A 51518-nucleotide genomic window follows, 5' to 3' on the forward strand; every position below is an offset into this window, starting at 1 on the left:
AGTTCTCTTACTTTGCCTTACCTTCTCAATGTTCTCATCCATTCTATTTTCCACCAAGTTCTAGCTTTCTTCGTCCCTTATAATGGCCAATGTTTGGATATAGCACACTGTATTATCGTATCAAAGCATATCTAGTATATAGATTAGGCGGATGGTATTTTTTTTTTTTATCTCCGTTCACCAGCTCAAAATTTGTCACGAGTTTTACCTTATCTTTGAAGTTAATGGCGTATCTGTATTGCGCGTATCTGGAGTTTATCTAAGTAAAATGAACTTCTTTTATAAGGGAGAATTGGGTGATTTCCCCCTTATTTAACTTAATTAGAATTCAATTATTTGGGAAACCTGTTTGTGTCATCAAATTGAATGGAGTTTTTCCTTATTTCGATCCGAGAGCTGAATCACTATACTCGTACATTCTCTTCAATTGACCACTGTGTCCTCGGTAAATTTTTGACGATTGTAGAACAAAGGAATTGCCTTATCCATCGGAGATTAATCGGGTGCTTAAAGAGTCTCGAAACCCGAACATCTCTCTAGAAATCTGAGAGAGACTAAATTAGTTTTATGAAGCCCCATATGGGATTAGTCGATGTTTGATGGTGCTGGAAATTGAACCAATATTATGGACCCAAATTAGACGGATCAAGGAAGCAGAGTGGGCTCGACTCCCAAGGTAGACCAAGAATAAGCTCTTGGGCTCGCTAGTTTACCCTAACTTACATAATCGGGAAATCATACAAAACTTGTCCGGCCTTTAAAGGTGGCACATGACATGATTGCCCCTAAACTATCAATTGTTAGACAATATCCTCATAGACCTTCATTATTTCACGGCAATTAACTCACCTGTTCCGTTAGGATGTGCGACGCATATGAATTTTAGAGGGTAAATGTGTATTTTTATCTCATTTTTCCCAACGGAATCTCTCTTTTACCCTTGATTCCTATAAGAGGAAAAAAAACAAAGAAAATTTGTTAAGCTATCTTGTTTAGTTCGGTCGGAGTGACTACATTTGTCAAATTTGTTCAATTATATCATAGTTGATATTTAATTTTTCCTACTATTAGTATCAAGTTGATTTACCTTTCTCCCATCTTCTATATTTTTTATCCCTTTCTCTTCTTTTTTTTTTTCACAGCAATTGAGGATGAAAGAGAATCTTCTTTGAGAAAATGAGATGAAAATATAGTCTTACCACTTAAAAGCCATGTGCATTACACACACGATAACAGGAAAAACCAACGGAGGGGTTATCGACAGTAACCAAGTGAAAGTTCCGAGGTATTGCCTCAACGGTCGAAAGTTCGAGGGCGAACGGGCGCTATCCTAGAAATTCCACGTGTAATTTTCCAGTCGCTGCGGAGTTGGACTTGTTTTTTTTTTTTTGGCCATTTGGTGTGTGTTTTGAAGTTTGTCAACGACACTCCGGTTTGAGAAATAACAACCTCTAGCCCAATAGTACAAAAGAATTTCATATAAAAACGAGTTGCTTCACTAGTCTTATCTACGTTTTATCTATGTTAACGAGAGACGCTTTTTTTTTTTTTTAGAAAGTGAAGGGAACGGATCTCGATTACATACGCAGCGGAATTACTCCGAATCAACAAGCACTAGAATCATGTTGAATCACTAATCCGAGGAATATATCACGTAACGGACATACCTCGGGTTTTCACAGATTAAATGTCCACAATGCAGCGAGAGAATCCATTGTCTATCGATTTCACATTCGTGATAGGATTAAAAGAGCATCATTGTTACTTAGTCTTCTTTATTTTTTATTATATGAAAACCGACAAAAGAGGGGAGAGGAAACGTCGTTTTTAAACGTGACTTTTCACATTCAAAAACGAGTAAATGCCTTTAGCAGTTATCCAACGTTATAAGGAGTGTGGTAGCCTACATAGGCGGACTACGGTACTTACGTACACCCCACAAAATCCAACATCTCCCACTCGCCCATGATGGGCTACCATTAACTCTCACTTGCCCATAAAGAGCCAACAACTCCCACTTGCCCACGAAGGGTTAAATATAACTCTCTCTTTTTTGCAAAGTTCATATCAACACATAATTCGTGCGACCAACATACTACGAGAGCTCGTTGCCATACATCCATTGGGAGTATATAGCAGCTCAAAATGACATGTTAACTCGTAGTAGATTCAATATACAGCACCCTAGATCAATCGGTCACTTTATATCATATCTCTCTTGATCTCTTTGAGTACTCAAATATAATACATTGTATTCACAATCATGACTAAACTCAAATAATCATAATTGGTCGACCTGTCAATACAAAAATTGAATGTGATATCAAAATAAATTGATCTTCCTCTTCCCTTAAACCTTTCAATCTCAATTCAGCTCACTTTTCTAGAAATGTCCCATTAAATCGAATCAATCTCATGATCGTAGGCAACACCCTAAGATAGCGAACACCGAAAAGAAATCTTGAGAATAAGTAAGAGTCGTAAATGGACTAAATTGAGGAACTCTTATTCTCAAGAGTCTCACAAGCCTATAGAGTTGAGATCAAAACTCTTGCCAACTCTTATTGGTCGTTTCATGCATACGTAATATGAAGTATGTATTACGGTATTCTCTCCTTTCCCATGGAGCGTGTGTCTTTCCTCTTAATACCGTACATATGATAGTTCGGACATACTCAATATCTAACTTGAGTTCACAAATCTACTCTCTTTAAAAAAATTCATCAAAACTCATATCCGGCATTAAAGATAGATAAAGTGAAATATGTGGGTTATTTCACTTTTGGACATAATAAATATTATGACCTCATCTTGACACTCTATCAAAGTGACATATATACTCTAAGTTCGAGCTCTCAATTATTGCCTAGATAATGAGCTTAAAATTGTCTCATCTCTATTTATCACACAGTGAATAGAGGCGATTACCCGTGTAAATGGGCTAATCTCCATTTGTCCAACATACTTTCTCAAAATAATGCACTAAGCATTATTGTGTATAAATGTTATATAAGCTCATAGGCATCAATAATAATAACAAACACTAGTAATTGTGAACTTTGGGAAATATAAATATCTAGTACTCCCACTTTTACGCACTTCTAGAGATTTCAATATATGGAACTAATCCCTTTATCAACACATGACTAAAAAAATATCTTTAGGAATTGGGAAAAAGTACACTAGAAGTGTCACAACTTGTGTACGGCGTTCACTTGAGTGCCATAACTTTCAAAACGTTCACTTGAGTGCTACGTCGGAGCAAAATCGTTCACTTGAGTGCTACAGTAACTTTTCTGCCCGTGCTACGTCATCTTTCCGGCCAGCCACGTCAGCTTTTCGACTGTCACGTCAGCTTTTCCGGCATCCACGTCAACATGGCACTCAAGTGAACGATTTTTGAAAGTTATGGCACTTAAGTGAACGTTTTAAAAGTTATGGCACTCAAGTGAACGCCGTACAAAAGTTATAGCACTTCTAGTGTACGCTTTCCCTAGGAATTGATTTCGTCATATGATTTGCTATCATTTTATGCGTAAATATGTATTGTACGTTCATATCTTTTCGTACAACTATGTCTTTCACAAAATTATATTTCGTGACTTTATGTTTGGTCTTGTAATGGATCCTTAATATTAAGCTATTGCTGCTTGGCTATCACAATTAACAAATAAATGAACTTGCAGCATCCTTAGCAATACCTCACCGACCCAAACATCTCTTAAGCCAAACACCCTCTTACACTACTACTTCTAACACCATGAGATCAATTTCTATCATGGATAAGGCTATACACACTTACTTCTTACTACTCCATGATATGATGCTATTGCTAAGTAAGAATGCAATCTTAGAGGTAGATTTCCTCATATCTAAACCTCTTCCTTATTCAATATCAGTATAGCCTTCAAGGGGCAAATTTCTACCTTGATAACTCAGCAAAAAACTCGGCAATACCTTTCAAATACCTCGGGATTCTTTTGACGGCAACCCAATTTGCTTGACCTAGATTGGACTGGTACACCTATCATTCCAACCGCATAACAAGTATTAGGTCTAGTACATTTCATAGCGAACATTAAACTTCCAATAGCACTAGCATATGGAACATTTTCCATTTCTTCATTTGCTTATGGAGTCTCGAGAAACATTTTACGGCTCAAACCTTTACCTCTTGCAATAGGAGTATCTTTGGGTTTATAGTCTTACATACTAAATCATTTAAGGACTTTATTTATATAAAGTCTATTGTGAAAGAGATCACAATCTCTTTAAAAAAATATCTTGAAATCTTAACTTCAAGAATGTATACAGATTCACCCATATCTTTTATCTCAAAATTGGAACATACCTAATTCTTGATAGTATTAATAAACTCCATGTTGTTCCCAACAATTAGTATATCATCAACATTTAATGATAAGATCACATATTGATCTTTGGATCTTTTGATATATATGCAATGATGATCATCAACCATTACAGTCATATGCCATTATGGCATTACAAAAAAATATATATATCATTACCTCGAAGATCGCTTAAGGCCGCATATCGATCTCAAAAATCGACATACTTTTTATTTTTGGCCTTCTGTAACAAACCCAACAAGTTGTTTCATATAATTTAATTTTTTTAATTCTTCATTGAGAAAATCAATCTTTATATTTACCCGATATAATTCAAGATCCATACTAATCACTATTGCCAAAATAAGGTGAACTAAGGTAAATCCCACCACGGGAGAAAAAACCTCCTCATAATCAATTCTTCCAACTGATTGTACCCTTTTACTACAAGGCGGACCTTAGATCTCTCAATCGAGCCATCAGCTTTACGCTTTCTTTTGAGAACTCACTTATTCCTAATGGCTTTGCATCCATTCGGAAGGTAAACAGTTCCCAAACTTGATTTGATCTCATTGACTTCATCTCTTTTTCCATTCCTTATATCCATTTTTCCTTATCGGGGTAAGTCGTAGTCTCATTTACATTACTTGGCTCATTCTCTTCTTGTGGAGTGTCCATGAAAGCTTGTTTGAATGCCGACGAGTCGACGGAGAAAAGCTTTTGCGACTTGTTCGCCAAATTGAAGATTGTACACTTGGTACCTCATTCTCCATTACGCTCTCACTCGGATTAGACAACGACGACATCTTCTTCACATCAAGTGGTTGCAATTCACACTAGTTCAAAACACATTCCTCACTTCTCACATTACTTCCACTTGGATGAGATACTCCAGTAAAATCATTATCACTATCCAAGATTTCAAACAAAGAATAGTTTTCACCTATCTCGCCCTTATTTGGAAATTCATTCACTAAGAATGTGACATCTCGTGATTCATATTCAGTTACGCTTCCGTTTTCTTGCTCACTTGTTACACATACCCTTTCAAGTGTTCTCAGTATCTCATGAAGGTATTCTTTTTGCTTATGGGGCCTAATTTCCCATACATGTGGGAGAATTCGTGTGTATGAGAAGCACATCAAAGTCTAAGAAAACTCAAATCTCATTTCGATCCGTCTAGAACTCATATGGAATATCAATAATTGATTTAGAAGGCACACGGTTAAGTATTTAGACAGCAATTGGCAAAACTTCACCTCAAAAAGGTGATAGGTAAATTAGCCTATGCCATCATAAACCTAACCATTTTTATTGGGACCTGTTTCTTCTCTTTGCAACTCTAATTCTATTGAAGAATCGTTGGAATAGTCAAATATCTTTTTATTCCTTTTTCATAACATAAATGTCTGAATTGATCAGATAGATTTTCTCGACCTCAATAAGATTATTCTTTTTATTTTTTTTTTTAAATGATTTCCTAAAAGCTCAAAGAAAATTTTCTCAAAGCAACTTATGCATCAGATTTATGAAAAAAAAATCATAAAACAACATGTCCGAATTGAGTATAATCAATTATAAATGTGATGAAATAAACAACCTCATGCCTTGTTTTCACATTCATTGAACCACATATGTCTGAATGGATCAACTACAAAGGAAACTCAACTCTTGTTCCTTTTCCAAATGGTTTTCTCGTTATTTTTCCCACCAGGCATGCTCACAAATAGGCAAATCGATATTTTCAATATTGCATAATAAGCCCTTTTTGGCTTAACCAAATGTTCTCCATTGGCCAATATGACCCACCCTAGCATGCCATATATTTACATTATCACAAAAGATGTAAATAGGGAATAACAAATATTCACATTATTGTACCCAAGTATCGATACGGTGAAACTATCCGGAACCATAATAACTTGTTCCCAAAGACAAGTCATCACCATCGTTATGAAAGTTTAAACTAAAATCAAGTTTAACTAAAAATAACACGGAAACTAAATTTTGTCGAGATTTTGAAGCATAAAATAACGGGGTGCGACTAACGCGCATATTCGATTGGCAGGTGCCAATCCCTTTAACTTCAACTTAGGAGTTATTTTCCACTTTGCTCCAAGTAGAACCCGTTGAAATTTCACTAAGGCATTTATGTCCTTCAATACATGGTCCGTGGCCCCGAAGTATATAATCCACAAAGGATGAGATTTAGTTACGAAAACAGAACCGGAGATATATGTATACTCTTAAGTGTACAAAGGATTTCTAACTTCTTTGGCTCACCATAATTGTAAGCAAAGTGACATTTCTTGCCACAATTAAAACATTTCACATTTGATATGTTTTTCTTGAAAGGACGTTTTCCTTTCTTATGTCGGTTAAACTTCGATTTCTATCTAGAAGGATCTGTTCCTTTGTCTTTTCCATTTCTTAAACCCACCTTGACACTTACACTTGGAGCACAAAGCCCCATTTGAGCTGGAATCATCATAAGAAATGTCGATTTCTAGTTTAGTCGCCGTAAGGCGATTCACCTCTAGCTCAAGATAGCGCTTAGCATCCTCAAAAGTCTTTACTTTTATTGTGGATTAAGTGGATTTTTTATATGCACATAGCTATGAGACAAAGAACGGATTATCGCTTGCACTTGCTGCTCATTAGTCAAAATGTGACTCGCATCTTATAGTTCACTCATCATGTTTGACTCGTGTCACAAAGTTGTTTCATAATTTTGCCCATGAGGCATCATATAAGTGTCAAACCTTATAATGATCTGCCTGAAGTTAGTAACCGATATCCAACCAAACATAGTTTTTTATGCCTCCCACTTGACTTTGGCATTTTCATAAATGCCTGAACTCATGCATAAAGCCATTTTTTTATGCTACTCAGCAACATAATACGAGCAATAGAGTTCATCTTATTCAATGTAGCAAATGCCTCTTTTTCCTTCTATATTATGCAGTGTTCCCATCTTCAAGTTCTTCCATAACTAGGTTAAGAGCTCATAGTGCTTCTTGCTCTTCTAACACATACTAGGTTCTATTCCAGTTTTCATAATTTTCGCCATCCAATTTCTCTCCTTGGTCAAGCTTAGCTACGATATTCTAAGAAGCCAAAGCCTTTATATCTAAACACAAAGTTCTATAGACATGTATTCACGAACTATTAATGCCTAACATTTATGCATCTATTTTACACTAACTAATTATATTAATGATTAATTTCACATAAGGTCTCGTATTCGAAAGCTCACTATGTTCCCAATCATCGTCCAAGGATCATCGCTTGAAATTACCATTAACATAATCATTTATGTAAAATTGAGTTCATCAAAGTTACTAAAACTTTATAAAACTCCCCACTCAAATAAAGATCATAAATCAAATTAATGATCTATATATTTTGCAGTCATAATATGGCATAGTATGATTTGAACTTATACACAAATAATTCACGCATCAAATCATATACAGATTACAGGATACAAATAACAAGTACATTAAACATTGTATTGCTAAACATACTCTACACAATATGGCTATGTATATGTAAGCCAATTTTTTTTTAACACAAAAAACGCCCCTAACTACATGCATCATGGAGTTTTATATGCGTTTTAATAATTTTAAATTTAGAAAACGTATCCAAATAATATATCAAATCAAAGATAATTTCGAGACGAGTGTAACGGTACCTCATACGTCCCAAATGGAGCTCATATGCATCCACACGAGCTGGTCAAAGTTTCTGCTTTGACTTGTCAACGGTCGGTCAACGAGATCAACGTGTAATTTCCCAAAACTCGAGGATCGAATCGCAATTTCCAGAACATTCAGGGTCTCAATTGCAATTTTAAGAAAGTATGAGGACCAAATTGAAATTTCCAAAAGTTTGGGGGCAAAATTGGAATTTTTATGAAAATTTAAGGACCAAATTGTAAATTTTTAAAAAAATCAGGGACTAAATTGCAATTTTGAGAAATTTCGGTTGGACCGGTCAACGGTCAACAGGTCGGATCCTAGATTGGGTTGGAAAAGAACCAAACTAGGTTTGGAATGTCCTGAATCGGATCCGGAATAGGTTAAACCGGTTCTGGGATAAGTAAAATCGGGTCCGGGATACGTAGAATCGCGTCGGGGATCAAAAGAGCGTCATTGTTACTCAGTCTTCTCTGTTTTTTGTTATATGAAAACCGACAAAGAGGGGAGAGGAAACGTCATTTTTAAACGTGACTTTTCACGTTCAAAAACGAGTAATCGCCTTTAGCGGTTATCCAATGTTATAAGGGTGTGGTAGCTTACATGGGCAGACTATGGCACTTACCGTACATCCCATAAGATCCAACATAAAGTTTTATCGGCTCTTGATGCGATAAGCCAGCACCCAATCGACAAACTGATGACAAAAGGATCCTCTCACTTAAACTAAGTACGTGATTAATATATGCTTTTTACTTGCTATATCAGCAATGTAATACACCATTCTTCCAACTATTCCACGGACCAAAGACTAATGTTGGTAAATTCCCTTAACTGTAAAAAAACAATGTCTATTGATTCATATTTGATATAAAAAGACCTCGTTCGAAATTGAAGTCTTTGATGAACTCGGCGAAAGACATTACCAAAACTAGACCAGGCAATCCTAATAAATATAGTCATTTGAACCGCTCATGATTTTTTCCCTTTGAACCAAGAATGCTTTCCGTTGACGTGTTGGTTTCTCACCATTCATCCTCTGGATCCGTCCCCCAACGACCATGAACTCCTTCCTTTGGCGATGATGCGATTCTCAGTGGTTGCTAAGAAATTCAAGACAGTTTTGACTTTTGACCAGATCGGAAAATTCAACGAAACCCTGATCCCTAGTCAAAGTTGTCATGAATGAAACATGGAAGACCCAAGACGCCGCACTCCTCCCCTCCCTCCCCTCCCCACGAAAGGATCGATGAAGAATCCAAATCGAAGGCTGAAAACCCTGAAACACTCGCCCTTCAAACTCTCTGTACCGACACGTGATTCAGCATTGTAACTTTAGGGCAACCCGAGAATCAAACCAACGTACCAGAAGCTGTGTTCCGAGCTTAAATGACTTTGAGTTCAAGCTCAATGGTGACAGGAATTATGTCGTCCATACGTGCTTCGCCATGCCTAATTCGACGAAATTCGATAAAAGGAACGATTTTTTTCCTCCCCAGGTTCCGAAGTAACAACAAGGGTTGCCTCCAAAACTCATTCCTAGTCCCGCCCCATATGGTATCTGCTTCCAAGATGGTATTTTCAATGTGATAATTCCAAGTCCCTGGGTCACCTTTTAATCCCATTGTCTTGCGCGAGCATCACATGCTCACGATATGTAGACCGAACTACCGGCATACTCTCTTGGAGAATCACATGACGACACTCATATAATGTCTATGATAGGCGAAAGAAAAGTTATCTGTGACTTCCATTTCCATACAATGGAAGTCATTTATACTGCGCGCAAATACATTTTGGAGCCTTAATCAGAAATTTTTTTCCCATTTGTCAAAGTTGAACCTTCTCTTGTCTGTGTTTTTCAGTCAAACTCAGTCTTAAGTCAGGTGTTCATACACCCAAAAAAAGCAAAACAACGTATGTAAAACTTTGTGGGTGGACTTATATCCTCTTTTGTTTTTGAAAGAGATATATCTCTATCCGGAAAAGCCTAAGCATGATCCACATCCTTTTGCTTTAAGGTAGGGACCCCAGAGAACTTTAGCAACAAAAAATTACACGTATTGCTTCAGTGAATGTTCATATGATATATGCATTACTTGATCTTGTCTTAAGCGGTTTTAGCAAATAAGGATGTGTGAATGCTCTTTTGCTTCAGGTCCATATCTGCAATAGGCAATTATTGACCCGGGGACCATTAGTCTCATTTCCCATCATAATCTCTTTTATTTTTGAATTTCTTCTCTCTCTCTCTCTCTCTCTCTCTCTCTCTTTTAGAATCTTCTGCAATGTAATTCAAGAATAGGGTCAATTATTGCAGTCAAAAATCAAGAAAGCCCCGTCTCAAAGTCGGTTGCTTTTACCAGGAACAAGAGGGTTGGGAACAATCACAACCCACTTCGAGAATTAGAATGGGTTGACCCCATACAATCGTTTATAGAAGTGATCTTGTATCCGATACACTAACATCCCAATCAACTTTTGTTTAGTGAAGCTATGGCCTTTAATGATAGGCCGTCGCCAGTCACGTGTATATCATAAGAGATAGCATCACATTATATTCCCAACTTTTGTCCGTGAAGCACGGATGCGCCGATCTTCTTTGTCGTCTCGCATATTGTTCGGATTTTTCCACGGCCATTATAGACGGCAATGTGTCGAAAAGTACTTTTGAGTTGCTTTCGTACATTTGGATTTTGGGGTATTGGTGAGACCAAAAGAATTTAGTGTATTGGTGTCTTACAGGAAAAGGCTTATTGTACTTTGTAGGATTTATCAATATGAAAAATTGTGGTATAATGGGGTTGTTCATATGCCGCCGTGGTGATTTATTCAAAACTCATTGAAGTTGTTAGGGGTAGTATTGCATGATCCTGCCATGGAAAAAGTATTAAAAAAGTTTTAAACATATTGCATTTACCAATTCAGCCCTAAAGTCCTAAATCCTTTTATATTAGTATAAATTCAGTCCAACAGACCAATTTAGGCCTGAAATTGCTGACTTGGACAACAGTCGTCCAACGTAGTACAGGCGAAGCTAATATGGACAATTTTTAATAATATTTTAATTCTATTATTTTCGTTTGCTCTCTCTCTCTCTCTCTCTCTCTCTCTCTCTCTCCTATGGCCTATTCTGACAAGCACAAGCCTATGTTGACCCATGGCCGGTGAGGGTGAGCATGCGAGGTTGAGCACTGGAGAGGCCGACCCTCGCCTATGTCGGGTGAGGCAAGACCGACCCGGGTGAGGGTCGGCCTCGCCCTCGCCATCCGTGAGTTGGCACCGGCTTGTGTTGATCAGCAAAGACCATAGAAGAGAGAGAAACAAAATGTAGAAATAATAAATAAATATTAAAAATATTAAAATATTATTAAAAATGGTTCATGTTAGTGCCAACCGTGCCACGTATGATGGCTAGTGTCCAAGTCAGCAATTTCTTACCTAAATTGGCCAAATGGACTGAATTGATACTAATGTGAAAAGGTTTATGACTAAATTGGTCAAATTAAAATATTTAAGACTGAATTGGCACCAACAGAATGGATTTAGAGCTTTTTTTTGGTACTTTTCCTTCCTGCCATGTATACAAGTCACATTTTCTGGCCAAAAAGAGAGAGCCACTTATTTCCCAAAGGTTAATGTACACTTTCTAGGATTCAACAATCTCTCAACTAGTCTTCTGTAGAGTGTGACTATTACAAGACAAGTGCGGAGTCTTTTCCATATCATCTTCAAGTCTGAATATAAGCATCACGCAAAATCACCAGTCATGGACGGCATCACGAGCTTGGATTTCCCCTTTGGGTCAAAAGAAGGGTTCCCCAGCAATGACTTGGGTCAAACAACTTTGACCGGAGAAAGTGCACAAAGAATTCACGATTCACGTCCACTGTGCAAATTCGTGTAAATCGCACGTATCGTTTGCTTAGCTCCCCCGCCCAGCGAAGACGAAAAAGCAACGACCGACCGCCTACAAACGGAGTCGATGATACACACGAAAGAAACAAGAATTTGGCCCGCGGGGTTCCATCCCCGCGTTCCCTAAAGTCCAATATGATCCCACACGGTCAAGTTCATTTGACACGATTCGTTAGTGATCCTTTGGCCACGGGCAAGACCTGGTTTTGAACTCGTGCTTTTCAGATTGAATCTCGATTCCACTCTTATTGATTAGACTTGACCTAACGAAGTTTTTTGCACGTATAGAGCGATTAGCCGTTGCTCGGATCCGGGGCGGGAGGCGGGACACAGATGAAATGCACGGGGAATTTCATGGGAGTTAACCCTAATGTGAGATTACTAAGTTGGGATCCTACGAGGCATAAACTGTTCAAAAAGTCCTAAGCCTAGTTATATGGCGGCCAATTCAATCCTAACCCTTTCGATTATGCCAATTTAATCATAAACATTTTGACGATTTGTCAATTTAGTCATAAACATTTCAATTGTGTCATTTAGTTCTAAACCTTTTAACAATTTGTCAATTTAGTTCTTTGGGCTAATTTTAGCCGAAAATTGCTAATGTGGATGTCAGCCGTCTTACGTGACACAACCGGAGATGACATGGACAATTTTTGCCAATTTATATTTATTTTTGGCATTTTAATTTCTTCCCTTCTTCCTTTTTCTTTTTCTTTTCTTTTTTTTTACTTTCTTTTCCTTCTTTCGTGTGGCTGGCTATGGCCGACCACAAACGAGGGCCGATGAGGGCTACACTCGCCAGCCACGGGCGAACCTACACGAGAAGTGGCCAACGGGGGCATCGCAGCCCTTGCCCTCGCTAGATCAAGTGAGAGTGACATTCGCCTAGGTGGCCTTCACTTGTGGCTAGCCACAAGGAAAAATGAGTTAGAAAAGAAAAATAAAAGAAACAAAGAGGAACAAAAAACCAAGCAAATTGTCCACATCAGCATATCTCGCCCCACGATGTTTACGGTTTCCGGCCAAAATTGATCGGAATGGCTACATTGGCCTAAATCACTAAAAGGTTTAGGATTAAATGGGACAATTGAAAGGTTTACGCTTAAATTGACCAATCATCAAAATGCTTAAGACTAAATAGGTATAATTAAAATGTTTAGAACTTAATTGATTGCATCATATACTAAGTTTAGGACCTTTTAGACAATTATATAGTAAAGAAACCCTAGTTGCAGAAGACCGAATGAGACACTACTGTTTTTTTATTTTTTTATTTTTGGCTCGAAACACTACTGGTTGGTTGGAAGGGTGCGAAAAGGAGATGGATACGAAAGGGAGATGAACATGGAAGTGCGGGCGGCATCAATAAAGCTCCAACGAAAGAGAAGTGTCTCTCATTCGGTCCCACTTCCCCGTAAGCCCCAAAAAGAGAGCGGCGGCTTTCTCACTTAGGGCCATGTCGCCGCGGACATGACATTTGCCACGAGCTTGGAACTTTAAATCGCGATCCGGGCGGCATTTTAGACCTCAATTTGCCTTTGCTTTGTAAATTTTACTTTCTCTTTCTCTCGCTCTCACGCTCAAGGAAGGAAATTCTAGAGAGAGAGAGAGAGAAATTGTTTGAAGAGAGAAGCTCTCAAGATGGATGCTTGCATTGCTCAAATAATTAGATGGTTTCAAACGAAGAGGAGGTATCCTTGCATATCGACGAGCTCATCTCTTTACGGTCATAAATTTCCAATCCGATCTAACGATGAAGATCAATGGAAAGCCTCTAGAATGTAAATGCGTAAATTTCCTTGTCGTCCTAGTAAATATTCTGGTGTCTCTCGAAAAATTCTAGATACGATACGGTTCTACATAGTTCGGTCGGCCCATGGTTATTTCGACCAATTTCTGTCTAATTTCTTTGGTCGGATGAGCCTAGTGACCTTTTATCCGCGACACAAGGCCCACATGATGCAAGCGATTCCCCTTGCCTTTTCGTGAAAGACGGATCTACATAATTATTTCACAGTGAGGTGACAAACCGTTAATTATTCGCATTGACATATATGACTTTTAAGTACTCATCCTCGGAAATATAATGCGATGCAACTTATGCACTATTTTTTATTAAGTGATTAACAAATAGTGCATACTTTCTTTTAGGTAAGTAAATACATTTTAGGTTATGTGAGATTCGATACGGATATCCTTTTTTTTTTATATTCAAAACGGATATCCTCTCTTTATTAAGTGGATCTCGAACTCAAAAAATGTTTCACAAGCTTCCCTAGCTTGGGTGAGAAGTGGTATCTACAAATATCACAATCTACTCACATTGGCATATGACTTTTAGGTACTCGTCCTCGAAACTATAATGCGATGCAACTTATGCACTATTTGATATTAAGTAAAATGTGTACTCTCTTTTAGGTACGTAAATACATTTTAGGTTATGTGTGATTCGATACGGCTATCCTCTCTCTTTTTTCGGTCAAAATGGATAGACTCTCTCTCTCTCTCTCTCTCTCTCTCTCTCTCTCTTTTGATCGAAGGATATCCTCTCTTTGTTAAGTGAATCTCGAACTCAAAAAATGTTTTGCAAGCTTCCCTAGCTCAAGTGAGAAGTGGTATCTACAAATATCACAATCTATCGCAATATTTTCCTAGCAGAAAATGAATAATTTGAAAAAAGAAATTCTAAAAAATGATCACTAATATTGCTTAGAAAAATGGATGAGTGAAAAACTTTTTCATCGTTGGCGAAAATGTTACAATGAATCTTTTTTATTGGCCAATTATTTGAAGTGTTATGAGTGATTCGTTTTAGGCAAATGTTTTTTAAATCATCCATTTTTTGGAAAAAAAAAAATGGAGCCTAGGCTCCGTTCATTTTGTGGAAAATGTGATATTGCTAGAAAAATATTTTCCAAAAAAAGACAATATTTCCAGTGTTTCACGGAAACTTTAAAATGAAATGGAAAACATTTTCGGTCGAATGGTAAGGAAAATCAATTTCCTCCGTGCATTGCTTTTATTAATATTTTTTATTATTTTTTAAGAAATATCAAAAATTTTCTTTTTCTTTTTATTTTTTTTCTCTTTTTTTTATTTTTTTCTTATCTATATTAATATTTCTTCTTCGTACGGTCTTGAGCCATGGTGACGGGTTGTAGGGGAGCTTGTTAATCTTGGGCAAGGCCGAGCCTCACCTTACCGGATCCGACAAGGCTCGAGCTCGGTCGCTAGATCCGGAGCCTCACCTCACTTGTGGCAAGGCTTTACCAAAAAAGAAGGGCAAATAAAAGAGAAAAGAAAAGAAAATAATTAAAATTTGTAAAAATAATAAAAGAAATAAAAGAAATGTGAAGAAATGAAGGAAGGAAAGATATGTGCAAATACTTTGCTCTTCTCAAAAAGAAGAAATCATTTTCTCAACTTTTGAAGATGTTTTTTCATGGGTAAAAGATATTTTCCTTGATTCACAAATTAAACCAACTTTTGAATTTCCAATTGAAAGATTCACACAACCTCAATACGCGGCGCAAGATAAACGAAAGTACCTTCGCTTCTCTTCTCAAGCAAAGTCCGGAAAAACTTAGAAATTACTTATCAGATTTCGACCAAAAATAAAAAATAAAATAAAATTACTTATCAGATCAGCCTTTGCCGTTGTCGACGTCAAACTAGGTGGGATGGCGTCATCAACGCACCTGGAGGCACGCATGGGAGCTTTCCCGCATTCAAAATCAAAACTCCTATAAATAGTCTACCCCACTCGCATGTTCACCACCACCATCTCCTTAGCACAGATATTTCTCTCTCTCTCTCTCTCTCTCTCTCTCTCTCTCAACTCGACCTCGCGCTCTCCAGTTCAGACCCCCTCATATATTTGCATCTCGGCAATCTCTCCTTTCCAACAAGCTAGACTTTGACGTTCCTTCCCTTCTCCTTGCAAAAGACCAGGTCTTTTCATGATTTTCTGTTGCTTCTCTTTTAGACAGGCTTTTTCCATGTCTGTCCTGCAAAATTTTGAGCCGACCCGTCTTTTACAGTCTTGTTCCTGGAGCAGGTTCCGTCGTCGTGTGCTGCCATGTCGTCGTCTGTTTGTTTGTTAAAGTTCTAACCTTTTCCGTTTTTGTTAAAAATGGATAAGCCCCATTTCTTCTCTTCCAGCAAACTGGGTTCGTATAGTTGGGTCCGTGGCTCCTTAAAAATGACTTCCTTTAGCCATTTCGAAGCAGTTTCGTGAACTACGTGTCGCAGAGGCTCTGCTCACTATGATCTCTTCTCCATGTTTTTGCAGTTAGTCACGAGCTTGCGACGAAGTTGCGAGAGAGCTTGAAGAGCTTGCTCTGTGGTTGGACCCCAAAATGTCTGTTTCTATGGATGGGAATGTGGCAGGAGGGGTTGGTAAAGTGTTCGAGAATGGGTTCGCTCTTGACTTGCTCCCGTCAACAGACGACTACCATGAAGGGGTCATCGTGGAGAATCTGGAGATCACTGCCCCTATGGCACCTGAGGTCTTCGGTGCTAGGCTCAGAGCCTCAATCTCCGAATGGAAGCGAAAGGTACACAGTCAACTCTTCGTTGGATACCTCTTGTGTTTCGTGGTTTCTCTTGCTTCGTGGAATGTCAATTTGATTGCTGCAATTGGACTTGGGAGTTTGCACGGATTGGCATCCGGGTTCGTCATTGCCCCGGCGAGCATTTGAAGCTTATTTAGGAATTGCACGATCAATTTAGCGACAAGGAATCCTCAGTCGTTCTTCCGTGAAACCCTGAAAGAATGGCCTGCCTCAGTTTGATTAATTGCCTTAATTCATGCTTGTGAGAAATGACCATTCTTTTGTCAACACTTACTAATACAGGCCACTGTTATTAGTTAGACTCAGCACAGTCCAGGCTCTGTTGTTTTAGCTATGATATTCAGTTTGCTAACTCAGGCTTCAGCAATCTAAATCTCTGATGAAGCGCATTGATTTCTTCATCTTGCAGGGAAAGAAGGGTGTGTGGATTAAATTTCCCCTTGAACTCGCGAATCTTGTCGAAAGTGCCATAAAGGTTACAAATTTCTAATCCTTCTGATATATTGGTTTCCACAGAGTCTTTTGACAGTTAACAAGTACATGGTCTTAATATAGGTCCGCTGAAAATATGATAAGTTTGTAGCTGGCAATGTAGTGGGAAAAGCTGCAGATTAATCTGTTTCGAAAGAATTCATGATTACAGCTATTTCAATAGTGGATTTTGGTTCTGGTGTCCTGTTTTCACCACTTAGCAGTTCGGCGCGTTTAGAATAACGAAACCGTTGAGGACGTTGTAGCATTGATTTTGGACTGCATAAAGCCTTCTTCTTAGAGGGGTTCTGGTGCTTTGTTGTATTGCTTTAATCTACTATACTGCTTCACCTATGTGCGTATTATGTATTTCCTTTACATATGTTGTATTAGGAGGGCTTTCGATACCACCATGCTGAGCCAAGTTACCTCATGATGACATACTGGATTCCTCAAAGTCCCTGCATGCTGCCTGCAAATGCTTCGCACCGAGTACGCGTTGGGGCAATCGTCTTGAATGACAAAAGAGAGGTGTGGTGGCATCAGGGTTGATGTCTTGTAGCTTAAGCATTCTCAATTTTGCAGAGGATAAAACCTAGAAACTTTGAGGAAATAGAGAATGCCCCCATTGATTCTTCATCTCTTTAGCTTAGGCATCATTGACATGTCGACGGACTTCTTTTCTTGGCTGTACATATCAAGTGACTTTAATAATCGTGCTCTAAAGGATAAATATTTGCATATTTGAACCCAGCTGCAAATCAGCGTCGCTGCAAACTTATAGAACCCTCGGTGATGTCTTGTTGATAATGCTGGTCAAACATCTGCAGTATTTATCACAAGTTGGAAATGTCTGCTCTCTTTCGTTTTGATGCAAAAATCTCTGACATGCATTCTTATTGTTAGTCGTTTAACGCAAACCTTATGCCAGTTCTCACATAAGAATCGAGTTAATAAATAGCGTTTCCCTTCATTCAATTATTGCACGTTCAGATATTTCAGCTTTGTCAATCTGGTGTTTGATGTCATCGATTGTCGATCGGCAGGTACTCGTAGTCCAGGAAAAGAGCGGCATTCTACGGGGGAGGGGTCTGTGGAAAATCCCCACTGGAATGGTTGACAAGGTGAATACTAATACTACAGAACAAAAAGTCGTCCTAAGGATTTGTCCACTGATATTAAAAGACATTCATCGTGACAGGACGAAGACATAGAGGCAGCAGCCACGAGAGAAGTGAAAGAAGAGACTGGAGTAAGTGATAAGTACATGTCGATACGTCCATAGTTCTCGTCATTTTTGGTCATCAATGTGCCTTTTGATTTACCTGCTTTTCGTCTACCCAGATTGATACGGAGTTCAAAGACATCCTATTGTTCAGGTAAGTTATTTCTGTATCCAGTTCATTCAAGTTACCTCTACATTTGATTATGTGAGCTTGTAACTATATTAAAGTTACTTTGAACTTCATTATACAGCCATCCTTGGCTTCATTATACAGTTCTGATATGTGTTTGACTTGCGCATGTCTCGCTCAGGCAATCACACAAAGCATTCTTTGACAAGTCGGAGTTGTTCTTCTTATGCATTTTGCGACCGCTATCCTTTGACATTCAGAAACAAGACCTAGAGATTGAGGCAGCTCAGGTAACTTTTCACTTCAAAGCTGTTAGAGAACTGTTCTGTTTCATAACACATATGTTTCACGTTGCCATGAATGGCGCGATTGTGCTGATACGTGCAATTCCAGTCCCTGTTATAATTCCCTTTGTTTTTCCCACCTTCGCAGTGGTTGTCGTTGGAAGAATTTGCTGCTCAACCTTTCGTCCAACAAAACGACCTCTGCGAGTGCATTACTGATTTATGCTTAGCGAGAGCAAACCACGACTATTCCCGATTCGTCCCTGTGGTTACGCCAGCAAGGTCGATTCCCGACAAGGGATTACAGTATGTCTATCTGAATGCCAAGACCTTACTGAGGGGAGAGAGCTTTTAGATGTTGTCCAAGTACCTGTTTACTCTGATTCATACGTAATTTAGTTTGCTAAAGTTTCTTCTTCCCCTGGCTCGGCTGAACTGGCATGCCGGTTCCGAGTTGTAATTGCAGTAAATGCTAGAAACAGTTCATACCACAGAGGATAATCAATCAGGAATCATTAGCTTGAGTAACCAACGTGGGCTGAAACAAAGTGGCCTTGCTTCTTGCTAGTACTAAGTTAAATTTGAGATAAACCCCGCAAAATCACATGGTTCAGAGACTATTTCTCTTTTGGAAAAACAAGTAGCCACAACATATTTTCCGTCAATAACAGAAGAATTCAAACCAAGCTTATACCCATAAAAAGAATTCATGGCTCACAGAAACACCTCAATAACCACTCAGTAAAAGAAAAATTGAAAAGTAGAGAAAAGGGGGCTACAATGCCAAAGCCACGAGCAACAAAGTAAATGCCATGAACCCAAAACTCCCACAGCAACTCCTAACACTTGCATTAGCCGTCCGGTCGGCCACAGTATTCTCTGGTGAATCAGCCGGCGCATCCGATGCCCCCATTGTTGCTGGGGCCGGTGGGGACTCGGCTGTCATATCTGGCATCGGAGCTGGTGCTGGTGCAGGCGATAGCACCGCCTTGAACAGCTCCTGGGGGAGCAGGACCTTGTCAAGTGTATAGATTGCCAGTGGCAGCTCATCAAGCAAAGTCCCTGTGATCTTCACTGTGTTGACTTTGGTCTACAGGGTCACATCTTGACCGTCGTTCTGCACCGTGAAGTCAAACTTCCTAGACCCATCGGTCGCCAGCGTGTTCATCAGCCTGTTGTTCGACCTGAGCATGGACATCGACATGTATATAGGCACCGCAAAGGACTCCAGGAATGAGGCCCTGTTGACCGCGGTTGTTGAATTTTGGTCGGAATGCTTTGAAGGGGTCATCGAGCGGGCAAAAGACCGTCAAACCTCCAATGACATTGTCCTGGAAGTCGCGATCAGCAATGGAGAATGCAACCATGATGAGTTCTTTATCGCTTGATCTTTCTCAATCAAGGAGTTAACGGTTTGATTTTTGCTCTTAATTAGATGACATCTCAAAAATCACTAACGCTTACTGCTTAGAACATAAGACATTGCTGTTTCTGTGATCAATGGCATATATGTGAATAAGATGAAGCAACAAGCAGTTAGAGATATGCCCTAAAGCGACTATGTAATAGTTACATGTTAGGGATTTCAGTTGTATTTTCAATTTCTTATTTAATTAATGGCAAAGACGTATTTATTCATTTGTCCAATTATTTACTTATATGAATAAATTCCATAAGATCAGTTGTGGCTGGACCTATTCTTGAGATGTTGAGAATATGTGTGACAAGTTCACGGTTAGACCGAATCTTTAAACTGTTCCCGATCAATAGATCATTGAATGGATATCAATGATCTTGTTGAGATCGGTGTGTTCTTGACTTCACAATTAAGTATTGGATACTTAAGGGAATGACAAATCACAGGTTATTGGGTATTGCGATGCCCGAGTTAGAACACATGTGCTTGTATTAGACAAGTTCACTGAACGTGACACGCGCTAAACGATTAGCGACATGGAAGCTTTTAGCGTGGTCAATGTCTAATCGTTCATGCTTTGATCTTGTATAAATAATCCTTAGACCTGAGGCACATTGTTGACTTGTGTGTTGGATGGCTATGATTCACGAGGACGCATATTGACGGTTTGTCGATCCGTCTTTGTACTTGATGGTCACACTTCATGCACATACGAAGTCACACATGTGCGCAAAATGGAATCTGTCTCCTTGTCACATGCAAGGTATGATATCCTATGCGATTTAATTATGACAATGCATTGAAATCCTCGGCCGAGGTTGTAATCGAGAATAAAATGTTTATGTCTCATATAAATGCATGTCGATTAAATTTGTGCATATGATCGAATTGGTGACTTGACAAATATTCCATGGTCTTTGTTCGATCGGGATATAGTAAGACAGAGGGATTGAATTACACTATAGCCTAGAGCCGACGGGTTCATTATGTTCTTAAAGAATTCACATTGTTTGGGTAACCATGACATATTGCTAGATGTCACTCATGGCTTGTGGGACCTAGAGGTTAATTGGGACAATATTAATTCTCTTGGAAGTACTAATGTATTAGTGCATGTCTTACTGCCAACTCGGTGATGAACCTAGGGATGTTACACACCTTAACCAATACATGACGACGTTAAACGGAAAGGCGATATTGTAAATATGTTTGCAATCACGACTATCGAATTAGTCGGACAAAAGTTAGATTAAATGAGATTTAATTTTATTTTATTTTCGGTCATTGACGTACATGCATATAATGACATACACGTATTGTCCGGACACATATTGATGTGCCCAATTTGCGCACATAAGGGTGGTGTACCTTTTGTTTTTATAGTAATAAAAATTGTTATTATTATTTGTTAAAAAAAAAAAGGTAATGCGCTATGTGGTCAGCAACTACTTGCTAACCACATAATATTATGTGGTTAGCAAGTAGTTGCTGACCACACCGTCAACAACTACTTGCTGACCGCTAGTGCAGATCGTACAAAAATGCACAACGCGCACGATCCGAAAACGACATGATCGTGCGCGTTATGCATTGTAGACCGAAGAAATTAATTTGCAAAAACGTTGCAGAGTTTAGTTTTCTTAAGGGTGTGTGCATGTGTGCGTAAAAGTATGAGAAAAACCAGAAATATCTCTTTGCACTTTTATTCTTGCATTGACCGAAAGAAAATTGAGCGTGCGAAGAATTATTCCATAATATTGCTAGCACAATTCAAGTGGTGATTCTCGCGTTCGTTCTTCCGTTCATCGTTGCTATTGATGGTGTGTCTGAACTAGAGGCTCGACACTTATAGGGCTCGGATCGAAGAACGTCTGAACCTTTTCGTTTCAAGCACGTTTCAAGAAGCAATCCGTTAACCCTCTTAATCAATATATGATTTTCGATTGAAACGCACGAACTACGCCTCTAGAGATACATGTATGGGTTTTTATTTATTTCCGCTGCGTTTGACTATTTTATATATATTTTTTGCCTGTACATGTTATGCGAATCCCAACACAAGCCTCACTAACCATAAGATTCTGCATCACCAGAAATGAAACTGGATTTTTCTGGGCATGTCAACTGACCTTCAAGTCCAAACTTGCTTTGTTCCAATGTTTTACCTTTTTTCCCCCTTTTTTAACCCGAATATTTCACTTAAGGTGGTAATATCATAATATGGTATAGCAAAAGACAAAAAATAAGCATATGAAAGGGCTGGAAGATCAATTTATTCCATTCATTTGATTTGGATTTAGGAGGAGAACCAAAGATATCAAATTAGAAATGAGAAAAAAATGTCCCGAGAAAATCTCTAAATAAATTATATAAGTCAATTCTTCAAACAAGAAGATAAATCACTGCCCTTAACTCCACTAGAAAAATAAGCATTTCTAAAAAAGAATCACCACATTTGCGCACTCGATCAACATGACTTTGCTAGCATACCGTGATAATTGTGTACCACAAATTTTTAAAAGAGCAGATCACACAATAATTTTTAATCATTTGTTATTTATTTTGTGTGGCCTAAAAGAGACTATTCGCATAATAGTCATCCATACACTGTTATATAATCAATCTTCAAAGAATTAATAATCAATACACGCATTTGTTACTAATATAAAAAATAAAATAAAAAAGACCACACACACACAGAATTCTAACTTGTCCAATAAAAAGGTACTCTTGTACGGAGGGGTAAAATGCTTGATACCATTACCTCACAAGTCTTCATGGCATCAGAACTATTTGACAGCACGTCGGCGAACTCCTTGCAGCCATGCGCCGCCATCACGTCCGTCACATTCACCTGGGTCGGCTCCGGAACCAGTGCCGCCGCGACGGCCGACGGCAGCACCTTGCTGATCTGTATCACCGATATGTTGTACGGCACCTCCTCCACGGACCTCACGTAGTACGGCCCAACATCGCCGCTGCCGCCCTCCTGTGGGGCAAAACCCACCTTCCCGCCCTTGAGGTCGGTAATGTTGACGAAGCCGGAGGAGCCCGGGGCGGAGCCGGTGGACTGGAAGAGGGTGGCGGCGAGGGCGAAGCCGTCGGTGAGCTGGTGGAGCTTCTGGGAGACGAAGTAGTCGAGGAGGACGTGGAGGGAGAGGATGTTCTTGAGCGTGGCGTTGGAGTGGTGCTCCGCGAGGAGGTCGTTCATGGCGGCGTCGGAGACGGCGAGGACTGTGATGGTGGTGCGGCTGTTGATCTCGGCCGCGAGGTGGGTGATGCTGAGATATTGGTTGAAGGTGGAGAAGTCCGGGTGGCCAGCGAGGAGGCGCGTGATGTTGTGCGCGAGGGCTGGGGAGGCGGCGGCGGCCAGGAGTAGGAGGAGTGCCGCTAGGAGGTGCGGCGGCGCGCAATGGACCTGCATTTTTCGAGAGAGAGAGAGAGAGAGGAGACGGTGGAAGCTCAGGGAGTGGTGAACAGGTTGGCGAGCTGAGCGAGATGTGATGGACGGTCTTCAGAGATTTTGAAGTCTGGAAGAGATGGTCAAAGATTTAATTTTGAATTACGTTTTAAAATAAATAATTTTTTTTTTAAAACCTCCATGACCATAATCTCATCTCGAATAAATCTCGAAAAATTAGACATACATTAGTACCACAAAGAAAATTGACACGAAATGAAAAGAAGAATTTGGAAAATAGGAAATTGTATTTATGATGATTTCTTACATGTGCACAACGATATATAAAGGAAATAATTTTTTTTTATTTTACAGCCAATCTCATGGATTGATTGATTCAATTAATCTATCAATCAAAGGTTTACACAATCATGGATTGAACAATTCGATCAATCCAAAATTTACGCCAATCGGGATAAGAACAAGAGTGCCATATTTTCCTAGGTGCCGCAAATTTCAAAAATAGATTACTTAAGTGACATTGGCGATTGCCCTTTCCAGAAAATCTGAGGTGGACAATTTTAGTATTTTAAAAAAAAATCCACATCGAAATAAAATACTGAAAAAATAAAAATAAAAAATTCCACGTCGCAATAAAAAAATTAAAAAAATAATGAAAAAGTCCACATCGGAATAGAAAATTAAATAAAAAAATCTATGTCGGATGATTTGTAAGAAATGGCACAAAATGAACGATTTTATTCTGACGTAACACTTAAAAGAGTGAAAAAAAAAAAAGTTATGGCACTCGTTCTGTTCTTATCCCTGAAACAATCTTTTACTTCGAATAGTTGAGTAAATTTCTGTAGCAAAGAGACGAAGTTAAAAACGTGCATATAGAATATAGATATTCGATAAACTAGAGCATATCCATCCATAGACCAATACCAAAGCGCCATACAACAGCTCGGCAATAGAGACATTCACAATTATTAATTAATGATTTCTGAATATCAGAGACCCTCTATATCTTTCAAAAAAAGGAACATTACATCAACAATATGATCGAATGCTAGAAATAGGCTTATTCTTATAAACTGTCATACGTAGTATTGTGACATCACAAATTTTGCCTCCATTTTCAAAAAACTATGAAATTAGCCAAGAGTTGACCAAAAAGCTGACTAAGATTTGACTGATGATATACAAGGCACAAAATTTTATAAACGTTTTAGATACGGTGAATAATTAGATTTAAGAGTGCAAAGTCAAAAAGCTGATGCATAATCTTTATTCAGTACCTATCTAATTATCAAAGTGAGATCACGGAAGTTGACCCAAAAAGAAACATTAACATGCAAAAATAAGGTTTTGCTCGTTGTCATGTAATGATAGACATTTTTCAGCGAACGAATGGGGATGACAACCTATGTAGCACCGACAAGTGATTTCTTAAAAAATTGAGAATTCTGACACGTTGGCACACATTGTATGTTAAATATATATTTTTATATATACATAACAAATTATCATTTTTATGTACTCCAAACATCACGATATTATAGGTTTCTAGACCTACAAGTGCCTAAATGTCATAGCCATTTCATATTTGACATTTAGATATGATTGATTTGCAGTAAAAATGCTCGATGACCGCATATAGTAGCTTCAAACTCATAAGATCACATCATATTCCAAAAAAATGTTGATGGAAAATGTTACCCAAAACATAAAGAGAAAGAAAAAAAAAAGCATCTCAAGGAATTGGAGATGTTGATAGCCCTGCCTCTTAGCAAGGATTCTTGCTGTAGCTTAGCCCAAAAAACAAAGAAAGAGCAACAATTCATATTGAAATCGGTCGGATTAGGTCATTCTCAAATTTCCTCAAATGCCATGAGTTGAAGAATGCAACTACATTTCATTCAAATACTCCATAAAAATTGAAGAAAAAAAAAAAGCAATCCACATTCCACCATTAAGTTTAACAATCAACCATAAGTGGAAAACAAAACAAAAAAAAAACCTATTTCACCATTAAATATAATAAAAAGTCATTCATTATATTATCCGCTCCTTCTAACAAAACAATGTCATTCATTATATTATCCGCTCCTTCTAACAAAACAATGGACTCTATATCTAGCTCATCAAGTAAAAAACTTACAACTTAAAGCACCTCAACATCTTCAAACATGTGAAATGCATCACTATTAATATCCCACATCTTGGTCTCTCCATAGAATACCACTCTTAAATGGACTCAACGTCATCAAAAGGCCCACTTCTAGATGCAAAATTTATGTACTCCCTATTCACCTTTTTAACGCTCATCCTCGTTAGGAAAGTATTTCCTAATGCATTTCTTTCTTTGTTGGTTGATGTCATAATCCTTATATGGAGAAATTCGGGTAGGATCTTCATTGAGCCATTGATCGCTATAGTATCTAACAAAACAAAATAAGTAAGAGGAGTATTATATCATCATGTCGAAGAAACAATGACCAATATAATAGTAATCTCACATAAGTTTTGAACTTACCTAGGATTCAAGATATTTACCAAGCAATGAAGTGGAGTATTGTTCTTACTTCAACAATCCAAAAGAATTGCATAAACCACCTTATAAAATGTAGGCTCCTCATCTAGCCTTTTCACTTCATGCATATATAGTTTTCTTCACTTCTTCAATCATCAAATCCCACATGTCATAAACCAAGGAAAAACAAGGCCTGTCGGTGTGACAAATTCTAAGCAAGTCATAAATAGAAGCCGTGAAGGAAAGTATGTAATCAATTGAATCCCACAAAAGATGGTCCAATACCTTTTCCTTGCCACAAAAGATGATCCAATACCTTTTCCTTGACAAACCTAGCCCTCCATTGATTATTATCTCAATAGATACTCCATTTCTCACAAATAACCATGTTTTGAAGATCACTTTTTATCAACTTAAACCTCCTAAACGTCACAATCATCGAAGCAAAACGTGTATCCGCCACGGAAAGCAACTTCACGTGAACAAACTCATTGTATATCGCTAATCTCATTGAATGGCTCATGATGAAATTTTTTATTTGCATAACATCATCAACAATCTGTGTAATTCAAATACACTCCTCATATGCTACTTGATTGGCCTTCACATTCTTTGCGGCACAAATATTCTTCAAAGCTAGATTTAGGGTGTGCACCACACAAAGTGCCCAAACAATGGATGGAAATTCTTGCTTGATGAGTTATTCCGCGCTCTTATAATTTGAAGCATTATTCGTAATGACTTGGACCACATTCCCATGCCCAACTTCATTGATTACTTCTTTTAATAAGTTAAAAATGAAATGCATGTCCTTCCTTTCTTCCGAATAATCAATTGATTTTATAAACATAACATTTTCATCCAACACCACCATGAAGTTAATAAGCAATCTCCTTGTGAGTCACTCCATCCTTCACTCACAATACTTACACCCTTATCCTTCCAAATGTTTCTAAAAGGTATTAGGAAAGTGAGCAGAAGTCCAATAACTTCACTTGGGAAGATCGCTAAGAGGAAACTCGAACCCATCAATATATCCAGTTGGATCCACTTTCACTCAAAAACTTTAGCCAATGAGTTATGGACAAACTATGATATATTAACTGCTCAACACTATATTAATCTTTAATGTGAGATTTCTCTAACACAACTCACACGTGCATCCTAACAATCTCCCCCTCACGTGTAAGCACTAGTGTTAGGTTTGCTCCCCCTAAGTTTAGGTATTCTTCTGCACCAAGATATCTCAACTCAAATCTCCATCAACTCCTATCAGACCCACCCGCTTTGCTACACCATAATGCCTACCGGCCCGAAAATCGCACCGGTTACCAAATTCCTTCCTTGAGATATTCACCAAACACCGATGTCGCAACCTAAAAATTAGGCTAATGGATTATCGGGCCAATTGAATCAACTAACATAATTCGAACCCTCCCAAGTCCTACCGAATCGCAACTTAGGTTTATTCATGAAAAAAAAATATATTCAATTGGAGCCGCCACTAATCATTTACGGAAGGTTGATTAGAAACCTTAATAAAATAGAGGGAGAACTATTTTATTTCTGCGCACTAGAGAAAAATGGGATCGGGGACTTGGTTACATTAATTGGAAAAATTAATGCCCTTCCGGTACCAATTTCGTGAAAAAGCCTTTTCGATTGATCGATGTGAATTCGATGATTAATTGGAAAAATGTGACATGAAGACCATATATTAAGCGCCCAGATGATGATTCTTTTTGGTATTTTCGGTAATAAAAACAATAAAAAAATTTGAACAAAAATAAACAAAAATGCCCATAATATACCTTTTAATTTTCGATTTTTCCGAAAAATCCTCGCATTCCCAAAGATCCGGGCTAGAGCGAGATTTTATCCTCTACATCCTCGAGGATTCAAGCCAGTATGCGGATATATGTATAGAAAAACAACGTCCATTCTCGCCAATGGGCAGAACACGAATTTACGTACTAAATCACATCCCATTCCACGAGATCATGGCTAAGGCGTGTGATTTAATTTTTCCGAAGGGTCTAGGCACATAGGGAGCATATATTATGGGCATGTTTGTTTAAAGATGTGCAAATTTTATAACAAATCAAAAACAGACAATCAAATGATTAGATATGACAATACAAAATAAAATAAACACCAAATCACCTATGAATTTCGAAAATCACATGCGGATGTTGAGATTGGTAAGTAATCTTGCTTTATCTGAAAAGGATTCCCATCTTTAAAAATTCGAGAGATTATCTTTTGAGATTTTGAAAGTATTTCAGATAATTCCCAAGTTAGAAAGAGATAACTCTAGTTCAAGGCAATCTTATCCGCAAGAGTTATGACATGCTTAGGATTTCCGAAAAGATTTCAAATTCGGATATAAGATAATCCGAATATTCCAAAAGACATGTGCAATCTTTTCAAGATAACGTTCGGGATTTAGATTTACTCGAAAACCAAGTCATGAGATATATCTAAAATCCAACAAATATATCTAAAAGTTGCATTCAAAGATATGTACTTTATCCACAAGATTTGCTCAAAATTTTAGATAACTCAAGTTTAGGCAAGAGGAATCCTTGTAGATAATCGAGCAATTCAAACAAGTTCGGATTATGAAAAGCAAGATAACCTTGATATAAAAAAATTAGAACTTTGACTTATCTTGAGATTGGCTTTCCAAAATTCGAACTTGGATCGTCGAGAAGCTTGCGGATATGGTGGACGACAACTTTTGCGGACAAAAGAGTGTTCACAATGGCTCTTGGTGCGGATTCATGTCAATGGCTTAGTGTCAAACAACCCAGGTTCCGTGCACGTCCTCCTCCTCTGCAGTGTTGACTAAATGTGATCTTTCATTCATCCCATAATGTCCAAGAGAGTTCTTGCATGAGTTTCGAGCATGCCGCATTATGGGTGATTGACAAGTGACCAAGGAAACGTGAGTACATGTAAAGAATTTATGAAAAAAAAGAACTTGGGAGGTACCACCGTATCAATAAAACTTGCAAACGAAACTAGACCAAACCAACCTTTTCATCAAGCATGCAAACAACTGCGGAAATATCGCTCGGATCGAGCATGGTAAACGCTCAATTTGGTGATCGACTCAGCGTGCCAAGCGGCATCGTCGTGGGGCTTAATTCCACGAATCTTTGAGATTCCACGAATGGCCAAGAACATCATCCTTGCGAGGCTCGAAGCGTAGGAACAAATTGCTTTCGGTGTGTGGAACTCGGAACAGCGGCCTCGTCTCGACACATGGAGGTTCATGACTAGACTTCTCGCAACAGCGGTGATACTCAGCCGAGGACTTGGCGGGGCACACGATCACGGTTCGCTCACCGATGACGAGGACTTCAAAGTTGTGCACAACCTGACGGAGGATGGAGAAACCACGAACTCATGCGTTATCTTGGAATCCAAAAGGAACTCATTGAGTGCTTGGGCAAATCTGAAATTTATCTGAAAATTTTGGAAGGGAATCATATTAACGTTTATAATATTACGAGCTTTGACTCAAAACTGCTGGGCATAAGTGATGTCCCTTAGACATGATTCCTCATAAAGGAAAAGCATAATGAAAGCATGCCAAAATAAAAGAAGCTGAAGAACTCGGAACCCCTTTTGGTTTAGTTCGATGACAGCCTTGGTCTTCGCGTGGAGATTAAGCCTAGAAAGGCTCGGGCTCAAGAGTTTAAAAACGAAACAAATCGTGATGATGATTCGCCTTAATCTGATGGCCGCGCAAAAACTTGTGGCTGCGTCGATGGAAATTTGCCTTCACCGAGATGGTCTCGTTAGAATCGAGGGAACGCCGGGATGCGAGAAACAATCAAGAACAATATCGGCGATTGCTCCTTTGGCGTCCGAATCCTTCTCATCATGTGTCATGCTCTTCTCTATTCTGCAGACTTGGAATAATTTGCCAAAAGAAAACGAGATGTCTTTCTCTATCAGAATCTTCTCCACCTCCCTTTGGTCGTGTGCTTCTCTTCTTTGCGACCTCAATGTCGCTTATTGAATTGTGTCGCCCCCTATGGCCGTGTATTACAATGAAGTGGCCTCCTCCCCCGTCGTGTTGTGAACAAGCTCCCTATTTATAGAACAAACTAGGGTTTCACGACTTTCGTTTAATTACGAAGTAGTCCCTTAACTTCAGGTAATCGCAATTTGATCCAGAGACAAAATATTCCATTTCATTAAGTCTTTTTCTCAATTAATGAGCATCCTTAATTAAAAGTCTTTTTCGCAAATAAAACATTAAATGGGCTGGTTTAAACTCAAATTAGACCTCAAGACCTTAATGAATTTTTCGGAGTTGCCCCCTAGCTAGCCGATTCTCGCTCTTTGAGCTTTGGTCCATCGCTCTTCGATTGGAATCCATTTTTCACCGCCCATCCGATTAAATTTAAATGCAATGTAATGCAATATGATGCTAAAAATAAATATGAAAAATGATTTGATTATTTTTGGTAGGAATTAAAATTAATTCCTAATTTTTATGCAAAATAAATGACTAAAAAGATAGTCAAAATTTAGGTGTCAACAACCGATACATATTGAGAGTGGGTCACCAATCAACCAAGCGGCTCGATACTATTTGTTAGAAGAGTGCAGGTGAAGTCCGATACCTTCACTTGGAGATATCACCAAAAGGAAGCTCAAGTCCGAGCCTGTTGATATATTCGGTTGGACCCACCTTCACTCAAAAGCTTAAGTGTGATGTCTCAAAATTTCAACGTTGGTAAAATAATTGAATTCAATGGATTTTAACCATAAATTCTAGTATGATTAATAATATTGAATTTTTGAGGATTGAGGGACAATCGATAGACATTGAATTATGGAATTGAAAATGGTATTGGATAACCCTAAGGCATTGGACAAGGAAAAACCAAGTCGAATTAATCGAGCCGTCAAACCGAAGCATCGAGACAATTTGCATCCAAACCTAGCCGTAACCAAATTTGAGTAATGGATTTACTATTTTGCCCCTAAAGGTAAATTTACTTTTTTGCACTTGCCTTGAAATTACAATTCTACTCCTTTGCAAAATTACCATTTTACCCTTAGTGTTAAATTACCATAGTGACCTCAATTATTGATTACAAATTGACTAACTTGCACCTTTTTTATGAAATTACCCTTTTGCCCCTAGCATTAATGACAAAAGACAAAAGTCATCATTGGATGATATTTTGCTTGACCCCACCATCACTTTATCTTCTTCCTTCTCTCTCTCTCTCTCCCCCCCCCATTCGGCCGACCACCCCGCTCTTTACCTCCATTGCTGCCCCCCAAGCTTCATCTTCATCGTCCTCCCCCGCCGCACCACCGCTAGTCGCCACCGTTCATATATCACCATCCATGACCGAGCCATCTCACCATCATTACCACCGTCCATTGTAGCCACCGCTGTCACCGTTGAGCCACCGCCGCACCACCCCGAGCCCAACCGACGTGCCCTTGATTGCCCGGCCACCATGCAACCGAGCCGCGCCTTCATCACCATGTCGTTACCAAGCCACCCACCGAACCGAGCCACACGCCACCAACCGAACCATCATTGCGTGCCGTTCGTAGCCACGCCGCCATCGTTGCCGTTAGCTTTAATTTGTGAGTTAACTTCCTAATCCTCGATTAGGATGTTAATTGCGTTTAGGGATTAGTTTAGTTAATGTTAATCGTGGTTAGAACATGTTAATCTTGGTTAATTTAGTTAACCTCGATTAGGATAGTTAACCATGGTTATGCTAATTAACCATAGTTAAATTAGTTAACCATAGTTGAGTTAATTAATCATAGTTGAGTTAGTTAACTAAGGTTGACTTAACTAACTGTAGGTAGGTTAGTTAACCGTAGTTGAGTTAATTAACTATGATTGGGTTAATTAATCGTGGTTGGATTAAATAATTATTATTGTTATTGTTATTATTTGGTGATGATTTGGTGATTGTTTTGTGTCCTTGAATGTGTGTGTGTGTGTGTGTGTGTGTGTGTGTGTGTATAGACATCATAAGTAATCACCTAGATTGGGATTAAATTGCTATATTGAAAAATGAATTTTTGGACACGTAATTAAGGATGCAGCAGGACCTAGCATCAAACTACCATGTTTTTTAGTCCAAAAATTCCAATATGGTGTAGAAATGAAGAATACTAAGTTTGACGAAAAACGTATGTCTCGGTGACCACGTGTGAATTTTTTATGGAATTTTTAAGCGAGAAAAATTGCAATAAGTTGAGTTGCGAGCATGACCATATTTGCATTAGGCCAAATGCAAAGATATGAACCGGCATGATTGTCTAGTGTGCTCATAATGGAAATCATCACCCGGAGGGTGCTTGGGGACGATGCTTGATATATCCATGCCGACGGGAGTTCGGAATCACACGGCTTATCGAACCCACCCCCACAATCCGTGCGGCCGGGAGTTCAACATCACACGGCTAGAAGGATACCGAGTCACAGCTTGTGCCGAGTCAATGCTCCTTACAAGAATACATGATATGTCCACGCCAGCCGAAGTTCGGAATCACACGGCTTATCGATTATCGTGCCCAATGAGACGGGACGATATCCGGTCATGCCGAAAGACCGCCAACCTTCGAGTTGTGCCGTGGCCGAGATCGGTCATAATAATCGGAACACGTGTGATACATTTTACATGCAAGACCGTGATAAGTATTATGGTGGTGTGCCTTGGCTGATGTGTTATTTATATAATGCCATAACGGACACTATACGGGGTGTTGTGTCCCAAGGTGAGGTGAGTGTGCATGTGGTTAATGGTTGACTAGTTGAGTCAAGTGCATGATCACTTAGTAATTAGGGCGTTACGGAAGTCGCACGCTATTGATCTACCATTGATATTAACTTGCATGTTTAGGCCACTCCGAGCGAATCAAAACCCTATTTGGGCTTAGGGCATTGATTTGCGAAGATTTTATATCTCATTTGTTGTTGTTAACTATTTTCGGGCCCTTAACCATAGAGAGCGGACCGGTTCGGTTTGGGGTGCCACTTGATCAAACCCACGATGTCACGTCGCATCCGATTCCCAATTCAAACCTTGTTTGGGAGTACCACGTAATGACGTTCTAGGTCGAAGAGGGGTTGGGGTACCTAGTACCTCACCGTTTCAAGGCCCGGTTCGTCCGTCATAGTGAGGTCCTCTTCGGGTCGATTTGAGATTTTGACAAACCTCCGAGCGCGAGCCCGAAGATCCAAACCTTGGACCCGATGGACATTGACACCCCCGATGGGGAAGTGGAGGACTTGGAGTTTGATCCAAATGATGATCCCGAGACCTCGACCGACTACTAGCTCTGAGGAGGATGTGGACGTCGATCCCTTTTGAGTAGCTTGGAATAACATTAACCCCAACCCCGACCCAGTATTTGTTTATGGTTGCAGTAAATGGCCCCGAGGTAGGGCCTGTACATACGTACTTCCTAGGGTTAACAATAAATAAATAAAATGAGCTTTTGCTGTATGATGGTTATTGATTTCCTTTCTAACTATCCCTGTTTTTATGTTGGTCTGGGGATGAGTATCGTTTCCGCATGCACTTAATTGAAAGATAAAATAAATGGGTCGATGACGTGCCTGGGACGTTGCCCTTAAATGACTTGAGACGTTTGGTATGGTTATTGTGTGCCCGAGAGTTGGGATGTGACATTAAGCAAATGAGTTATGAGCCAACTATGATATATTAACTGCGCAACACCAAATCAATTCTCAATGTGGGATTTCTTTAACACAACTCACACGTGCATCGTAACAAAAGGTACACACAAACTCTTAATATTTTTTTGGGTAAGGGCCACAAACTCTTAATATTTGTCTTTTCTTTTTGCAACAAAGTAGTCCTCAACAAATAATATTTTCGTGGTACATATCCCCGTAATGTTGTGATTAGTAGCATAAGTGAAAGCGGATTGAAAGTAAAGGTTCCTTGCTAGATTAAACGGCAAACCCGCCACATAGAACATCCTAGCAATCTCATGATCTAAATGTTCCCGTTGAGTCATGTTGAATGCATTCTCAATTGATGATCTACTCCCACTTCCAATCTTCCTTTTCCTAGAGTCAAAGGATGAATCCATCCCACCAATATTACCACATCCACTAGCTAAAAAATAGAAAGGGCAAAGGCACATTTCTAGGCGTATTACTCCTTAATCTAGTATTTACCTCTTCATTTAATCTTTCCATCTCCAAAAGATCTTTTTTTTTCCTACTTTTCCGTGTTTTGCAATCTCTTTTCCACTTATCATCAACAAAGGGGTCCTAACTCTCATCTATGAACTCTCAAAATCTTTTTCATAAAAATTTGCATCTCTAAGTGCAATTCCCCCTGCATCGCCATGATCAGCCAACCTAGTAATATACCTCAAAAGCAATTTATTTACTTCTTCATTGGTGGATGTAAGTAATATTGTACTAGAAGGGCTACTGTCCATGTTTGATATCACTCTACAAAAAATAAAATTACAAGAACTATAAATTTCATATGTATTAGAGCATGAATTTGTGTTAAACATACAAGTTTTGGCCCCCAAATAGACATCAAACACAGCCATATGAACCTACAATATTAAAATGCTACATCTGCGGTTCTTGAAAGCACAAAGCAAGCATGCTTTAAGAATATCATACAACCACACACATGAATTGGTCTATCAATTCTATTGTCCTAAATGATTACAGTAAACACAAACCCAACGGGCAAAAGAAAAAAAAAAGTTGGGTAGGACAAAAAGCATATTGAGTTGTCAAGGCACTCAATCATGGGTATCAAATAATCAACAATGGCAGTAATGCAATTTAAAAGTAGCTATAGATTGGGCAAAATCAACTACTCTCCACGATATTCTAATTCAAGGCCATGCATCTAAGTTGCTACATCCAATCTACCTCCCAAAAAACCCTCTCAGATGATTAAACTACTGGAACTAGTTCAAGTTTCTAAAATAGCAAGACAGGATTCGAAGCCACAATTTGACCAGCGGGCATTCCGGACACTGTCCAATCCTTATCTAATGTGCAAAAATTTCAAGTGTGCAGTATCCCGCTAGAGAAAAGAACATCAAGAAACTAGAGAAAATGCACGTTTCAAAGTAGATCTTACAATTAAGCCTCGGAGCACGGACAACAAACTTACTATTGCGCACGTCCTCGGTCATCAAGTTTTTCCACAAATCAAAATTTTTACCATAGAAGTCGAGGCAAGCCGAGGTGAGGCAAGCGAGAGGGCAAGCTGAGACGAGGTTAGCGACCGCAAGGTGGAGAGCCGCAACTAGTTGAGGGAAGGCGACAAATGCAGTGAGGGGGGCGAGATGAGACGAGGCCGGTGGTTGTGAGGCGGCAAGCGAAGGCGAGAAACGACACTTCGAGCGGAGGAGAAAGACAACGCCGGACGGAGCATGAAGGTGCAAAGAGAGGACACGCCCGGAGAGGAGGAGGAGGAGGAGGAGGAGACGCAAACGGAATCGAGAGCAGAGACAAAATTAAGGTTGCGTCTTTCTTTTGCCCTTAAAAAAAATTTTAACTTGCCGACCTCTCATGTGTCCACTATGTTGATTGCATGTCCGAGCATGTCTGAACGTGTCCGGCATGTGTCGTACACCAACATATGTCCGACATGCTAAAAAATCCCTAGGAGAAGTGTTCGTGCTACATAGATGATAATAGCGGGAGTAACATAACTTTTAGCGCTCACTTGAGTGTTATAATTTTTTTTTCGATCCCCTAAGTGCTATCGGGATTTCCCTCATCGGAAATCTGATTGGATGTCGGAATATCTGATGTGGATAATTTTAGTATTTAAAAAAAAAACACATCGGAACAAAAATTAAAAAAAAATGAAAATCCACGTCATAATGGAAAATTTAAAAAAAATCACGTGGGACTATTTGTCAGAAATGACACTCAAATGATCAATTTTACTCTAACACTTAAGTGAGCGAAAAAAATTACAGCACTCAAGTAAGCGTCGTACGAAAGTTATGGCACTCGTGCTATTCATATCCCCATACCAATCAATCTATGGAAGAGAATCAAACCCTATCTCTAACACTTGCCCTCAAGCTAGTGACTTGTATACGTAGAAGATGCCTATCTTTCTTAGCAAATATGGGTGCTATCTTTTGACATAGTGGTTTGGTGAAGATGTCCGCAGGTTATTTAGGGCTTGCATGGCAACGGTTCTATTTCTAAAAAGTGATTCTGATTAGAATTATTTTTTCTAATTTTGTTCCCTTGATGAGTTTTAGAGAATTGAAACGTGTTTGGTAACTGCACAAAATTTATGTTCATGGAACAGAAACGCATTTGGTAATTACACAAAATTTTTGTTTCCGAAAATAATTTTTCTTCCCAATTTTTTGTCATTTAAGTCAAATAATTATGTAGTTACTTTGTGAAATTTCATCATATATTTCAAATTAATTGAAGATTAATTTATATTGATTCTTTTATCTAACATATTGCATATAATATTTTTTTTGTGCTATTTCGTCTAATTGTCATGTCATAACAAGTCATTTTAAGCTTAAAAAGAGGATAGATCATGTTGGGTAGTGTGTGTTTTCGGATTAGCTCGGGTCCTCGTAGGCTTATACCAAATCGCCATGAAGGAATGTCAAATTCCATATTAGCGTGATTCGATAGCATATATATGTGTACATGCAAATGAAGTCGGCTACGATCTTTGAGGAAGGTAGATTGAGGACCTTATTGAATAGTCGGGAGAAACTGTTCAATTCTATGCAACCAGAGAAATCTAGGGTCTAAGGACTTGGGTGTTTCCACCGATGCCTTTTTGGTACCAAAGTTGAGTGTTTTCTAAACGTGTTTCATATAAATTTTTAATTCATTTTTAAACCTATGAGGTAAACTAATGCTAATTATTCTCGTAGGTTGTTTTTGTTTTTTTCAAAATTTTAAAAAACTAGACTAAGTCTAAAGTACTTAAACCTAGGCAAATCACAACCAATGAAATCAAGTGCGCAATCAAGGAATCATGACATTGATAAATTACATCATCAAAACCCTAATGAAGCCCTAAGGGCTTAGAGAAATATGGTTGGGGTTTAATTTCAAAGGTATTTATAATTTTCCTAAAAAAAAATCTATGAAATCTAGGGAATCTAGGCCCAAATCTATGAAAATGAGGTCATACTAATAATCTAAGCTTCTTCTATTTTTAGGGATTTTTTGAAATTTTTTATTTTTTTGAATTTTTTATTTATATTTTATTTTTTTATTATCTTATATATTTTTCTTTGAAAATGAGACATCGTTATATTTTAGGTTGAGTGAAAAGTGGCAAAAAAACTTAAAGGAAAAAATGAGAGATATATTCTGTTTTGTAATTCTTAAAAGTAATTCTTTTTTCTGAACCAACTTTTTTTTTGTCTTGGTTTTGCTCCAAAATTGTTCCCGGGAACGGAATTTGAACCATAATCATTTACGTTATCAAACATGATTCTCACTCTTTTTTTGTTCTAGAGAACAGAATCAAAAAATCAGAAGCGTTGCTATGTAGACCCTTAGCGGTTCCAATTCTTCTCATTGTAACTATTCCCTCTTGGATTTTATCTCGAGTAAAATGACAACTGACTTCTATTTGTTTTGTTTTTTCATGGAAAACTGGGTTCGCTACAAGTTTGAGTGCAACATCGTTGTCGCAGAGTAATGTGGTTGACCCATCGACTCTTACGCCAAGATCTAAAAGTAAATCTTATATTCGGACTACAGTCTTTGTCATAGCTCGATATTTGGATGTGGGCTGAAACAAAGTGGCTTTGTTTATTGCTAGTACTTAGTTAAATTTGAGATAAACTCCACAAAATCACATGGTTCACAGATTATTCCTCTGTTGGAGAAACAAGTAACCACAATCTTATTTTTCCATCAATGACAGAACAATCTAAGCCAAGCTTATACCCATAAAGCACTTCATGGCTCCCAGAGACACCTCAAACACCACTCGGTAAAATAATAATAATTGAAAGAAGAAACCCAAAAGAACAAGTTAGTTTCCCTAGTTAACACCAAAAAGTCACACTCTTACCTGAAAATGAAAAGTAGAGAAAAGGGGTTACAATGCCAAAACCACAAGCAACAAACTAAATGCCACGAACCCAAATCTCCCACAGCAACTCCTAACACTTGCATTAGCCGTCTGGTCGGCCACAGTACTGTCCGGTGAATCAGCTGGCGAGTCCGATGCCCCTGACGTTGGTGGGGCCGGTGGGGACTTGTGCTTCACCGCAGCCTTTGGTGACTCGGCTGCCTTCTCTGGCGTCGGAGCCGGTGCTGGTGCAGGCGATATCGCTGCCTCGAACAGCTCCTGGGGGAGCAGGACCTTGTCCAGTGTATAGATTGCCAGTGGCTGCTCATCAAGCAATGTCCCTGTGATCTTCACCGTGTTGACTTTGGTCTTCAGGGTCACATCTTGACCGTCGTTCTGCACCGTGAAGTCAAACTTCCTCGACCCATCGGTCGCCAGCGTGTTCGTCAGCCCGTTGTTCGACCTGAGCATGGACATCGACATGTATATAGGCACCGCGAAGAACTCCAGGAACGAGGCCCTGTTGGCCGTGGAGAGGTTGTTGAATTTCGGTCGGAATGCTTTGAAGGGGTCGTCGAGCGGGCAAAACACCGTTAATCCTCCGACGACATTGTCCTGGAAGTCGGCATCAGCAATGAAAAACGCAACCACGAGTTCTTTATCGTTTGGTCTTTACTCAATCAAGAAGTTAAGGATTTGATTTTTGCCCTTAATTAGATGACATTTCAGATATCACTAGTGCTTAGCACATAAGAAAACAAAATCTCATTTCTAACTCTTCAATGACCCCAAAAACAAAAAAAAACACTGAGTAATCTCATACGGAGGGACAAAATGGATGATGCCATTACCTCATAAGTCTTCATGGCATCAGAACTATTTGACAGTGCATCGGCGAACTCCTTGCAGCCATGCGCCGCCATCACGTCCGTCACATTCACCTGGGTCGGCTCCGGAGCCGGGGCAGCCGCGACGGCCGACGGCAGCACCTTGCTGATCTGTATCACCGATATGTTGTACGGCACCTCCTCCACGGACTTCACGTAGTAGGCCCCGACGTCGCTGCTGCCGCCTTCCTCTGGGGCGAAGCCCACCTTCCCGCCCTTGAGGTCGGTGATGTTGACGAAGCCGGAGGATCCCGGGGCGGAGCCGGTGGACTGGAAGAGGGTGGCGGCGAGGGCGAAGCCGTCGGTGAGCTGGTGGAGCTTCTTGGAGCCGAAGTAGTCGAGGAGGACGTGGAGGGAGAGGATGTTCTTGAGGGTGGCGTTGGAGGGGTGCTCCGCGAGGAGGTCGTTCATGGCGGCGTCGGAGACGGCGAGGACTGTGATGGTGGTGCGGCTGTTGATCTCGGCCGCGAGGTGGGTGACGCTGAGATATTGGTTGAAGGTGGAGAAGTCCGGGTGGCCAGCGAGGAGGCGCGTGATGTTGTGCGCGAGGGCTGGGGAGGTGGCGGCGGCCAGGAGTAGGAGGAGTGCCGCTAGGAGGTGCGGCGGTGCGCAATGGACCTGCATTGTAGAGAGAGAGAGAGAGAGAGGAGACGGTGGAAGCTCAGGGAGTGGTGAACAGGTTGGCGAGCTGAGCGAGATGTGATGGACGGTCTTGAGAGATTTAGAAGTCAGTAGAGAGAGCTCGCCACGTGGTTAGAGATTTAATATTGAATTACGTTTTCAAATAAATAAATAAATAATTCCAACCTCCAGGACAATTGACTTCGAAATATTTTCTTTACAATTTTACTTTTACCAAGATTCAGAGGGCTAGTACCAGTTCAATCGCTTGATAAATTGGATCAAAACGTGAAAATCGTAAATTCTTACAATATTTTCGCAAGCTTGTCATCAAGGTTCGTGAATCCACGGGTCACCAATTGGGTCCTCTCTTGTCATAAGTCACTTAAGTCCCGTCGATCGAATATGATTATCTTCTTTGCCAAGGCTTATCGGTTGGAATTAACTCTCTTAACTTATGAAGCCTCCGGTATCCAAACCCTTCGTGAAAAAAGAGGAAGTTTAGGCCAAAAAACTCACAAAAAAATATCGGAAATTAAGGAAGTTGTTCTGGTCAGATTGTGAACAGGCAGCTTCCGGGCGGGGCGGCTGAAAAAACTGAAATTAAAGAAAGGGCTTGTGTGGATTGTACTAAACTTTAAGGACAATCCAAATTGGATATATATATATATATATATAAACGAATTAAAGATTGAATAAAAAGAGACTTCCTTGGGAACACCTCACGTGATTTTAGCATCACTTCCACAGAAATCCATGTGACAAAGTACTAACTTTTATTTTATCTTTTTACTTTTATTTTAATGAAGCGAGGATGGTGAATTTTAAAAAGAAAATAAAGAAAAAAAAAATTGGACCGAAAACCACTGCGCAAGCATAGGATATAATCAGGAATCTTTTACACTTTTTTTTAGATTGCGTGATCCTTAATCATGTTATGGCACGACCGAAAAGTTCCTTACTCCAGCACCCCCCGAGATGGGCCCCAAAGGGTGGGACACGGTTCAGGCAGCAAATTTTTGTTTTGGCCATTTTCCACTCTTGCCCAAAAAAAAAAAAAAAGAGGGGAAAATAAAAAGGAAAGGGGAAAGAATTGTGGGTTTCCATCGGCAAAAAATATGGGATAATGATTTATGACACAAATATCCCTCGACACAAGTACTCCCTCCACTTTAGCCCCGGCAAATGTGCAAAGCGGTTCCTGAATTTTAAGATAATGTATAATATCGTTCCAAAATTTTTGGTTTGTCTAATGTGACAGCTGGAATTTTGGTACATATTTAATTCAGTCACCGAACTGAATGAAAATATTCAATATTATCCTTCCATTAATTCAAGTTCGAGGACAACATTAATAATTCCATACAGTTTATGGACTAATTTTTTTTATCAAAAATAATGGACCAAATTGAAAATGTACAAAAAGTATAAGGATCACATTGAACAAATTAAAAGTTCGGAAACCATATTGCATATTGCCTTAAAATTCATGGATCACATTGAAAAATTTTAATGTTTAGAGACCACATTACATATTGAACCAAAATTCATAAATTATTTGTGTCCACTAATAAACATTGGTCCACATTGCATATTGAACCAATATATATATATATATTGGTCCACTAAGCTGCCACAAAGTCCAATTTGTTTTCTTGGGCAGTTAAACTGTACCCGCATAAAACCCTTATATTGGTCTGGATACCACCTGACCTCAAAATGAAGACCCATTCCCTACCTCTCCATACTTTGACAATGTGTAATATGCCTCGTTTTCTCCTTCATCGTGGTCCGCAACACCAGATCAAGGTTGGGAGCCTCATATCGGCCATGGACGATCTCAACCTCCACGGTGGGTCCTGAACTCAAATTCGAGGTTGCGAGCAACGATGGGGCCTCCATGGCCGCTCGTGGCCTCGAATCAATGTACCGAGCTATAGCCAATGTCGCATGTATGAACTGTGAAGCTCACATGGAGATCTTTGCAAGAAGCGTGGCGTAGGGCGAGGGAGATCGTAGAGGGAGGAGATAGAGTGAGCAAAGAGAAGCCAGAGACAAAGAGATGCCGGTGGATAGAGATGGGGGGGGAGCGGTGGCGGACGATGGTGGCCCTTGTGGGCGGTGGTGGAGAGACTATGGTCTTTTGGGGGAGCGAGGTTAGAGGCTGTGGGTGAATTTGTGGGCTAGTGAAGAAGCATCATTGTTGGAGGCACTTGTTAACATATTAATCGTGAAAATTTCATGGTTTTCATCATATTATGTGTATTTAATATTTACTAGTTCAAAAATTAAAATATTTCATGTTTTTGTATTGGAGACCATATAAAGTATGCTAATAGAGTACATCAGGAGCACTTACTAACAATATCATTTTTTTAATTATAAAAGAAGAGATTCATTCTTATTAATAAGGTCGCGCATGACTATCACTTCTAGAGTAGAATTTACGCTCCACAAGTGCTTTTGAAAAAAATATATGTTTAGTAATGCAACTTATGGAGAAGAAATTCGTTTAATTACGCAACTTCATTTTTCTACTTCTAGAGCCTTTTTTTACTCTAGAAGTAATTTTGGAGCATCTTGAAGTGGTAAAAAAATTTTACTTTTTTCCAAAAGAAAAAAAATCAACTTCTGCTAAAAAAAATTAAGTTTATTTCTAGAGCGAAAGTGTTATCATACACGTCTAATGGAGCGCATAGCAACACTTTTATTTCGGAAATCAACTTATAATCAGAAGTTGATTTTTCTATTTTTACTCAAAAGCAGAAATTAATTTTTCTACTTCTCTAGAAGTTAATTTCTGATCAAAAAAATTTGTTTGGTAATAGTTGAAAATTTCTACCTTTTGAACATTATTAACACAAAATCTTCTAAAAAAATTATTTTCGGTTGCCAAAAATTTTCTATTTCATTTTTATTTTTTAAATTTTCTTTAGAAAATAATTATTACTATTAAAAATATTATATACTTTATAAAAATTTTTTTATTTTTTACTCCGGTGACTGGAGATGGCGACTTAGCGGCGACGGGAGGTGATTTGTTGCGTCGGGTGGTGGTAAGCGGCGGTGGTCAATGATTGGTAGGCGAGTGGTGGTCGACGGTTAGGGCAATGGTTGGCAATTAGAAGTGGTGGACGGCAATGGGCTACGATGGTCACAAGTGGGCGTGGGGTGCGAGGCAATGGTCGGCGGTGAACAACGGCGGTAGGCAATGGGTGTCGGTACGTGGTGGTCCGCGGGAGGTAACGGTGACCGGCAAAGATGGGCGGGGGGTAGCGGAGACGGTGGAGGCGTAATTGGGAGAAAGAGGAGCCGAAAATGAAAAGAGTTCGAAGTAAGAAAGATATTAATATTAAAATATTTCTACCTCTAAAAGAGAAGCAATTTTATTTAACTTCTGAAATTGGCTTAAAAATAACTTCAGCAGAAATTTACTTTAAAAGTAGAAATGTAATGATGCGTAACCAAACAAATTTATGTTTGAGAAGTTGCATTAACAAATGGATTTTTTATTCCACAAACACTTTTGGAGTAGAAATTAATTTCCAAAAGTGTTATCACATGCGCCCTAAGTAACTCGGCAACACCAATTAATGGTTAATTTTTCTCAAAAGGGGAAAAAAAATGAAGGAGTGGATGAATAGCGAAAGAAAAGGACGAAAATGTGTTAGCCAGTTCGAAAATGTGTTAGTCAAGAGTCAACGGTGCTGACGCCGAGGAAACCTCCAGGTTAACGTGTCCAATCAGCGAAGCCGAAGTTTCCGGTCAGAGAAATATTGCCACGTGGATGGTCAACGGCGGTGGAAATTGAAACTCGGAAGTTGCACCCACCGACAACAACAGCAGCCGCCTGCAAGTCGATATTAATTACTCTTTAGTAAAATAGCTCCATCGTGTTTAGGCAATCAATCGTAGCCAATACATGACTGGGAAAAGTCCTTATTGGTCTCACATTTTGAGAAATTCCACAAATTCATAACAAGGCATTATACGAAGGAATAAGCACACGGAAGGTTCCTAAACCGTCTCAATCGTGCACCGTCGTATCTGAACATTTTTTGGTCCGATGAAGCCCTTGAATTAGGTACTGATTATTTGAAGTTGGTCCTTCCGCTAAAAATTTTAACGGATCTGATGATGTGGTAGTTAATCTGTCATGCTAGCACCTATGTGTCCCGTGTCGACTATGTAGATATTAGAATCTTAACCTTTTTTTTTTTTATAGAATATTGCGGCAGAGAATTAAAAACAAAGAAGAAAATTCCTCTAACGCGGGAGAAAGGTAAGGGAGGTCGGCGGCAATGGGCTGTGACAAGCAGCAATGTTGAGTTACCGTCGTAAATCCATCGGTCCTCCTCGCCGCCGACGCCTCTGGCTCCCCACACATCCGAACACGCGCAGAGTACAAATGGAGAGGTAGGTATTGCCCCGCCATAAACAATGCAAATATTGCCTACGAAAACTGGGAGCGCGGCAAATTGCGGGGAACTAGGTGGGGGATTAGGCGAAATGGGGCTCATTTTGTTTCTTATATATTTTATGTACTTACAATTGAAAACTCAATGCAACGTGTATTATCATATTCCATTTGTTTTTTGAAAAAAATTGAATGATTTTAAAAATATTTTTCTAGAAAATTTTCAATTAAGGACCTCAAATACCCTCATTTTATCAAATAAGAGCATGAAATGATTTTTGTTTCAAATAAGGGCCCGAAATGCCCTCTTTATCTCAAATAAGGGCTCGAAATGGATGTTGTTTTAAATAATGCCTAAAGTGGCCATATCAATCTCAAAAAATGGTGACTCACCGGTTGATAAGGGGTATTTTCATCACTTCATTTTTTTTCTTTATATATTTTTCTTTTTTTATTTTTCAAAAATTAAAAAAAAATTGTACCAAAAAAAAAAAAAAAGAAAAAAGGGCAAAAAAAAAAAAAAAAAATGTCCTCCCGCCTTGTGGCGCCCCAACATCGGTGGGGCGGTGGCGATGGTTGTCGGGGTTGTCAACACTTAGACAAGGGCTTGCTAGCACTCTCCCTGCTCTGGCAAAGGCCAATTAGCCCTTTTTTGGATCGCCGGCCATCGCCGCCACTCCTCCAACGTTGGGGAAGCTCGCACATGCTAGAGGGCATTCCCTTCTTGCCTGAATCTCCTTCCTTTTTCTTTTTTTTTCACTTTTACTTTTTAAAAGTTTTACTTTAATTTGACTAAAAATTAGGGTAAAATCATACTTTGATGAAAATGCATTTGATCGGCCAAAATATTTGGTCAACCAGCCCTTATTTAAAATAGGAACAGCTACTTCGGACTTTTATTTAAGATAAAGAGGGCACTTCGGGCCCTTATTTGAAATAAAGATCACTTTAAGCCCTTATTCGAGAAAATGAGAGCACTTGGTGCTCTTGTTTAGAATTTTCCCTTCTAGAAATGATCGTTTATATTTATTAATAAATGAAAAGTGGTACTATTATCGACAATAATTGATGCTTAAATATCTCTATGGATATTGCAAATATTTTTCATTTGTTCATCTTTGCAAGCGATACATGAGATCATTTTCAAGAAATTACGTGCCAAATCCTTCATTTTTTTGCAAAACAAACACACCTTATATCTAGGTTAGGCTCACTCAACCTTGCTTCCACTTGTCCGTGGTGGGAGTTGTTTTTGCCAACGGTCATTCTAGTCTTTTCACGCTTTACTATGAACTTAGGTCCCTCCAAGCCTATTGACACAACCTGATTATGCTCATTTGTTCTCGTTCCATTAGTCCATCCAAACATTAACACACTCCTCGTTATACGGCTTGATTACCTTCTATTCATATCAATCCAGCTTTTAGGCAATTTCTACGCAAGAGAGAGAAGAGTTAGGGTTATCTTTTTGCGATTCATAACTTAAATTGGCATTAATCCAATTTAACAGAAACTAACGGAGATAACTTTATCACAAGTATACAATTTGGGATTTTTAGTGATCAAAAAATTAAATTAGGATAAAATTGGCATGAGTGTACTAATTTGAGGTTTTTTGTGGTCAAAAAATTAACTTAGAGAAAATTTGGCTTGAGATTTTGTGTGGTATTAATTCAAAAGGAAATAAAAGAAAGAAAGATAAGGAGAAAGCACACGCGCGATCACAAAACGACAGCGCTTCGCACGTTGAGTAAATGTTGGGAGGCGGGGTTAAAATATTTGACGTACCTCGTAAGGGGTTCCACCCGACTTTGGGGATCCACGTGGACGGTTAATTACAATATTTAGTTGCTAAGCTAATTTTATTTGAACGAGACCCTTACACTCCCGTAAAATGATATTTGTGGCCCTAGGGAGTTGCGGAGATTCTCAATTGCATCCCCGGGTGTCATTGATTATATCTCTTTTAATTAATTTGAAACTGAGCTCATTTTTCATAAATTACGCACTTGACCGTGGCTAGTCACCCGAGAAGAAGGAGATGATCATGTTGACCCGTTCTTCTCTCTCTCTCTTTCTTTCCTAAGTACACTGTGCATTGATATGTATATTTAAAAAAAAATATGATGGAGCTGCTTATTAAAATAATAATAATAATTTCTTGGCACGTAAAAATAGGATGGGCTCCGAGATTCACTCCACTGAGAAGTCAAACCGAAGTGCAGACTGGCTCGTGCAATTCCTACTTTAATTACCTAACTCTTTCTTCTTTTGTGATATATATTGTGATCTTAGTTAATGGAATATCCCCGAAAAATATACATATATTTTATCAGTATATGTATATGCATACACACATACGTATATACATATTCACAGACAAAGAAGACCGTATATACATACACACATATATTTATGGTTTTTCCTCGCCGCACGCCAACTATTTTCGGCTGACCACCTCTTAAGTTTTGAGGGCTAATTTTTAGCCTGCTTTGGTTAGGGCTGATGTTATATTTATATTCGTATCTTCTGTACATCACAGGATATTTATAGTATTTTATTTGCGTTTGACTTTGGGGGACTTCAGACAGAGCTTAACGAGGAAAAACCATCGAGATTAGGGTTGGTTAATTATGTTTTTATGCATTTCTATGCCCGGTGATAGATTTGTCGCCTTTCTTCTTCTTCTTCTTCTTCTTCTTCTTATTTTTAATTATTTATTAAGAGCGTGGATTAATTTATAAGGGTTGGAGTCCGAAATTTTCCATGCCAAATAGGCTAAAGAGGTTATGAAAGTTTGAAGTAATTTATATTTCGGCCTCGTACTTGAAAGGAAAATTTACCAAAAAAAAGCCTTAAACATGTTGCAACTGTGCCAATTGAATCCTAAATCTTTTGTATATATGCCAATCAGTCCATTTGTTCGGCCCAAGCTAACGTGAATAATTTTTTACCGTGCTTACCCTTAGCAAATGTTGTAACCTAATAAAATGGAAGCATCCTATAACCGGCCACGAAGAAAACGTTGAGTACCAAAAGATAAAACCATGTATGAGAATAAAAATTCCAATAAATTGATGGAGATTTTATAATACGTCATAAATCGCTTGCCTATGAAATCTCCGGTGGGTATTATAGTTATGTAGTCTTCCTCCACCTATTAATTTATTAAAATCTTTACGGATCCTTTTTTTTCATATTTCGACAATGCAGTCTTAAAGCCAATGTTCAATCCCTTATACGACAAATTAAAAACAATTTCATCATTTGGCCACCATCCCATGCTTTGACTTGGGTTTTTCCGATCCATGATGTTACTTGGGAACACAGTTCACTTAATTAGAAACCTATAAAAGCATACATAAGGATCGAATTACGACCTATCGATCTATTGAGGATCAACTCAGAATGAAGACGCTAGTACCATCAAGTCCAGCACTCGGAAGGCCATATCTACTCAAAATACAAAACGGATGGGCTCGAAAATCTCGAGATGAATCACAATTTCTCTTGCTTCTCGCAATCATTGATGCCTAGCCTTCCGATTTGAGTTTTCTCCTATTTATAAGCCTCCGGATACAAATGTCGCGCTTAAAAATTACAGCCTTTATGTTCATCTGTACGTCCATTATGCCTTCTGCTAAGGATAGGTCTTCACCACGCAACATCAGCAATATATCGTGCAAATTCTGTGCAAGATGTTTGGCTTGATCTTAAGATTTCAATTGAAATGACACGAACTGGGTCTCCGATCTCGAAACTCCCAAAGGACAAGAAATCCCTACTTGGAATGTCCAGATCGGAACAATCTGACCAATCGTACAGCCTTGCTCTTGCAATCTTCCAACACTCTTACCATTTTCGCCTACGGGGTTGAGGAGAAATTTAAGATTGCATTTGATAATCATGATAAAAATAATAATAGAATAAAATATATTTTATTATGTGTTTGGCTCCCAATTAGGACAGGATAAAGTATGATATAAGGGGAATATAACCTTGATATAATTATCCCACGGAGAAGGTGTGATAAAGTTGAATATGATTTCTTCTTTCACAATAGAAAAAGCTATTTTTTTTAATAACAAAATTTTCAGATAATAAAAATAAAAATAAAATTAACTATGAATTACATTTGAATTCTAATATTAAAAATAATATAAAAATAAAATTTTATTTATTCCTATATATATTTATAAATTTCAGTTTTTTTCTAGTTTATAATATATTATGTGTATCTATAAATATATATACATACGCACTTCATATCTATATCATGACAAATTTTAGTTGTGGTAGTATAGTTTATTATTTAATAAAAATTTTCTTAAGAGATGATGGAATGGAATAAAACTAATGAAAAAAAGAGATATAAAAAAATAATTAAATAAAAATGAAGTAGAAAGAACCCAAATTTTAAGTAAACAAATTTGAACTTGAAAATGATCTTTCTAATTCTCGGAGAATGTGGGGCAATGAAATTTCTAATAAGAGCCTAGAAACCTCCATCTCCTTCTCCTATGTATTTCTCATTTATATTGAAATTTCATCACTCCTTTGTAGTTTTTTAGTTCTCATCAAAACTCTACGAAAACGGCGAGAAAGTCGAAACTTCTTCTTCTTTGTAGGTTTATGGTTTACGTCAAAAGTCTATGAAAGCGAAAAGAAAGTCAAAACTCATTCTCCTCCATAACTTTGTGGTTCATGCTGAAATTTGACGAAAGAAGCGAGAGAGGCAAAACTTTTCATAATTGCAAATGTGAATAATCATATTTTCTCTTTCTTACTAGCATTTATAGTGAATTATGAGAGATTCTTATAATCTCCGTTTCTGCATTTTCATATTCATTTTCACCGATATGTATAATTACCAAACAATAAACATGATTGATATGAATATATCCGGCTTTATTACTGTGATTCGCCAAACAATGGATAGGTTATGCCAAAATCCATAGATTTCATGTCCTATCATATCTAATCCTATTTTGGCTAGAAATCCAAACGATCAAATGCAGTCTAAAGGTTCTCCATGCTCGACAAAGACTAAGCGCCTTAGAGAACAAAGAAAGGGGAGATCTTCCATCACATCCAAAAAACAAAACTTAATAAATACTTACTCCCACTTCTATTATCATCACCAATCACTTACTCAACATAAGATGAAATTATTAAGATTGATTTACAAAATGGTTTGCAGAGTGACGTGTCAAATTGCTATTGGCTCTTGATGCTAGGAGCGCACGATAGTAACCTAATACATTCACTTTGGGAGATGGCAAAGGGAGAGTTCAAGTGCTGACCTATCAACACATTAGACCGGACCCACCTTCACTTAAAAGCTTAAATCAATGAGTTATAGGCCAGCTAAAATTAAACTTGTCAAAATGTGTCGTAAATTCATTTCTTAACCCATATATAATGGGTCGAGTTGATGTATGAACGAGTTATATTTAATAAATGGGTCATAAATAAGTTTAAACATAATATAACTGTTAAATGGGTCATGAATTAATCGTACATGGGTTTACAATTTACCATCAATCCACCTCTATGACTCTCTTTTTGTTCTCTCTTGCCATCACTCGATCTGATGCTTACTCCGCACTCTCACCTACGTTTGGGTATGAGTTTTCCTAAATTAGATTAAATATAAAAGTATTTTGAAAATATGTGTCGGGACAGGTTAGATATGAATTGAGTATGTGTCCCTAGATTTTGCATTGCATGAAAATGGGTTAAATGAATCCATTTGGGTAGGATCATTTTCGACTCAAGCCACTCGTTTGATGAGTGAATGTGGAACTGGGATATATTAACTAAAACACAACTCACTTATGTCCGAAGAGTTGAACACTACCCACTTGCTTGAAGGGTCACTAACATCGCTTAGTAAACTAATTTTGTAGATCAGCCTCACTGAATCTGGGATGGTTCATTTTTTGAACAAGAACCTTCGACGCATGCGGACCAAAAGGCAAAATCACTGGTCTGGCTGGGCTCATATTGGGTAGTTGGGCCTTCATTTTCGAATCCACTTTCTCCCTGCAATGCCTACCCTTTTAATAATACTACTCAAATAAGAGGCTCTAAGTACTTTTGCTAAGATAAAACTTAGGGGTGGTCGGTTCCCGATCCGGTCTACTCCTACTCGGGAACCGATAGATTATTAGTAAGGGTGAGCACTAGAGGTGAGCAAATCGGACCGCCCGAACCAGGAACCACCGGGATCGGATCGGACCGATGGTCGGGTTCCCAATTTTAGATGGGCTGGTCCGGTTTCCGGTTCTTCATATTGGAACCGGTGGTCGGGTGGTCCGGTTCTTGGTTCCGGGGACATAGAACCGGACCAGATAGGACCTCCTGGACCGGATCGGTTAAACTTAAAAAAAAAAACCAAAATTATTTATTGTTTAGGGTTTGCTCACCCTTTGTGCCTCTTCGGTCTTCACGTTTCAAGCATTTCGGCGTGCCCCTCTTGCTCACTGCCTTAGCCTCGCTAGCGTCGCTCGATCCCCTCTCGCGCTTGCGCCTCTCGCTCAGCCCCTCTCCCGACTCGCTCAGCCCCTCTCTCTTCCGTCACGTCCCTCTCGGTCGACGCCTACCACTTGGAATCTCAGCTCAACTACGGACTGTCGCCTCCCTCACTCACTCTGTTTTTGGCCGATCGCGACCGCAATCACATCTCATCAAGGTAAGCACTCCATGCTTTCTGTTTTTAGACATTCCAGAGTTCACGGGCATCTCATCTCGTTTGATTCCTCCGTTGTCTTTTGCACGAGTACAGCTTAAACCGTGCCCTTCTAATTTGGGTTGCTATTCTGGATAGTCATATGAGAAACCGTTGGGTCAATTGACTTAGTGGTTAGATATGTCATTTGCTGGGCATTGTTTTGCTCACCCTTGCTTAATATTTCAAATTTTTAGTTATGATGATGGCGGTAGTGAATGGTCGAATGGAGTATTGGGCAGTCCTCGTAAGAGCTTATTGCGGCATTGCTTTCTTAGGCCTTTTGCGACAGTTCCTATGCTTATCCCGTTAGGATTACGGATATAATTGGGAGAAAACAGTGTAGATGTTGCTATGCGATTTGCTTTTACCGGGTTTTATTCTTTGTCACTTTCTTGTTGTTGTTAATTGAACTATATTTCTTGATAAATGTCCACCAAGCGAAGGTTAAGATGAATCAACAAGCGAAGGCATTAGGTGGGACGCCTTAAGCACTAATGTCGGATGTTATATGATGACTTACCGAATGTCAGTGTCGGATTATTGTCATGATCTGTTGTGATTACCCGGATTTTTGTTGTTCTTTGCTTTAGTTTGTATTTGCTATGCGTACAATTAAGTCAAACTTATGGAAGTTCACCAAATGGCCATTTTACATAACATATAGGGAGTCAAGCAGCTAGAACTAGAAGTTCACCCTTAGCTTTTATAACTTATCATCTTTTTAATTCAAGTGATTTACTTACATGACAATGGAAGTGGACAA

The 51518-nt window shown here is 38.9% G+C and overlaps 2 protein-coding genes and 1 pseudogene across 2 annotated transcripts; 1 reads left to right on the forward strand and 2 right to left on the reverse strand.

Annotated features, from left to right (window-relative positions):
• Positions 1-15804: 15804 nt before the first annotated feature.
• Positions 15805-19202, forward strand: LOC115730927 (nudix hydrolase 2-like). The gene is made up of 9 exons (XM_048274558.1): positions 15805-15933; positions 16366-16527; positions 16955-17020; positions 17410-17547; positions 18063-18140; positions 18218-18268; positions 18361-18395; positions 18553-18661; positions 18804-19202. The coding sequence occupies exons 1-9, from the start codon at positions 15931-15933 to the stop codon at positions 19008-19010; spliced, it is 849 nt and encodes a 282-aa protein (XP_048130515.1). The 5' UTR covers positions 15805-15930; the 3' UTR covers positions 19011-19202.
• Positions 19203-19430: 228 nt separating this feature from the next.
• LOC115732486 lies at positions 19431-23496 on the reverse strand (annotated as a pseudogene).
• Positions 23497-37911: 14415 nt separating this feature from the next.
• Positions 37912-39695, reverse strand: LOC115730904 (fasciclin-like arabinogalactan protein 1). The gene is made up of 2 exons (XM_030661520.2): positions 38949-39695; positions 37912-38712 (listed from the first exon to the last, which is right to left on the reverse strand). Exons 1-2 carry the CDS (start codon positions 39606-39608, stop codon positions 38125-38127), a joined length of 1248 nt encoding a protein of 415 aa, XP_030517380.1. The 5' UTR covers positions 39609-39695; the 3' UTR covers positions 37912-38124.
• Positions 39696-51518: the final 11823 nt, after the last annotated feature.

Source organism: Rhodamnia argentea, chromosome 2 (genome assembly GCF_020921035.1).
Source record: "Rhodamnia argentea isolate NSW1041297 chromosome 2, ASM2092103v1, whole genome shotgun sequence".
NCBI lineage: Eukaryota > Viridiplantae > Streptophyta > Magnoliopsida > Myrtales > Myrtaceae > Rhodamnia > Rhodamnia argentea.

Coding starts and splice junctions, on each gene's coding strand:
- LOC115730927 (XM_048274558.1), top strand. Junction 16,528..16,954: donor TCTCCGAATGGAAGCGAAAG/GTACACAGTCAA, acceptor TTCATCTTGCAG/GGAAAGAAGGGTGTGTGGAT. Junction 18,662..18,803: donor TAGAGATTGAGGCAGCTCAG/GTAACTTTTCAC, acceptor CCACCTTCGCAG/TGGTTGTCGTTGGAAGAATT.
- LOC115730904 (XM_030661520.2), bottom strand. CDS start 39,608: ATGCAGGTCCATTGCGCACCGCCGCACCTCCTAGCGGCACTCCTCCTA. Junction 38,713..38,948: donor ATGCCATGAAGACTTATGAG/GTAATGGCATCA, acceptor GCCGACTTCCAG/GACAATGTCGTCGGAGGATT.